This window comes from Schistocerca cancellata, chromosome 12 (genome assembly GCF_023864275.1).
Source record: "Schistocerca cancellata isolate TAMUIC-IGC-003103 chromosome 12, iqSchCanc2.1, whole genome shotgun sequence".
In the NCBI taxonomy this organism is placed as follows: Eukaryota; Metazoa; Arthropoda; class Insecta; order Orthoptera; family Acrididae; genus Schistocerca; species Schistocerca cancellata.
In genome coordinates this window covers 102,465,669-102,537,757 of record NC_064637.1, presented here as the reverse complement: position 1 = coordinate 102,537,757, position 72,089 = coordinate 102,465,669, and the positions used below count along the sequence as shown (strand labels likewise).

Here is a 72,089-nt window from a genome sequence, read left to right as displayed (position 1 = left end):
GACGAAAAAGAATTTCGGGTGGTGATTAAACATTACTTTATAAATGGCAAAACTCCTCAAGTGAGTAAAGAGAAGCTTGATAAACATTATGGTGACTCTGCAGCTTCGATTAGAACAGTTTATAAGTGGTTTCAAAACTTTCGGAGTGGCCATATGGGCACAAGTGATGCTGAACGTTCTGGACGCCCTTTGGATGTTACGACTCCAGAAATCATTGATAAAATCCGTGATATGGTGATAGATGACAGAAGAGTTAAGATGCGTGAGATTGCTAGTGCTGTGGGCATCTCGAATGAACGGGTACATAATATTTTGCATAAACATTTGGACATGAGAAAGTTATCCGCAACATGGGTTCCGCGATTGCTCACGCTTGACCAAAAACGGAATCGTGTGAAGTGTTGCAAGGATGGTTTGCAACTGTTCAAGAAGAATCCGCAAGACTTTAAGCGTCGTTTCGTCACTGTGGATGAAACATGGCTACATAACTATACTGCTGAGACCAAACAACAATCTAAACAATGGGTTATCAATGGAGAATCTGCACCAAAAAGGGCGAAGACCAGTCGTTTGACCGGAAAGCTTCTGACGACTGTCTTATGGAATTCGCAATGGATAATCCTCATCGACTATCTAGAAAAGGGTAAAACTATTACAGGTGCACATTATTCATCGTTATTGGACCGTTTGAAAACCGAGCTGCAAGAAAAACGCCGACGGTTGGACCGCAAAAATGTTCATTTCCATCACGACAATGCACCAGCACACACCTCAGTAGCTGTGGTCGCAAAATTAATGGAAACAGGATTCCATCTCGTTTCACATTCCCCCTATTCTCCAGACTTGGCTCCCTCGGACTACTATCTGTTCCCCAATTTGAAGAAATGGCTGGCAGGATAAAGATTTTATCAAACGAGGAGGTGATTGCAGCAACTAATAGCTATTTTCAGACTTGGACAATTCCTATTATTCGGAAGGGATCAACAAATTAGAACAGCGTTGGACGAAGTGATAAGTGTAAAAGCAGACTATGTCGAAAAATAAAAAAGGTTTACCCCAAACAAGTAAGTAGTTTTTATTTTTGCACGGACTTTTCAAACGTCCCTCGTATGTATCGCACACTGGTATAGTTTTGCAGGTACCTTCAGTGGCATATGGGGATACTGTCTGCAAAATATGTTGCGAGCAGGGTTGGTAGTAAAGAGGCAACAAATTAAAAAGTCATGCCTGATGCTGCAGTTTTACTGCATGAACAGCGAAAATGGATTGAGATGAATTTTTCTCCTTGTCTCATTTTGCGTTGGGTGTCAGCGAGAAAAGGTTGCGTAAAGGTTTGAAATTGTTTGTAAAGCGTGCAGGAAGTTGCTAACTGCTCTCTGGACGGATGTAGCCTGGGTAATGTGCGCACTGTGAATTACACTGACGCAAGACACACAGGTGATTGAGTTGCCCCTACCGCTAGGTTTTAGGCAAGCCACAACACCTTCAATTACGACACTCAAGATTTTCATATTCTCTCGCTCACTAAGGTGACAAAAGTCACGGGACAGTGATGCGCACACATACAGATGGCTGTAGTATCACGTATTTTGTGAAAAGTTCTGCCCTGTTGATTTTGTCAAAAGGTTCTGACGTGATTATGACCGCACGATGGAAATTAATAGACACTGAATGTGGAATATCAGTTGCAGCTAAACACATTCGAAAGTCGCTAGGGAGTTCAAAATTCCGAGACCCACAGAGTCAAGAGTGTGCCGAGAATACCAGATTTCAGGCATTATCTCTCACCACAGACAATGTAGTAGCCAACGGCCTTCACTTAACGCCCGAGAACAGCGATGATTCTGTAGCGTTGCCAGTGTTAACAGACAAGCAACACTATGTGAAATACACTCCTGGAAATTGAAATAAGAACACCGTGAATTCATTGTCCCAGGAAGGGGAAACTTTATTGACACATTCCTGGGGTCAGATACATCACATGATCACACTGACAGAACCACAGGCACATAGACACAGGCAACAGAGCATGCACAATGTCGGCACTAGTACAGTGTATATCCACCTTTCGCAGCAATGCAGGCTGCTATTCTCCCATGGAGACGATCGTAGAGATGCTGGATGTAGTCCTGTGGAACGGCTTGCCATGCCATTTCCACCTGGCGCCTCAGTTGGACCAGCGTTCGTGCTGGACGTGCAGACCGCGTGAGACGACGCTTCATCCAGTCCCAAACATGCTCAATGGGGGACAGATCCGGAGATCTTGCTGGCCAGGGTAGTTGACTTACACCTTCTAGAGCACGTTGGGTGGCACGGGATACATGCGGACGTGCATTGTCCTGTTGGAACAGCAAGTTCCCTTGCCGGTCTAGGAATGGTAGAACGATGGGTTCGATGACGGTTTGGATGTACCGTGCACTATTCAGTGTCCCCTCGACGATCACCAGTGGTGTACGGCCAGTGTAGGAGATCGCTCCCCACACCATGATGCCGGGTGTTGGCCCTGTGTGCCTCGGTCGTATGCAGTCCTGATTGTGGCGCTCACCTGCACGGCGCCAAACACGCATACGACCATCATTGGCACCAAGGCAGAAGCGACTCTCATCGCTGAAGACGACACGTCTCCATTCGTCCCTCCATTCACGCCTGTCGCGACACCACTGGAGGCGGGCTGCACGATGTTGGGGCGTGAGCGGAAGACGGCCTAACGGTGTGCGGGACCGTAGCCCAGCTTCATGGAGACGGTTGCGAATGGTCCTCGCCGATACCCCAGGAGCAACAGTGTCCCTAATTTGCTGGGAAGTGGTGGTGCGGTCCCCTGCGGCACTGCGTAGGATCCTACGGTCTTGGCGTGCATCCGTGCGTCGCTGCGGTCCGGTCCCAGGTCGACGGGCACGTGCACCTTCCGCCGACCACTGGCGACAACATCGATGTACTGTGGAGACCTCACGCCCCACGTGTTGAGCAATTCGGCGGTACGTCCACCCGGCCTCCCGCATGCCCACTATACGCCCTCGCTCAAAGTCCGTCAACTGCACATACGGTTCACGTCCACGCTGTCGCGGCATGCTACCAGTGTTAAAGACTGCGATGGAGCTCCGTATGCCACGGCAAACTGGCTGACACTGACGGCGGCGGTGCACAAATGCTGCGCAGCTAGCGCCATTCGACGGCCAACACCGCGGTTCCTGGTGTGTCCGCTGTGCCGTGCGTGTGATCATTGCTTGTACAGCCCTCTCGCAGTGTCCGGAGCAAGTATGGTGGGTCTGACACACCGGTGTCAATGTGTTCTTTTTTCCATTTCCAGGAGTGTAACTGCAGAAATCAATGTAACAAGTACAACGAACGTACGCAGAAGGACAATGTGATGAAATTTGGCCTTAATGGACACTGGAAGCAGCAGGTCGACAAGAGTGCGTTTTTAACAGCATGGCATCACCTGCAGCACCTGTCCTGCGCTCATAACGATATCGGTTGGACCGTAGATGACTGGAAAACTATGGGTTGGTCAGATGAGTCCCGAGTTGGTAAGAGCTTACAGAAGGGTTCGAGTACGGCAGCCGGCCAGAGTGGCCGTCCGGTTCTAGGCGCTACAGTCTGGAACCGAGCAACCGCTACGGTCGCAGGTTCGAATCCTGCCTCGGGCATGGATGTGTGTGATGTTTTAGGTTAGTTAGGTTTAATTAGTTCTAGGTTCTAGGCGACTGATTACCTCAGAAGTTAAGTCGCATAGTGCTCAGAGCCATTTGAACCATTTGATTTATTGAGTCAAAGGGGAAGTGGAAAGTCTGTACAGAATATTGAAAAACTAATTTTTGTCGCCGCTGGTAACTGTTAGATAGGTAGCCTGCAACTGGTATAGTGCCCTCGGTTAGCCTTTTAGTACACTACTCGCCATTAAAATTGCTACACCAAGAATAAATGCAGATGATAAATGGGTATTCATAGGACAAATATATTATACTAGAACTGACATGTGAATATATTTTCACGCAATTTGGGTGCATAGATCCTGAGAAATCAGTACCCAGAACAATCACCTGTGGCCGTAATAACAGCCTTGATACGCCTGGGCACTGAGTCAAACCGAGCTTGGATGGCGTGTACAGGTACAGCTGCCATTGCAGCTTGAACACGATACCACAGTTCACTAAGAGTAGTGAGTGGCGTATCGTGACGAGCCAGTTGCTCGGCCACCATTGACCAGACGTTTTCAATTGGTGAGAGATCTGGAGAGTGTCCTGGCCAGGGCAGCAGTCGAACATTTTCTGTATTCAGAAAGGCCCGTACAGGACCTGCAACACAATCGTTCAAATGGCTCTGAGCACTATGGGACTTAACATCTGAGGTCATCAGTTCCCTAGAACTTAGAACTACGTACACCTAACTAACCTAAGGACATCACACACATCCATGCCCGAGGCAGGATTCGAACCTGTGACCGTAGCGGTCCCGCGGTTCCAGACAGAAGCGCCTAGAACCGCTCGGCCACACCGGTCGTGCGCGACATACGGTCGTGCATTGTCCTGCTGAAATGTGGCGTTTCGCAGGGATCGAATGAAGATTAGAGCCACGGGGCGTAACACATCTGAAATGTAACGTCCACTGTTCAGAGTGCCGTCAATGCGAACAAGAGGGGACTCAGACGTGTAACCAATGGCACCCCATGCCATGACGCCGGGTGATACGCCACTATGGCGATGACGAACACACGCTTCCAATGTGCGTCCACTGCGATGTCGCCAAACACGGATGCGACCATCGTGATGCTGTAAACAGAACCTGGATTCAGCATCAGGGGTAACCACAGCCATGGTCTCCGAGCTGATAGTCCCTGCTGCTGCAAACGTCGTCGAACTGTTCGTGCAGATGGTTGTTGTCTTGCAGACGTCCCCATCTGTTGACTCAGGGATCGAGATGTGGCTGCACGATCCGTTACAGCCATGCGGATAAGATTCCTGTCATCTCGACTGCTAGTGATACGACGCCGTTGGCATCCAGCACGATGTTCCGTATTACCCTCCTGAACCCACAGATTCCATATTCTGCTAACAGTCATTGGATCTCGACCAACGCGAGCAGCAATGTCGCTATACGATAAACCGCAATCGCGATAGGCTACAATCCGACATTTATCGAAGTCGGAAACGTGATGGTACGCATTTCTCCTCCTTACACGAGGCATCACAACAACGTTTCACCAGGCAATGCCGGTCAACTGCTGTTTGTGTATGAGAAATCGGCTGGAAACTTTCCTCATGTCAGCACGTTGTAGGTGTCACTACCGGCGCCAACCTTGTGTGAATGCTCTGTAAAACTAATCATTTGCATATCACAGCATCTTCTTCTTGTCGGTTAAATTTCGCGTCTGTAGAACGTCATCTTGGTGGTGTAGCAATTTTAATGGCCACTAGTGTATTTGCTACAGCGCTTCCGCGCTGTAACGATAATGTAGCACCAGTTACTAACCTCTCAAAACCAATCAAAAGTCCCTGTTTAATATCAGAAGTACGAAAAATTCGTACTTAGGTAAATAATTGTATAAATTTTGAAATAATTCATTTTTAGTAATATGTGAGGAATTTTTATTCACTTCTCCTTGAAATAAGAAGCGTCATTTGTCTCTAAAAAAAAGTTGGCAACCCTAGTCAAGAATGGGGATGGAGACAACGACATGAATCCATGGACCCTGCATGTCGGGTTCCGCTGGATAGGTCAGGAGTCCACTACACGCAACAAGCGGCTACACGGGTAGCAGGGGTTGTGTGGCGTGGGCTGGGCGGTTTTTTAGGTTAGATGGCCTCGGGCAAGTACAGAAAGGGCAACAGCCTCAACGGGTGCGGGGCAAAGTCAGAACATGCGGGGACCAAGCAGCAATCGGTATTGTAGTTGTAAACTGTCGAAGCTGCGTTGGTAAAGTACCGGAACTTCAAGCGCTGATAGAAAGCACTGAAGCTGAAATCGTTATAGGTACAGAAAGCTGGCTGAAGCCAGAGATAAATTCTGCCGAAATTTTTACAAAGGTACAGACGGTGTTTAGAAAGGATAGATTGCATGCAACCGGTGGTGGAGTGTTCGTCGCTGTTAGTAGTAGTTTATCCTGTAGTGAAGTAGAAGTGGATAGTTCCTGTGAATTATTATGGGTGGAGGTTACACTCAACAACCGAGCTAGGTTAATAATTGGCTCCTTTTACCGACCCCCCGACTCAGCAGCATTAGTGGCAGAACAACTGAGAGAAAATTTGGAATACATTTCACATAAATTTTCTCAGCATGTTATAGTCTTAGGTGGAGATTTCAATTTACCAGATATAGACTGGGACACTCAGATGTTTAGGACGGGTGGTAGGGACAGAGCATCGAGTGACATTATACTGAGTGCACTATCCGAAAATTACCTCGAGCAATTAAACAGAGAACCGACTCGTGGAGATAACATCTTGGACCTACTGGTAACAAACAGACCCGAACTTTTCGACTCTGTAAGTGCAGAACAGGGAATCAGTGATCATAAGGCCGTTGCAGCATCCCTGAATTTGGAAGTTAATAGGAATATAAAAAAAGGGCGGAAGGTTTATCTGTTTAGCAAGAGTAATAGAGGGCAGATTTCAGACTACCTAACAGATCAAAACGAAAATTTCTGTTCCGACACTGACAATGTTGAGTGTTTATGGAAAAAGTTCAAGGCAATCGTAAAATGCGTTTTAGACAGGTACGTGCCGAGTAAAACTGTGAGGGACGGGAAAAACCCACCGTGGTACAACAACAAAGTTAGGAAACTACTGCGAAAGCAAAGAGAGCTTCACTGCAAGTTTAAACGCAGCCAAAACCTCTCAGACAAACAGAAGCTAAACGATGTCAAAGTTAGCGTAAGGAGGGCTATGCGTGAAGCGTTCGGTGAATTCGAAAGTAAAATTCTATGTACCGACTTGACAGAAAATCCTAGGAAGTTCTGGTCTTACGTTAAATCAGTAAGTGGCTCGAAACAGCATATCCAGACACTCCGGGATGATGATGGCATTGAAACAGAGGATGACAAGCGTAAAGTTGAAATACTAAACACCTTTTTCCAAAGCTGTTTCACAGAGGAAGACCGCACTGCAGTTCCTTCTCTAAATCCTCGCACAAACGAAAAAATGGCTGACATCGAAATAAATGTCCAAGGAATAGAAAAGCAACTGGAATCACTCAACAGAGGAAAGTCCACTGGACCTGACGGGATACCAATTCGATTCTACACAGAGTACGCGAAAGAACTTGCCCCCCTTCTAACAGCCGTGTACCGCAAGTCTCTAGAGGAACGGAAGGTTCCAAATGATTGGAAAAGAGCACAGGTAGTCCCAGTCTTCAAGAAGGGTCGTCGAGCAGATGCGCAAAACTATAGATCTATATCTCTGACGTCGATCTGTTGTAGAATTTTAGAACATGTTTTTTGCTCGAATATCATGTCGTTTTTGGAAACTCAGAATCTACTATGTAGGAATCAACATGGATTCCGGAAACAGCGATCGTGTGAGACCCAACTCGCTTTATTTGTTCATGAGACCCAGAAAATATTAGATACAGGCTCCCAGGTAGATGCTATTTTTCTTGACTTCCGGAAGGCGTTCGATACAGTTCCGCACTGTCGCCTGATAAACAAAGTAAGAGCCTACGGAATATCAGACCAGCTGTGTGGCTGGATTGAAGAGTTTTTAGCAAACAGAACGCAGCATGTTGTTATCAACGGAGAGACGTCTACAGACGTTAAAGTAACCTCTGGTGTGCCACAGGGGAGTGTTATGGGACCATTGCTTTTCACAATATATATAAATGACCTAGTAGATAGTGTCGGAAGTTCCATGCGGCTTTTCGCGGATGATGCTGTAGTATACAGAGAAGTTGCAGCATTAGAAAATTGTAGCGAAATGCAGGAAGATCTGCAGCGGATAGGCACTTGGTGCAGGGAGTGGCAACTGACCCTTAACATAGACAAATGTAATGTATTGCGAATACATAGAAAGAAGGATCCTTTATTGTATGATTATATGATAGCGGAACAAACACTGGTAGCAGTTACTTCTGTAAAATATCTGGGAGTATGCGTGCGGAACGATTTGAAGTGGAATGATCATATAAAATTAATTGTTGGTAAGGCGGGTACCAGGTTGAGATTCATTGGGAGAGTCCTTAGAAAATGTAGTCCATCAACAAAGGAGGTGGCTTACAAAACACTCGTTCGACCTATACTTGAGTATTGCTCATCAGTGTGGGATCCGTACCAGATCGGGTTGACGGAGGACATAGAGAAGATTCAAAGAAGAGCGGCGCGTTTCGTCACAGGGTTATTTGGTAACCGTGATAGCGTTACGCAGATGTTTAACAAACTCAAGTGGCGGACTCTGCAAGAGAGGCGCTCTGCTTCGCGGTGTAGCTTGCTCGCCAGGTTTCGAGAGGGTGCGTTTCTGGATGAGGTATCGAATATATTGCTTCCCCCTACTTATACCTCCCGAGGAGATCACGAATGTAAAATTAGAGAGATTAGAGCGCGCACAGAGGCTTTCAGACAGTCGTTCTTCCCGCGAACCATACGCGACTGGAACAGGAAAGGGAGGTAAAGACAGTGGCACGTAAAGTGCCCTCCGCCACACACCGTTGGGTGGCTTGCGGAGTATAAATGTAGATGTAGATGTAGATGTAGTTGTTGTGGCCGAGCGGTTCTAGGCGCTTCAGTCTGGAACCGCGCGACCGCCACGGTCGCATGTTCGAATCCTGCCTCGGGTATGGATGTGTGTGATATCCTTTGGTTTAAGTAGTTCTAAGTTCTAGGGGACTGATGACTTCAGTGCTCAGAGCCAATTCAACCATACGAACCCTGCATGTCAACAAGGGATTGTTCAAGCTGATGGAGGCTCTGTAATGGTGTGGGGCGTGTGCGGCTGGAGTGATATCGGACCCCTGACACGTCTAGATACGACTCTGACAGGTGACACGTACGTAAGCATCCTGTCTGATCACCTTCATGTCCATTGTGCATTCCGACGGACTTGTGCAATTCCAGCACGACACTGCGACACACAAAACGTCCAGAACCGCCACAGAGTGGCTCCAGGAACACTCTTCCGACTTTAAACACTTCCGCTGGCCACCAAACTCGCCAGACATGAACATTAATGAGCTTGTCTGGAATGCCTTGCAAAGTGCTGTTCAGAAGAGATCTCCACCCCCTCGTACTCTTACGGATTTATGGACAGCCATGGTTTCAGTTCCCTCCAGCACTACTTCAGTCATTAGTCGAGTCCATGTCACGTCGTCATGTAGCACTTCTGCGTGCTCGCGGGGACCCTACAGGGTATTAGGCAGGTGTACCAGTTTCTTTGGCTCTTCAGTGCAGTACCCACGTTATGTATAACGAGGAGATGGAAATCATGGGGTAGCGATATGCACATACAGATGGTGATAGTATACCCTACACAAGCCCGCCCGGTTTGCCGTGCGGTTTGCGGAGCGCCGGTCTCCGGCACGAATCCCCCCGGCGGATTTGTGTCGATGTCCAGTGAGCCGGCCAGTCTGTGGAAGGTTTTTAGGCGGTTTTCCATCTGCCTCGGCAAATGCGGGCTGGTTCCCCTTATTCCGCCTCAGCTACACTATGTCGGCGATTGCTGCGCAAACAAGTTCTCCACGTACGTGTACACCACCATTACTCTACACGCAAATATAGGGGTTACACTCGTCTGGTGTGAGACGTTCCCTGGGGGGTCCACCTGGGACCGAACCGCACAATAACCCTGGGTTCGGTGTGGGGCGGCGGAGGGGTGAAGTGGACTGCAGTAGTCGTCGTGGGGTTGTGGACCACTGCGGCTGCGACGGGGACGGAGCCTCTCCGTCGCTTCTAGGCCCCCGGTTAACATAACATAACATAACATACCTTACACAAGGTATAAAAGGACAGTGCATTGGTGGAGCTGTCATTTGTACTCAGATGATTCATGTGGAAAGGTTTTCGACGTGTTTATGGTCGTACGACGAGAATTAACAGACTTCGAACGCGGAATGGTAGTTAAAGGTAGACACATGGGACATTCCATTTCGGAAATCGTTAGGAATTTAATATTCCGTTATCCACAGTATCAAGAGTATGCCGAGAATATCAAATGTCAGGCATGACCTCTCGTCACGGGCAACGCAGTGGCCGGTGGCCTTCACTTAACGGCCAAGAGCAGCACCGTTTTTCGTATAATTGTCAGTGCTAACAGACAAGCAACACTGCGTGAAATGAACACAAAAATCTATGTGGGACGTACGACGAACGTATCCGTTCGGACGGTGCGGCGAAATTTGGCATTAATGGGCTATAGGAGCATATGACGATGTGAGTGCCTTTGTTAAGAGCACGACATCACCGGCAGCGCCTCCCTGGACTCGTGACCATATCAGATGGACACTACACGCCTGGAAAACTGTGGCCAGATCAGATGAGTCTGGGTTTTCAGTTGGTAAGAATTGATGGTGGTGGAGACCCCACGAAGCCATTAACCCAAGTTGTCAACAGGGCACTGTGCAAACTGGTGGTGGTTCCGTAATAGTGTATGCTGTGTTTACATGCAACAGACTGGGCCCTCCGGTACAAGTAAACTGATCATTGACTGGAAATGGTGATGTTCGGCTACCTGGAGAACACTTGCAGCCATTCATGGATCTCATGTTCCCAAACAACGATGGACCTTTTATGGATGACAATGCGCCATGTCACCGGGCCACAGTTGTTCACGACTGGTTTGGAGAACATTTGGCCATCCAGATCGCCTGACATGAAATCCATCGAATATTTATGGGGCGTCATGGAGAAGTCAGGTCGTGCACAAAATTTTGCACCAGCAACACTTTCGCAATTATGGACAGGTATAGAGCCAGCACGGCGCAGTATTTCTGCAGGGGACTTTTCCAACGACTTGTTGAGTCCATGTGACGTCGAGTTGCTGTAGTACGCAGGTTAAAAGGAGGTCTGAAACGATATTAGGGGGTATCCGCTGACTCTGTAACATAATACATCGTGTCAAGTAAAGTAACACGATACATGATGTCATTCACATAACATGACATACGCCATCATATCATCGAACATGGCATTCGTCATGTAGTGCCATGTGACACAACGTGTCATAAAAGTTTAGGATGCACGCATCCCTACCCTGGGATCCTTTCTGTTATAGATGTACCGCCGCCCACGGATACTTTCTATGTAGACGCATCACAGTCCGTGGAAGCACTTAACTTCGTCTGTTCTTAAACCCCTAACCATACATCTAACAGGGGTGGGTCTAAGAGAGCTCACTGCATTGGGGAAATAGGGTTAACTCGAAAAAAAAGGCCTAATACGTCAAGATATTTTGATTTAAATGTCTTTGAAGATGTCAGATAAGTTGAAAAGTTAGTTCCCTTAGGTTACATCCGTAACTCTACCCAAGACATATTCGCCTTTTTTGTGGTATGATACGAGCATATTTCACTGTGTAAGTTTATATTTAAATAAATGAACAATTATTTTTTAATCAAAATTCATTGGAACTCTGTCTCTGTCCTCCACTGGTTTGCAGCCATCACCGATCATTCTGTTTCGGTACACACTGTCCGGCCTCGGTGGCCGAGCGGTTCTAGGCGCTTCAGTCCGGAACCGCGCTGCTGCTACGGTCGCAGTTTCGAATCCTGCCTCGGTCATGGATGTGTGTGATGTCCTTAGATTAGTTAGGTTTAAATAGTTTTAAGTCTAGGGCACTGATAAGTTCCATAGTGCATAGAGCCATTTGAACCATTTGGTGGACACTGAGGCGATGTGGAGGAAAAAAAAAATACGAGGGCCAGTCAATTATTATCCGCAATTCAGTTATATTTTTGTTTATTTTGCTAGTACCGTCGTTTTACGAGGATGACGCATGCTTTGTTTATTTGTTGTTATATCTTTGCAATTTTCAAGCTGCTAGGTTAGTTTCGTTATCGCTGCCGTGCTGTTAATCATGGCTGCTCCGCTGTCTATTTGCACCAAACAAGAGCAACGTTCAGTGATCGGTTTCTTGCGGTCCGAAGGCGTATCAGATGTCGAAATTCATTGAAGACTTTCGGTACAGTGCGGGGACAGTGCTTTGCCACAACGGAGTGTCTACGAATGGATTGAAAAATTCCGAAATGGTCGCACAAGTATTAAGCACGGTGAAGGAGCCGGACGACCGTTTACCGCCACAAATGATGAAACCATTGAGCGTTCACGTGAAATGATTCTCTTAGACAGACGATTAACTATTGACGAAGTGGAACATCGTCTGCAAATTAGTTACGATTCTGCCTACGAAATCATCCACAACAGACTTGGGTTTCATAAAGTTTGTGCAAGATGGGTTCCAAAACAATTCACACAGTTGCATAAACAAACGCGCTTGGACATCTGCAATCTTGTATCGCTATGGTAATGAAGGGGACAACTTCTTAGACAGGATCATTTCTGGTGACGAAACATGGGTCCATCATTACGAGCCGGAGAGTAAACGGTAGAGTATGGAATGGAAACATCCAAATTCACCGTGCAAGAAAAAGTTCAAGACCCAATCGTCCGTAGGAACAAGGATGCTTACGGTTTTTTGGAACGCACAAGGTCCAGTACTGGAACATTATGGGGAAAGGGGCACAACAATAAACAGCGTACATTAAAGTGAAATGCTAAGTGCCAGGCTAAAGCCTGCAGCTCGACGCAAACGCCGAGGATTGTTGTCAAAAGGCGTTGTGTTGTTGCACGACAATGCCCGTCCGCATACTGCTGCCCACACTGCTGAAACGCTCCAGAAACTCAAACCCGAAGTACTGGATCATCCTCCATATAGTCCCGATCTTGCCACTCCTGACTACCACTTGTTTGGTCCACTCAAACAGGCATTAAGGGGCCTTCGATTTGCCTCGGACGAAGCAGTGAAAGAAGCGGTGCATTCCTGGCTCGCAGTTTAACCGAGAACCTTCTTCTATGAGGGCATCAGGAAGCTTGTACAACGATGGGCCAAGTGCGTTGAAACGCAAGGAGACTATGTCCAAAAATGATGTTCTTTTAAATTTCCTATTTTATTAAAATAAATTTTATAAATACTTTGCGGATAATAATTGACTTACCATCGTATAAGAAGATTTTTTTTAAATTGTTTAGTGGCGTAATGCTTTACTTTTTAAGAATATACTGTCACTTGTCGTAAGTATTTTTTACGAGAAATATTTGTCATCATTTGTTAATTTTCTTTGAATTTGTTCAATTACTGTAGTTACCTAATATTAATCAATTTTTAGACACAGTGTACTGCAACGAATTTGTTTTGAGGGACAGTTTATGATTTCTTCCATTTCTCACGTCACTGAGCGTTCGGCATTCTGATTCAGACAAATATAGCATAAACATGGACGAAAAACTTAACTAAAAGATACCTTCTGGTGCTTAATAAAAAGCAAATTTCGATATGACTGACACTGACGACAGGCGGTAAAACAATGCAGACAACGGTAATGATCTAACAATGGTGAAACTACCGAATGTTCCCGTTCCGAACTAACTGCGCCAGACTATTTTCATTCGGTTGCTCCCACACACTGATTTTACTCGAAAGAATGAATGAATAATTCAACCGATACGTAAAACTACAACCGAAGAGACTGTTCAGAGATACCTGTTGAATATTTTAGCGTAAAGGACCCACGGTATGGGGCTGCCAGACTAAATTGACAAAATTACCGAATATTGGTTTGCGAAAGGATCTACTGAGCTGAGGGGTGAATACAATAAAACACTTCGTAAGCATTAAAAATTATATTATTGCTAGTTACAGGTATAAAAAAATTTTTGATACCTTTACATTTTAGATAAAACTGTTTACAAATTGCCATCTTCATATTCCTTCTCTTTTTACCACACTGAGATTCAAATGTTTTCTGCGTCAGACCATAAATGATTAATGTGGCTAAAAACTCTTTCCACACAGTCTTTGCTGCATGGAAGCGCCATTGTTCTTTTGATAATTTTGTGATATACGGGAGATAATCAAAATAATGTGAGCACCTGTACTTACTTGGGAGTGGTTTATTAATAAGGGGTTGGACCCCCATTTGGCCATAATACAGCTGCAATTCCTCTTGGAATACTGGTACATAATGATTGTATAGTCTTCAGGGAATGTTATGCCACTCTTCGATCAGAACCTTTTTTAACTCCTGCAGTGACAAGGGAGGCGGAAATCTTCTCCGGAGTCTGCGCTCCAATACCGCCCACGAGGGTTCGATAATGTTCAAGTCCTGGGACTATGCTGGCCACAGAAGACGCTGCAGTTCAGTTGCATGCTCCTCCTACCACGATTGTACTGGTTGTGTGAATGGCTGCAGTATCGTCCTGAAATATGGCATCACTGTTGGGGAACAACATTTGAATCATGGGGAGCACCTGATCACCTAATATGTTCACAAAATCGTTGGCTGTAACACGGCCTTTGAGATTAATGATGGGACCAGCAGAATACCATGATATGACTGCCCACACCATCGTACTCCTACCTCCATACTCAACCGTTAGAATCAATCAGGATTGTAGGCTTCTTTCGGCCCAATGTTGGAAATAACGAACATGTCGATGCGTCGGACCATATGACGTATTTCCACTGATCAGCCGTACACGATTTACGAGATGTAACAATAAAGTCATGAGACTGATGTGAAAAAAAAAAATGTTGCTAACTGCTTTAGTCAAGTTTAGTGCTGTCTCCTTCAGAGTAGTTCCCTTCTGATTGCACACACTTTTTCCAGCGCTTCTGCCATTGATGGTAACATTTCTGGAACTCATCTTCTGTAATATCCTCCAAGACCCTCATCACAGCTTTTTGGACATCTTGTGTTGTTTGAAAATGGTGTCCCTTGACCGCCGTTTTGACTCTTGGAAATAGAAAAAAGTCACATGGAGCGATACCTGGTGAATAACGTGGCTGTGGTAGTACTGAAATTTGTTTTGAGGTTAAAAATTGCTGTACTGACAGAGATTTTTGTGAACCATTTTTGCACAAATCTTTCTCATACAAGATTTTCAGTTATTATTAGATGAGCCGTTTCTCGATTGATGTTCAGTTCTTCTGCAATCATTTTCACAGATAATCTTTGACCAGATCGTACGAGTTCACGCACCCTGGCCAAGTTGACATCTGACCGTGAGGGTGATGGTCGTCCACTGCGGTCTTCATCTTCAATATTCGTTCTGCCTTCACTAAACATTTTATGCCAATGAAAAACTTGAGCTCTTGACATAACCTCCTCTCCAAAAGCCTTCTGAAGCTTACCAAAAGTTGTCGTCGCGTTTTCACCCAATTTAACGCAAAAAGAAATGGCATACCGTTGCGCAATATTATGTGGTTCCATTTCCGTGATGAGAGACACAAACATGTGTTAACTAATTACAGCACAACTCACGACTGAACAGTTGCATCAATGTGCCGCTTGGACTAGAAGCAGCTTATAGACCAAGGTCAAAGATATTGTGCCTATCCAAGCCTGCAGGATTGCCACATCTTGCAAAGAAAATCAGTCTCATTACTTTATTGTCGCACCTTGTATGCTCCTGACACCATGTTTTACGCTTCTTTGCGTTGGTTGTCGTCACTAATGGTTTCGGTATAGCAGCTCGTCCATGAACATTCGCTTTATGGAGTTCTCGGCGACATTGTCGATAGATACGGATCTTGAAGATGGCTGTAGAGTTCTGCAGTCACTTTAGCCGCCGTAGTTTTGCGTTGTTTTGACACAATTCGTGTTACCATACGACGATCTCTGTCATTTAGTTTTGATTTGCGCCCACTATTAAGTTTAGACAATGATGTCTTTCCATGTTTTGTGTAGGCTGTCAGGACTGTTTAAACAGTTGTCCTTGAAGCATACTATAAGTTTGCTGTCTTGGTTACTGATGTTCCAGCTAATCATGCCCCAACAATCTGCTCTCTTTGGAGGTCTGTTAGGTCTTTCATTGCACGTCGACCTCGGCCTCTGAATGCAAATACGAAGTGTGCACTTCTCGTAAACAACCTGCACCGATGCCTAGTCCGTACTGAACACCCAGAGTCCAGCGCGACATGTGCCTTACCTGCGTTCTTGACTGTCAAACACAAACATCTCGTTTCTACCACTGTTCACATTATTTTACCTATCCCCTGTAAATTAATTTACTTTACTTTACACGTGGCAAGGGCCGGAGAGCCATTTGAACCATTTTTTTCTTTCTCTCGTTCCATCTATTGTTCTGCTGAATGCCATTCTAGGTAGTCTATTCTCTGTCATTCTTGCTATATGTTTGCCCAATTCAACCTTCTCCTCTTGAGCACTTCGACGATGTTACGGTGTTTGTACAGCGCTCTTAATTCTTAATTTCTTCTTATTAGCCATTCAATGTTATTTTCGTCGTATACAGGACCAAAAATTTTCCTTATTACTTTTCTTTCGAATATTAACAGTTTTTCTTCATCTTTCTTTCTAAATATTAATGTTTCACATCCATATAACATCACAGGTATAATGGTCGATTGATATAAGTGGATTTTGAAGTGATCTTTTTCCTAGAATTTTGATGAAACTAAAAAGTATCTTGTTTGCTGTCGATAAAAGGGCATCTATTTCTATACCTGTTCTGTTGTTATTACTAAAAAGACTTCCTAGGTACTTGAAGTGGTCAACAGTCTTAAAATTGAATCCATTTACAGTCAGAGGTGCATCTTTTCTGGTTTTCTTATTTATGGGCAGGTATTCTGTCTTTTCTTCATTAACATGTATTCCTGTTTTCTCAGCAATTTTGGAGTAATTTTGCATCATTCTGATTAATTCTCTTTTGGAACTACTTATTAGTGCTACATCATCTGCATAGGCAAGTCTTGTAACGTTCACATCCTGTAGCTGGATCCCTTGTGGGCTGGTTTTAAAAAATTCTCTATCGATCTTCTATAGGACAAGGTTAAATAAAATAGGTGAAATGGCATCCCCTTGTTTCAGTCCAGTGTAAACCTTATAATCTTCAGTTTCTCCTACCGGTGTCTTTATGCGACATAAAGTTTCATCTATACACATTTTAACTAATCTGATTGATTTTGGTGGTATTTTAAATCCCTTCATTATATTTAGGAGCGTCTGTCGGTGTATGCTATCATAGGCCTTTTAAAAATCTACAAATAATATGTGGACATCCACTGTAAATGGAATACTAAAAATACCGAACCGCTCATAGACTACGTTTACATGCAACACGTCTTCCGAAAGGTGAAAACCGAGTTTCAGAAGCCGTTTTCTGCTGTCCTGTTTACATGTTAAGGTCTGAAACGAATTTGCAAGCCCAGTTAAATATGGCGCCTGAAAAACAGCTGTCACAGTTTCTGATTTAGTCAGCGCAGTCGCTCTATCCCTTCAATTAGCCGAGGCGTAAACAGCTTCACTCCAATATTTCAACTGATCTTTCACTGTACAAAAAGCCACGGCATCTAAATCACCCAATTAAAAAAAAAAAAAAAAAACAAGACGAAACCCTAAAGTCTATGTACGCTCCAAAACCGGCTGCGTTTACATGGGACTGAAAATATATTGCGGAGTTGGAAAACCAGCAACCAGACGCGGATTTCCAGATTCAATTTTAAAGTGTTTACATGACCACCCGGAAGCGGTATTGGGAAATCGGTTTACGAGATCTGGTTTTGGGAGCCACATATAAACGGGTCGATACTTTGGCACCGAACACTGGCCTCAAATACCGAATTGTTCGATAAAAAACCGAACACCTGGCAACCCAGGCGGCAGTCTCGTCACAGATTCATTGCATTTCTTTTAGTGTCTTGTGCCACTTAGCTTCGTAACTGTGTTGAACTTAAAACAGTGCACAACCAGGGCCGCTTTAAGACCCAAGCGACACACGCCACCGCTTTTTGAAACCAAATAAACTGGGATGCAGGTTAACATTCCAGAATGAGATTTTCACTCTGCAGCGGAGTGTGCGCTGATATTAAACTTCCTGGCAGATTAAAACTGTGTGCCGAACCATCTGAGCTACCCAAGCACGACTCACGCCCCGTCCTCACAGCTTTACTTCCGCCAGTACCTCGTCTCCTACCTTGCAAATTTTACAGAAGCTCTCCTGCGAACTTTGCAGAACTAGAGCGCTTGCCCGCGAAAGGCAAAGTTCCCGAGTTCGAGTCTCGATCTGGCACACAGTTTTAATGTGCCAGGAAGTTTCAGGTTAAGATTGTTAAAAAAAATTGAATTGCATAGCCTAGTTGTGTGGTGTGGTTGACATAAGAGCAATCACATGCAATACGTTGCGTGTTCGAATCTCGTCACGCCTAGTGATTTTTTTTAATTTTTAAATCTTTATCGAATTGACTTTGATCATTATTTTTATTTAATTAATTTGTTTACATTTATTTTTTCATTTCTTTTTCTTTGTAACATCATTTTAATCACCGTATGAACTATTTCCATTTGTTTCATGTTTTCTTTAGTATCATCCTTTTCCCAGTCTGAATTTGTTTGAATATGAATTTAATTATACTTAACTGTTATAGTATTCAATTATTTGAAAATTCCAATCTATCACCCAAAAAATAAAACACCAAATAAACTATTTATATTGACTGTATATTGGTGTGAAAAATGTATTTTTCGTTACAAGATGAGAAATATTATTGCATGGTAATCGTCATACAAACATTTAAAACATGACCTAAATACCTATTTCAATATGAACAAAATTACGCAGATGAAGATTTAATTGAAAGGAGGGTTTATTAATAAAACGAAATTCAAACAAAATGAGGAATAGATATACGCAATAATGTGGACGAAAAAGCAGGGTGCTGAAACAAAAGAAATTAAATCGAAATTAATACATAAAATTAATTAAAAACACATGAACAAAGATTTCAAGTGGAAAAAGATTGACAGAAAGAAAAATGAGAGCAAATGAAGAAGTTGATATTATGATTAATATGATGTGACAAAGGGATAGAGATAAAAAAAATTGCATTTGAATCAATTGATTGAATAACATTGATTATCAATGTTGTTTCGATAAATATTTAAAAATAAAAAAAAACTACTGCACCTCGCGAGATTCGATACCACAACCTCCTGCATGTGAGGCTACACTTTTTCTTCGCTCTTGTATATCACACAAAATTCTGAAATTTTTTTCCTGAATTACTCGCAAATGACGGCCCACCAAAGTGAATGGCTGCAGTGTGCGACACCTGGGATCTTCCAGAATGAGATTTTCACTCTGCAACGGAGTGTGCGCTGATGTGAAACTTCCTGGCAGATTAAAACTGCGTGCCGGACCGAGACTCGAACTCGGGACCTTTGCCTTCCGCGGACAAGTTCTCTACCATTTGAGCTACCCAAGCACGACTCACGCCCCGTCCTCACAGCCTTACATCTGCCAGGCAAAGGACCCGAGTTCGAGTCTCGGTCCGGCACACAGATCTAATCTGCCAGGAAGTTTCACCTGGGATCTTAACTTACATAATCGTATAGATGGTTTCAAAAAGTTGATCCCACGGCTGCGGTCCTCCCATTGTGAGTAGCGAAAACTGGCAGGGTGAAATTTATGTAGGAAAAGAGGTGGGAGGGGGGGGGAGAAAAAGGAGGTGGGGGGGAAGGGCGCCAAATGGTGAGTAGCTTGTGTGGAAAAATGATCTCGGACCAGCCCTGTGCACAACGATGCGAACGTCGACGGTACGCGTTGAGTGTCTTGTTCCCAGACGCTCACGGTACTTACTTTCCTGCCAGTTTTAGTTGTACATTAACAGGTGTACATAGTAATGTGGAAACCGGATGTTTACTGATGAAGAATTCGCCGATATGCACCTCGTACGTGGCACTAAATGCATTGAGGCAGCGACACAACGATGCTACGCTGAGCCGTTCCGCAGTGACAGTAACAACGCAGATCTGCATCTCTATGAATATTGTTACGTTACTCCGCGTTAGGAGTTGTACATTTCTGGTTATTGCATATTACAAGCTTTTTCACTCTTGTGAAGGTATTTTCACAGTAACAAGGGTGACTGCGGTGACAAACCGAATAAATCATAATTACATCATTACTCTTGTAACGAGCCACCTGAGACCAGGGTCTCTTATGCCAAGATAATAGGAAAATGTCCCTGAACATCTACACTAGACTACTGCTAAACCGGCCATCCCTCGCACATATGGATGCCGGATTAGCGGGAGCGCCGGATTGTTGAGAGTGTCTAAAATTTAGTGTAAACACATAAAGATTGTACTTTATCAAATAAAAGTATACGAGGGTAATCCCAAAAGTAAGGTCTCGTATTTCTTTATAAATACATAGACCTGTTTATTTCTACAATGGTTTACATCAGTTTACAGCTTGAACATTTAGCTATTTTTCGACATAATCACCATTTCTGTCGATGCATTTTTGTAGACGCTGTGGCAGTTTTTGTATGCCCATGTCATACCAGCTCGCCGCCATGCTGTTTAGAAACTCATGAACCTCACATCGTCGTCGGAGCTGAATCGTTTTCCGGCCAAATGTTGTTTTAACTTATGGAACAGGTGATAGTCACTGGGCGCCAAGTCAGGACTACAGGGTGGGTGGGTGATTATGTTTCACTGAAACTGGTGCAGGAGAGCAACGGTTTGCCAAGCGATGTGTGGGCGAGCGTTGTCATGGAGAATGTGTACGCCCTTGCTCAACATTCCTCTTCTCCGGTTGCGAATTGCCCGTTTGAGTTTTTTCAGAGTCTCACAGTACCTGTCAACGTTAATTGTGTTCCCAGCGATTCAGCTCCGACGACGAGGTGAAAGAAGAGGCTCGTAACTTTCTGAACAGAATGGCGGCGAGCTGGTATGGCATGGGCATACAAAAACTGCCACAGCGTCTACAAAAATACATCGACAGAAATGGGAATTGTGTCGAAAAATAGCTAAATGTTCAAGCTGTAAACTGATTTAAACCATTGTAGAAATAAACAGGTCTATGTACTTATAAAGAAATAGGATACCTTACTCTTGGGATTACCGTCGTACGAATGTGGAGTGTGCTCTCATCTGTTGACTTCGTTTGGAATCATCGTCTCTGTACGCAAGAGCGCGCATATAACATCCCCAAACAGTGAGTGCGTTCTCGTCAGGAGTCGGGAGAGGCTGGTTGGTTGGTTGGTTGGTTGGCTGATTTGGGGAAGGGGACCAAACAGCGAGGTCATCGGTCCCGTAGGATTTGGAAAGGATGGGGAAGGAAGTCCGTCGTGCCCTTTCAAAAGAACCATCCCACAATTTGCCTGAAGCCATTTAGGGAAATCACGGAAAATCGAAATCAGGTTGGCCGGACGCGGGTTTGAACCGTCGTCCTCCCGAATACGAGTCCAGTGTGCAGACCACTACGCCATCTCGTCCAGTGTCTCTTCAGGGCACAACTGCAAATTTGTACTTCTTGAGTGCGTTGTGGAGTCCGAAGGATAGGTTTTGTTTCTGAATGACTCGGACAGGAAACCCATATAAACAGAAGAGCTGCTCAGTGAGGCCACACAACGGATTGAAAACGAAGAAAGCAAAGAAAGGTTGACGTTGCTCTTGGTACGAAGAAGTTCAAAAGGTTCAAATGGCTCTAGGAACTATGGAACTTAACATATGAGATCATCAGTACCCTAGACTTAGAACTACTGAAACCTAACTACACTACTGGCCACTAAAATTGCTACACCAAGAAGAAATGCAGATGATAAACGGGTATTCATTGGACAAATATATTATACTAGAACTGACATGTAATTACATTTTCACGCAGTTTGGGTGCACAGATCCTGAGAAATCAGTACCCAGAAAAACCACCTCTGGCCGTAAGAACGCCTTGTCATTGAGTCAAACAGATCTTGGATGGCGTGTACAGGTACAACTGCCCATGCAGCTTCAACTCGATACTACAGTTCATCAAGAGTAGTGACTGGCGTATTGTGACGAGCCAGTTGCTCGGCCACCATTGACCAGACGTTTTCAATTGGTGAGAGTTCTGGAGAATGTGATGGCCAGGGCAGCAGTCGAACATTTTCTGTATCCAGAAAGGCCTGTACAGGACATGCAAGACGCGATAGTGCATTATCCTACTGAAATGTAGGGTTTCGCAGGGACCGAATGAAGGAGGGTTTCGCAGGGACCGAATGAAGGGTAGAGCCACGGATCGTAACACATCTGAAATGTAATGTCCACTGTGCAAAGGGCAGTAAATGCCAACAAGAGGTGACCGAAACGTGTAACCAATGGCACCCCATACCACCACTCCGGGTGATACGCCAGTATGGCGATGACGAATACACGCTTCCAATGTGTGTTCACCGCGATGTCGCCAAACACGGATGCGACCATCATGATGCTGTAAACAGAACGAACCTGGATTTATCCGAAAAAATTACGTTTTCCCATTCGTACACCCAGGTTCGTCGTTGAGTACACCATCGCAGGCGCAGCGTCAAGGGTAACCGCAGCCATGGTCTGCGAGCTGATAGTCCATACTGCAGCAAACTTCGTCCAACTGTCGGTGCAGATGGTTGTTGTCTTGCAAACGTCCCCATCTGTTGACTCAGGGATCGAGACGTGGCTGCACGATCCGTTACAGCCATGCGGATAAGGTGCCTCTCATCTCGACTGCTAGTGATACGAGGCCGTTGGGATCCAGCACGGCGTTCCGTATTACCCCCCCTGAACCCACCGATTCCATATTCTGCGAACAGTCATTGGATCTCGACCAACGCGAGCAGCAATGTTGCGATACGATAAACCGCAATCGCCATAGGCTACAATCCGACCTTTATCGAAGTTGGAAACGTGATGGTACGCATTTCTCCTCTTTGCACGAGGCATCACAACAACGTTTCACAAGGCAACGCCGATCAACTGCTGTTTGTGTATGAGAAATCGGTTGGAAACTTCCCTCATCTCAGCACGTTGTAGGTGTCGCCACCGGCGCCAACCTTGAGTGAATGATCTGAAAAGCTAATCATTTGCATATCGCAGCATCTTCTTCCCGTCGGTTAAATTTCGCGTCTGTAGCTCGTCATCTTCGTGGTGTAGCAATTTTAATGGGCAGTAGTGTAACTTAAGGACGTCACACACATCCATGCCCGAGGCAGAATTCGAACCTGCGACCGTAGCAGCAGCGCGATTCCGGACTGAAGTGCCTAGAACCGCTCGGCCACCGCGGCCGGCTACGAAGGAGTCTGCTTTAATGAAAATACTGGAACTGTGGGCAGAGAATATAGATTTTGGCGTGTAGAGAGGACGGGATCCTGTGCATTAAATGTGGGAGATGGTGGCTCGAAAAGTGCTCTTCATTTGAGGGTGATATGCGTTCATTTGTGACATTTGCTAAATGCGGACTCTATGGGCATGTTGTGCGTACTCTTAACTGCAGGTGACCGAAAGAGTGCGCATTTCTCGTTTTTTGCATTTTTTTAAAAGTTCAGTAAAAGTATGACCTCTCTGCAGCTGTAGTTTTCTGAACATGTAGATTTTGTGTTAACAAATACAAACCTACTATGATTTTGTTTTCCTATTGATAATAACATAGATATTTATGGTTACTCCTTACATCTACATCTACGTGATTACTCTGCCGTTCACAATAAAGTGCCTGGCAGAGGGTTCAATGAACCACCTTCAAGCTGTGTCCACCGTTTCACTCTCGAACGGCGCGCGGGGAAAACGAGCACTTAAATGTTTCTGTGCGAGCCCTATTTTCTCTTATCTTATCGTAACGATCATTTCTCCCTATGTAGGTGGGTGCCAACAGAATGTTTTCGCAATCGGAGGAGAAAACTGGCGATTAAAATTTCATAAAAAGATCCCATCGCAACCAAAAACGCCTTTGTTCTAATGATTGCCACTCCAATTCACGTATCATGTCTGTGCCACTATCTCCCCTATTTCGCGATAGTACTGAACTGCTCACTCTTAGGTATGGTTCCTCTACGAGTAAAATATTATTAACCTTAGGGGCTTGTGATTAATAATTTACAATTGCTCTCCACAGCAAAATACCGACAGCTTTGCAATGCTCAGCGACGAGGAATAAACTGTTTACGGACACACAATCACGTGCCCTAGTGAGTTGTGGTGCCTCCCTCCCCTCCTTCAATGTTGCCACATACAGCAGTCTCGAAATCAGGAGATAGAAACTCGAAAATGTAGAAAAAGGAGATAGCAACAGATACTGGATAACCTACTCTCCATGCTAATACTTCACCATTATACGTTAAAAAATATAAAACATATAAAATTCGCACTAAATTAGGAAATTATTACTACAGTGGTTTCGCAAACAACGTATCTAAAATTATCGCCCTTTTTACTACACTGTAACTAACACCTAAATTAACTTCACTTTCCCACTCACTTTCGAGTATTATTCATAACTCTAACAATGAAATGCCGTAAACCAATAACTGTTGTCAGTGTGCTCCGCTATAACTCATTACATTATTTTTGTTTTCAAATCCTTCACTCGTATCATTCCAGTAACTCAAGACAGTTGATACCAAGTGAAACATTTTACCATCGCCATTACTCTATAACGCCTCGACACCATAGATTTGCAAGCATGTCAGTCACCGTTACCCACGTTTTTCACACATATGAGAATACAGACACCATGTGAACGGCTTCTCTTTTGTGAAATGAGTAACAAAGAGGCTATTGCAGACTTATTTTGCCAACATTATATGGAAATAAATGATAGACATCTTATTTCCATCTGACATTGTTATGAATCGTTAGACTGTACTGTAAGAATCTGTTCAGCTTCTCGCAGCCACACATAGGGTGGGTTATCGTTGCCCAGGCACAAACGGATAAACAGAGGTTTTAAATAGTATCCATGCGAAAATAAAACCAGAGCAACTTCACTCAGGGCTTGAAAGTGGGGTAAGGAGTTCACAGAAGGTAGTCCAAAACTTAATTAGTATCCCAAGAAATAAAGAGTTAGTCAGCTGGTGTACCAACATTCGCCAAAATTACTTTGAAGGAATAGACACGAACGTGAGCGAAAAAGCAGGAGATTTTCGGTTTTATTTGCTTTTTAGCAGTAGATTTTTTTTAAAGCAGGAAATCTAATGCAGAACAGTACATCTGACAACACTGTCTACCTTCCCCACAGCATAGCCAACAATGACTTCTAAACAATGTCGCAGCATCGCTACATTCCAGACCAGTGTTGAGTTGGTTTCCAACCGTGTAACTGCATCGCGCGAATGCTCTGTTCTACGTCCGTTCAGAAGGACTTTTGTGAAATTACTCTGTGTTGTTACTGTCGTCGTGACGGTGTACCAACAAACGAAAATATGGTTGAAAAGCAAAATATCTGGCGCATTTTATCGAAAAGAAAAGCAGAGGAAAGGAAGGAGTTGAAACAGAAGCTAACGTTAAGAAAGTGTTTCTACAAGAGCGGAAAATCTTGTAAAGTTGTTATTTCTCCAAATAGAAGAACTGTGAACTTAGGTGGCGACCTCCATACAGTTACAACTGTTTCTTCAACAGCTGAACCAATGCTGACAAAGGTAAGAGCTTAATTTAGTTGCTTGTTTTCAAACCTTCTTCCTTGCCTAAAAAAAAGTACGAATTTTATATGAGAAACGGTACGGTATTTTATTAGTATAATTCATTGTCAGTACAGTCGTCAGGCAGTTTTGTATTCAAAGATAAAAAAGTAATTCTTAATGGCGGTACTCTGGAGAGTAGATGGGACTATCTGTTTCGCAACTTGCAGTCCTCCATATTATACACCCTAATAGCTTTGTAAATGTATTGCACGCTGGCGTCTGCCTAAATTTCCGTAAGTACCGAATACAAATCTGTTGCGCCATTGAAAGTGCGGATTTCCTTCTATACCATGTGCATATTTTCATGTTTCGTGTAGTTTAATTAAACATTTATCTGAAAATTTTGTTACCAAGAGCCCAAGGAAAGGCAATCAATTGGGAAGCGGGAGGCGCCGAATGATACGTCAATTGTGTGGAAAAATTCGAACCGCACCTAGTCAGCAAGAAAAAAAGCATCCTGTGAGATTACTGACGATTTTCGGATATACCTGAGCTGCTGAAAAAAATGCCTCCGTGTTTTGTGTGAAAGCTCGAAGCTTTTAAAATAAAAGGTACGTTATTAACGTTCTACGTCTTTATTCTTCGTGTCTATGTATTTTCAGCCCTCTATCACTAGAGGGCTCCGAATTGTATCGTGCGTACGGTGACTACTTATAAGGCAACCTCCCCATCGCACCCCCTAAGATTTAGTTATAAGTTGGCACAGTGGATAGGCCTGGAAAAACTTAACACAGATCAATCGAGAAAACAGGAAGAAGTTGTGTGGAAGTATGAAAAAATAAACAAAATATACGAACTGAGTAGTCCATGCGAAGATAGGCAACAACAAGCAGCGTGTGAGCACAGGAGCGCCGTGGTTAGCGTGAGCAGCTGCGGAACGAGAGGTCCTTGTTTCAAGTCCTCCCTCGAGTGAAAAGTTTACTTTCTCTATTTTCGCAAAGTTATGATCTGTCCGTTCGTTCATTGACGTCTCTGTTCACTGTAATAAGTGCCTGTGTTTGCGACCTCACCGGAAAACAGTGCGATTAGTAGACGAAAGGACTTGTCTCTCCAATGGGAACCGAAAACATTTGATCGCAAGGTCATAGATCAACCGATTCCTCCACAGGAAAACACATCTGATATATTCTATACGACACTGGTGACGGCATGTGCGTCACATGACAGGAATATGTTGTCGACCCACCTAACTTGTACACTTGGCGAATGGGTAAAAAGATTCTTCTACCTTGCCCGATTTAGGTTTTCTTGTGGATGTGATAATCACTCCGAAAAAAAGTGATGAAAACATTAGTTTGTCACATAAACTGCAACAGTTTCACAGTCGAACAGTTTTCCCTGTGCTCTGTCAAACAAAACATATGTTTTTACCTCGCATCGGGACGGACGGACATAATAATTGTCTGAAAATAAAAAATTAAACTTCTCACTCGAGAGAAGGCTTGAACCAAGGACCTCTCGTTCCACAGCTGCTCACGCTAACCACGGGACCACGGCACCCCTGAGCTCACACGCTCCTTGATGTTGCCTATCTTCGCATGGACTACTCAGTTTGTATATTTTGCTTATTTTTTCATACTTCCACACAACTTCTTCCTGTTTTCTCGATTGATCTGTGTTCAGTTTTTCGAAGCCTATCCACTGTTCCAACTTATAACTAAATCTGAGGGGGGGTGCGATGGGGAGGTTCCCTTGTTAGATGCATGAGAATCAGCGTGCTGTAATCGAGATTCGAATTCGAAGAGTTCTTCCACACATCGAGCACCCTCTCCTTCAACACGATACTGCCAGACCATACGCTGATAGCCGTGACATCTGCTACAATCGGACGCGTCGAGTTCATTGTCATCGATAATCCTCCATACACTCCCGACTTGACTCCATCCGTTTGCAAAACTTGAAGAACACCTTCGAGGACTTCACGTTGATGGCGATGAATCAGTACAAATAAAGTTATGGTTGCGGCTCCGTCAACAAAATCAATCATTCTACAGTGACGGTTCAAGGAACTGATTTCTTGTTGGAAGAAATGTGATCGTCCCAAGGGTGACCGATGAGAAACAAATACGTAGAATGTTAATAATGTTTATTTTCTTAAAAAAGATTTGAGAGCTACCGCTTAAAAAATTGGGAGGCATTACATTTCAGCACGTCTTCGGATACCTACGAAACTGCAATTACATACGATAATTCAAATGCATTCCGCGTCTTCGTCGTCCACTGCTTCGAAAAAATACCATCCATCCTGAGGAAAGTACGCTACCTTGGCAAAAAGGAGTTACCATTTTTACCGCGCAGGGTATTCTTAAATTGTGATGCAGTGATAGCGTTGGTATGGTGTCAGATTAACGCTAGAAATCAATTGAAGTTTTTATATATAAACAACTAGAGGATTCGTCTTGCACAGTCAGCAAGCGAAGAAGAACGCAGGAATATTTTTATCGTGTCAAATAGAAGAATAAGCTGTTCATCATCTTGTAAACAACTTAACGAAAGTTCGATAGCTTGCTCGCAACCATGACGCTGGTGCTACGTCTCACGCAAAAATAAAACGATAAAATCAAAAAACTCCTTGGACATATAAACACACGCCTATGCACTGGTTACTTTCTGAACTTGAAAAATGTTCAGTAATCACACGCTATCTGAATTCTAGATACGTAGGAGGGGATTGAACGGAAAGCTCCAAGTGCGCAACCGACGTACAACACACGCGGTAATTACGAACTTGTTCGAGCGTCATCGTAAACAACATACAGCATTGGATTCATGTAGATTTGTGTAACTCTTTATTATGGTGTAAGGACGTATAAGCAACTATTTCTCAGGCAAAACTTAAGTACGGTAATTTAAGCATCGACGTCAGCTGGACATAAACGATTTATCGGTGTGTACACTATAATGTCTTAGCTGTGCTCCCTTATTTATCCATTCTTTTCTTGTGCCTTTTGGAAAAGGACGTGCTGTTATCAAGCAAAACTCAATGTATTCAGTGTCAGTTTATAAGTAAAAGTAGTAAGAAAGTTACATGCGACGAAACCTGAAGCAGTAGAAAGCAGCAGCACAAATACCGTATGACTACCCACCGGCAGCAGAAACCATACGAACGCTACCAACAGATAATTCCACTCGTTTCCATCACTTGCTGAGGAGTACAGGTATACCACGTTTCAGAGCCATGTTCCACTATTCTACGCAAAAAGCAACATTTAGTCAGATTTACCTCTTTTATTCCAGTACCGGTATATACTTTTTACGAACGAATGGCCACCTTGTCATTCAAATTCCTTGCTGCTATTAATCGAACCCACGGCATCATATACTAAGCAAACAGCGGAAGTATATACGTGAATTAGTGCCTTGCAGAGTTTAATGATGCTACATTAGTTATAAAATAAATTAACAATTTTGAGTTTATTTGCGTTCCGTCTTTCATGAGGTGATGTATCTAGAGCGCTCAATCTCTTAACAACTTTTTACGAGATGATTATTAATCAAACCCTAAATCAACTACTGTAAAAATCACAAACTTTTGTAAAATAGCTACGAACTGTAAGTATAGTCTGGGAGTGCTACATTGCCGCAGTTGCTTTCAGATGATTTAGTCCGTATGTCTTCCCACTGAAGTCGTACAACATTTGGCGTGGGGCTTATTAGGCCAAAGTTCGATTTAGGTTAGCGATTATCGCAGCTTTTACTTTTCGTCGATTACAGAAGTACATTGCAAGACTCCACAGTCTATACACTACAAAGCTGTATGAAAGGCAGCGATAATAAACAAATATCATGCGTAACTACACTGTTTCGATATATGAACATCAAGACCTGTCACTAGCAGAAAGGATTATCGTCGTCTGCACTCACCTGAATACTGTCCGGTTTCCTAAGAATTCAGGATACCGGTACATTCCATATTCATAACAAATACAAAATAGTCATATTTAATTGTTCATGTCGCATATTTGTCACAACACTGTACATATATTACATATTTTAGCTTCAAATATTCCAGGAATAAACTTCTAACATCCTTAACATGACGCCGGCCATGTTGGACTGAGGAAACATTTGAATGTCAGCGCCATCCCGCGGTAGGACCGCCAAACCAAGGGGAGTAGTACAAATGTCAATAAATTTTTTGTAAATGTTTACTTTCTGGTAAATAAAGCTCTGCAGTGTTTCATATTAGTTGGACAATCGTAAACTCATAGTTTACTGCCACTTAATTTTTCAAGATTTCATTCACTTTTTCTTTTTCTGTTTGTTATGTTGGCATTTGTGAGGTCTGTACCACACACATGTGTAAATCTTTGCTATGCGGGCGTGGGATTCGGAAGAGAAGTGAGAAGTCGATGTAATATAGTGATTTTTTATGGTATTTGACAGCTACAAAAAATATGGTCAGTACTTACAATGATAAGACAAGACGTTACTGAAAACACTTTCTTTTAGTTTGTAGTACCATTTGGGTTATGAAGTATGTCTTTCACGCATATCGTGATCGCACATTCATTTTGTTAATCGCATTCATTTTCTCAGCCAGTGTGCCGCATATGTGTACAATAAGTAGAAGGTTGTATTAAGTGTTGAATATTCGTATTTACCTCTCTGTAGTGCACTTTCCCGAGATGCCGGCTGTTGCCGGTTTCGGGAGAGATACGAAGACCTTTTTTTCCTCCCTAAATCCCGTGAAACATGTTTCACGAACGACGCTCAACAATATTTCTGATGCGCTTTCGTAATATTTGCAATTTATCTCCACTTGCACCATGTTTGCGATGTGATAGTTTTAAGATGGAGTCTCTTCATTACATTGATGACTGTACCAAATTGCAGTAGTGAAAGGCTATGAGGAAACGTTAAAATTTATGTTACTATATAATTAAAACTCAGCGTGTTGTTATGCTGTAGAAAACAGGAGCGAAACTGGTTGTGGTGCAACAGTAGTGGTAGTTATTGTCTGCAAGGTCATTAATATACAAAATGAATAGCAGATGTTCCCATTTCCCTGGGGCACACCCAATGTTGCTTCTACATCAGTTGATGACTCTTCACCAAAGATCAGTTGTTGTGTCCTCCCTACCAACAGTAGTGCGCCAAGTTTTAAAAGCAGAAATAGCTGTGGTTGTGGCAAATACCATATTATCTGCACCAGTAAATGAAGCTATTTTAACACTCAAAGTAAGGATGAATTCAGCTAATTTTTTAAATTCTTGTTGACAGGTCACAAAGTAAGAAATTATGTACTTATTACTAGCATCCTAGGAGAACTGTTTATGTCTTAAAATGCCTTAGCCATTTGATCTAGAACTCATTAATTTCTGAACTATATTAGTCCTTTCTGCCAACGAAATAAGCATTTAGTTGTTTTGAAAATTCAAGTGCTCATTTCTTTCCCCAGCACTCTCTTCAAGTGAGGTTGGACAATGCACATGATGACAGTGTCTGGAGCTGTGCCTGGGGAAGACTTAAAAAGAAAAAAGATGACGAAAACTCAGAAAATGCTGGGGGTGACAACTCGAGGTATGTGTTCTACATTTAGAAATTTCTCATATTTATGCAATGTTGTAGAAACGTGCATTTTACTTGAGTCAGTTTGCATATTTTTGTTTCTTTTTAGGGATTCCATGACTACTGAAGAACCAACTGATTACATTGTAACTGGTGGTGTTGATGACCTTGTAAAGGTTTGGCAGTTCAGAGATGACCAATTGAAGTTGAAACACAAACTGGAAGGTCATTCCCTTGGTGTTGTGTGTGTTGACATCAGTTCGGATGGAACAAGTAGGTTATCAAAATGAACACTCTAATATCAAAATTCTATATCTCCTGTGTCACATGTGAAATCTAGAAGGAAGGCTTTGTGCATTGTGGAGAGGTTTACTGTTAAAATTCTGGAAGCTTATGTTGTAAAGACAGTGGTAACTTATTGCTGTCCACCACGTTCATCTCACAGAATGACCAGAGCGAGGAAACTGAGCTCATGTGGTAGGTTAGTGACAGTCATTTCCCAACATGACATTAGCAAATGGCAATGGGCAAGAAGACATAAGTGGTACCACAAGGACCCTCAACTTCCCTCTGCAGGCTGTCCCTAAATTATAGTAGAGTTGCTAATAATTCCACTATCGAGTGCCATCACTACGAAATGATCATGTGCAACTATATATGTAGTGAAGTTGGGGGAGGGGGGAATGATTGTTCGTTATTGGAATTGAATACGGATCTACATCTACATGGTTACTCTGCAATTCACTCTTTAGTGCCTAGTAGAGGGTACATTGAACCATTTTCATACTACTTCTCTTCCATTCCACTCTCAAATGGCGCATGGGGAAAAAGGAACACCTAAATCTTTCCGTTCGAGCTCTGATTTGTCTTATTTTATTATGATGATCATGTCTCCCTATGTAGATTGTTGTCGACAAAATATTCACAAATAGTGAAGAATATGACTGAACATGTCACCTTCGTCATGTGATCTTTTCAGTGTAGTAACTGTGTCAGCACTACATAACTAGTATGGTGACCGCACTACGTAATAGTATGGTGACCATTATCTCATACAATCCCACATCATATTAAATAAAATATTGGATCTTGTGCTAAAATATGGGATTTATTAGTGGGAATGTTCTTGTTGTTAATGTCTTCTAATATTAATAGCTTAAATATCAGCCTCTGGCAGGGCAACAGGTGTTTGCAGTGGGAATTTCTGAGTAAAAGTTGCATAGTGGGTCTCTCCCTTGTATTTTTCATAGTTAATGTATGGTATATGTACATAATATGCATCAAAATGCTCAGCAGAGACATGTCCATTATCTAATATAATTTTCTGATTTTACTTTAAGTTTTCGTTTTCATGACAAAAATTGTGTTAAACATTGCTACATTGCAGGTTAATGTCTTACCACAGGATAATGTCTTACCACAAACTTAGACATTTACATTTGTTGGCTCGCAACCAAATTATCACATTTCACCCTATCTAGACTACAGGCTGTGATTGCTGATTTTATCAGCAGAATAAAGCTGCTGCTTTTTTTGTGGTGGCCGGAGGGGGGGGGGGGGGGTTCAGTAGCACCCACTAATTGAAATTTAAATGTAACTGTAGTATGTGGAGTGTATTAAAAACTAGACTGTAATGACACATTTGTTGGCTTTGCCAGCTCATAACCAGTAATCTTCCAACCAATTGATTGATTGACTGACTGATTCTGCCAAGTGTAAAATTATAAACCCAGTCTTTGCCTTGCTCACTTGTATTATAGTAATGGATTATGAACTTCTGTTCCTTCTTAACCGGCCGGCTGCGGTGGCCGAGTGGTTCTCGGCGCTCCAGTCTGGAACTGCGCGACTGCTACGGTCGCAGATTTTAATCCTGCCTCGGGCATGAATGTGTGTGGTGTCCTTAGGTTAGTTAGGTTTAAGTAGTTCTAAGTTGTAGGGGACTGATGACCTCCAATGTTAACTCCCATAATGCTCAGAGCCATTTGAACCCCCTTTTTTTTTACCTGGTATTTTTTCCTGTGGCTTTTCTGGCACCGTCAACAGGTCCATGAGAGATCTATACTTTTGCTATGAGTGATCTTCCGCAAGATACACCAAATATCCTAAAGAAAAAATGTTACAGGGTTCATGAAATTTTTACAAAGGAAAAAGTCTACACTCTGCATAAACAAGAATGTATGTAGGTGAAAAAATTTTCATTAAAAATATTTCAGCAGTGAAGTCATCTGTATTAAAGGAGAAAATTATGTTGAATGTTATTTGGCACTTTGAAAGAACACAAGGCAAGCCTCTGTGACGAGGTGGCAGACTATCAGGCTATGTATCCAGAGGTCTGGGGTTCTTGAAAACGCAGCGCTGTGGAGTGGTGCAGGAAGATGTACCCTGTCGGGCATTGAAATGTTGCAGTTTGGGGTAGCAATGACTGCTGTGGAGGGGTGGAAGAGCTGCTGTTCTTGTGTTAAGAACAGCAATGGCTCTCCCACTGGGGATTGAGGGTTTGTAGATATTTTGGAAGAACGAAGTGATTTGGGCAGCTGTAGAGAAACACAGTGAACATAAACAGTTCTTTATTAATTCCTGCATCTCTGGCAGTCCTCTTGAGTACTCCATCTGTAGTGTGGTTTGGCGTCGGCTTGTAATATTCACACTTAAAATGGTGGGTGAGACAGTGTATTGTGGAGGGCACATCTTCTGCTAGGAGACAATGCGAAGAGATGGCATTGTGGGCAAATCGAGCTCAGTCAGTAGCGGCACAGAGCACTGATTACAGCCCCACTACAGACACAAGACAGGGCAGTGATGTCTTCTCACTTGTGGTAGGTTACAGTGCTGCTTGTCCCTCCGGATCGAAGAACGGAGAGCAGCAGGCGGTGGTCTCCAGCAGCAGATACGGTGGCGAGCAGTACAGCATTGTCTGGGCAGTCGAAAATGGTTCTCGGCTTGTGGCCTGGCCGCAGCAATGTAGCAGCAACAAGGCTTCAATGGGGGCTCAAAGACAGTGGCTGACACAGACTGGGTGCAGCTGCGTTGCTTGATGATAACAGCTGGTCGGGGGGTGTCTGAAATGCAGATGCTCAGTGCTGACTGTGTGGAAAGGACTTCATAATTGCTTTGCTGTGGAAGAATCTGGAATAGCTTTGGTGACTGGCATCCATCTGTTGTCCCCTGGTAAGGGGAAGAACTGGAGAAACTTCCTGGAGGCTGGTCAGTGTCCCAGTTCCTTGGCACACAGAAGTGGTGGCTTCAGCTGCTGTAGTGGCAGTGGTGCTGGCCAGCAATGTTCAGTGCCCAGTTCCCAGCACTCTGTCTTTGTCACTGGCTGTGTATATTCTGTTACAGTTAAATCGTGATTTGGAATCTTACATTAAACTACAGGTCATGGATCAACGGAAGCGTCAGATTCCACTTGTTTCAACCCATGGCTTAAGGGTGTTGTGGTGTGAGACGTCATTACGGCATACAGTTTATGAGCTGGTTGTGTTTGTAGGTGTCATCTTGTTGTGTTTGATCTCTCTCTCTCTCTCTCTCTCTCTCTCTCTCTCTCTCTCTCTCTCTGCGTTAGATGGCCAACCTACTTTGCAGCGCCGAAATTTGTTCGCGATAAGTAAGATTTTTTTTTTCCTTGAGTTGTAATGTTTCGTGTATTGATTGTGTATCGAATGTGTTTTAATTTACGTAGGGATGTTTGACTTTCTAATTTTTAAGGTGTTGTGGTTTTGGTTCTGTTTTTCGTAGTTGTAGGTGTTGCTTTTTTCGTATCTGCGGTGTCAGGTCAGAGGGGTGTTCTGAATACAGTTTCGACACAAAGCAGCTCAGTAGGCTGTGGAGTGGAAATATCAACATCATTCCATGTACAGGCCTAAAACAAACTAAAAGCTCTCTTAAGTTTGGTTCAGTTAATTCCCTTTCAACATAACATACATCACAAGTCTAGCCCTAGGACGGCACCGACACCCCGCAAGTTAGCACGCGAAAAACTACAACGATGCACTCATCACGTATACTTCCAAAATCCAAGAACAGAGAGCTGGCTCCCCAATAGCGGAATATTTAACCACACGCAGCGTGCGGTTTTGCGGAACGCTGATCTCACCCTTAACCTCAACACCAGTTCCAATATTAGTCAGCCTACAATCTTGAACCACCATACACATTCCTTCAGTTACTGCATAGAAAGCCAATGTGATGGGCAAACAGCCAGGCATATGATAAAAGGTTAAGCAGTTTACTTACTAGACAACACTTATGAATAGTAGCCGCAACTTTTTTTTAAAAAACGTGAGCACACCCACAATCGAAAGACAAACAATGCCAATCATAAGGACAGTAACACATAAGCAAGTAGCAATGGTAACTTCTTCTTGGATTGGCTACAAATCAGCGCAATTTAACACACCAGAGAACAGTCTTCACAAAATAACCATCAATACAATAGCAAATTACTAACACGTGTACTCCCCCACGATTTCGATTCACAAAGCCATAGACAAAACGTGGAGAATGTATCACTTACCAACATAATGGTGCTCCCTCAGTTACCCCAAATAACTGACTCCCTTAGTTGCACAGCAAAGAACGAGACCTAATGAAACCACCACAGTTTTCGCCTCTAAATTGTCACAGTACAAGTGAGACTCAATCACAAATGTAATTTTACATCACCAGTTCCCGTATAGTCAATACAAGCGCCTGACTTTCACCCGTTTATAACGGCTGGCAGCAACATCGTACGGAAAAGAGCATAGACACAAGATCTTACCAATTCTTTTCTCCAAAAGCAGCCACCGCAACTCTCGGGAACCACTGGGACATCCAATGCAAAAATCGTTACTCCTTCACACAAATTACAGGACGCCTGCTTCCCACTGCTTGCTACGGTACCTTCCGTTCAGAGCCAACCTCTATATCTCTATGCGATAGGTCCGGTCGTTCACTTGCTGCGTCAACCCGACAACCGTCTTCCACCACGTCCCGGAGCACCACACCCCACAGGACCTCGCCTTGTTACTCCTCGCGTAGGCCCCAGAGGGCACTGCTTACCACCCTGACCATGGCAGGAAAGATAAACCACCAGAGTGGCACTACCGATATGAGCCGCCACGGCTCAGTATCAATAGTTACGGTTGACCTATATAGGTCTAGGGAAATTACCGATTACAATTTTCGTACACTTTTATATGCTGGTACTGGTGTTTTGGTATCGTCAGCTGTGTTCAAGGGAATTGTCTGATTCCAATTTCCACTGTTTTTGCTGTAATCGATGGTGTTTGGTATCGTCAGCTGCGGTTGACCTATATAGGTGAAGGGAAGTGTCTGATTCCTGATATTTTGTAATTAATTTTTTCCCCCTACCCAAATCCCTGCGGTTGTCCCTTTAGTTTGAATGTATTTTTGGAGGGAGATATTGTTGTCTTATTTATACATATTTTTGAGTTTTTTTGCCGTGTGTATGTGTAGTGACATCATAGGCGCTATATGGAAGATGCTTAGAATAGCCATTTCCGCCATATTGGTGACGTCATGGGTCAAAGCAGATGGGTGGAATCGGACACTTCTTTAATCCCTAGTTCATCCTGTAACTGGCTGTGTAAGTCACTTCAAAAGTTGGAAGAAGGTGATGGGATAACACCTCCAGTATGACCATGCCTAATAGAGCACTTTGGAATTCAAACTAGCCTTTGGATTGATGACTGATTTACTTTCATGGAAATAAGATACAAATAATAAAGTAAAGACAGTATGTACTGCCTTTAAATATTGTTTGTTGTGTTTATATGTATATGCTTTCTGGAGCAAATGAATCAATGTGTTATGAAATGTTCAGCTTCAACTTCCTTATTCTTTTATTCCTCATCAGTACAGAGAATGTACCAGACAATCTTTGTGAAGGACACCCAATGTGAATTATGTTTTGATCATTAAAAATTATTTTCATTGCCAGCACCTTAATTATATTATTATATTTACAATTTCCTATAAGAAAGGTGGCCCCCATTGCCTCACTTGCACCATTCAGGTACCAAACTGCATGGCAGACAGCTCTTGCATCACACCCAATTTTGATGCCAGTATGACTCTTGACAGGTGGGGCTCAATACCAGAGTAATGAGCCAGAGCCACTGCAGTAGACTCACTTACGATGAGTAATTGATTGAGACAAGAAAGTTATTCATGTAAAGTGGTCTTTACTGTATGTGCAATTACAGGGTCTTTGGAAAGTCCCATTACAAACTTCTAGAAATTGTAGAGGGGACAAGATTTTGAATTGAAACCCATGTCTGGAAACGAACTGATTCCATGCTACAGCAGTTAGGAAATATGTTGTTAATGTGACCACTTTTACAAGTAATTGATTAGGCTTGGCCCAGTACATCACTTGTTTTATAATTTCTCAGAACCGTTGCGTAATTGTAGCAGAAGGGGTATGTGATGGAGTCAGACATGTGAAGAATGACTGTGATAAAGGCAACAAGCAGCCCTTCTATTACAGTGAACCTCCTCACATTGCTTATCCTCTATGAGAGAGAGACAATTTAGGATGATGTAGCTACAGGAGACTTCGCGTTCATTAGTTTCGTTGTGTTGTTGGCAGTTTTAAATTTGAATTTTTGATAAAAACTCTAGAAATTCTTGACCCAGGGGTAAGTCGGTTTGAATCTTGGAGGTGAAAAAAATTTTCACTGCCACTATTTGGCCAGCAAGGTGAGTAGATATGGTGGCATGAAGCTCCTGACCACCAGACTTTGTGCCAGTGTCACCACCACCACCACCACCAACAACAACAACAACAACAACACACGAACAAATATACATAGATTTAATATTACAAGTATTATAATGGAGCATGCTGCAAATAAAAATGCCTAAAAAACTGTATTTGACCAATAAGTATGAGTAACCTTTCTTTGCTGTATAATTACAAAACAAGATATAATGTCTAGTTTCTGTTGTGATGCGGACTTCTCTTCTTACAGCCTGTGCATCTAGTTCTCTTGACTCCAGCTTGAGGCTGTGGGACCTTAACACTGGCGAGAAGATAGGGAATATTGAAGTTGGCCCTGTAGACATATGGACTGTGGCCTTCTCACCTGATGACAAATTCATAATTTCTGGGAGTCATTCAGGCAAAATTAATATGTATGGTGTTGAATCTGGGAAGCAGGAACAAGTCCTGGATTCCAGAGGAAAATTTACGTTGAGTATAGCATATGTAAGTATCTGTAGGATTTGATAGTCTAATGGCTGTGACTACATAACATATCTGTTGTGTGTCCCAGGAAGAACGGTCAGTATTCAGGAATAAGACAGGAAAGATCATTCAAAGCAAAAAAAGTCTGGTAAACATGGGCTCCAAAATGCATATCTTAGGCAACAGTCCGGATGATTGACTGATATGGCCTTGCTGTTCTGGTACTGCGAACGGCTGAAAGCAAGGGGAAACTACAGCCATAATTTTTCCCAAGGGCATGCAACTTTACTGTATGATTAAATGATGATAGCGTCCTCTTGGGTAAAATATTCCGGAGATAAAATAGTCCCCCATTCGGATCTCTGGGTGGGGACTACTCAAGACAACGTCGTTATCAGGAGAAAGAAAACTGGCATTCTATGGATCGGAGTGTGGAATGTCAGATCCCTTAATCGGGCAGGTAGGTTAGAAAATTTAAAAAGGGAAATGGATACGTTAAAGTTCTAGTGGGAATTAGTGAAGTTCGGTGGCAGGAGGAACAAGACTTTTGGTCATGTGAATACAGGGTTATAAATAAAAAATCAAATACGGGTAATGCATGAGTAGGTTTAATAATGAATAAAAAAATTGGAGTTCGGGTAAGCTACTACAAACAGCATAGTGAACGCATTATTGTGGCCAAGATAGACACGAAGCCCACGTCTACTATAGTAGTACAAGTTTATATGCCAACTAGCTCTGCAGATGATGAAGAAAATGATGAAACGTATGAGGAGATAAAAGAAATTATTCAGGTAGTGAAGGGAGACGAAAATTTAATAGTCATGGGTGACTGGAATTTGAGAGTAAGGAAAGGGAGAGAAGGAAACATAGTTGGTGAATATGGATTGGGGCTAAGAAATGAAAGAGGAAGCCACCTGGAAGAATTTTGCGAAGAGCATAACTTAATCATAGCTAACACTTGGTTCAAGAACCATGAAAGAAGGTTGTATACATGGAAGAACCCTGAAGATACTAGAAGGTTTCAGATGGATTATATAATGGTAAGACAGAGATTTAGGAACCAGGTTTTAAATTGTAAGACATTTACAGGGGCAGATGTGGACTCTGACCACAATCTATTGGTTACAAACTGTAGATTGAAACTGAAGAAACTGCAAAAAAGTGGGAATTTAAGGAGATGGGACCTGGATAAACTGACTAAACCAGAGGTTGTACAGAGTTTCAGGGAGAGCATAAGGGAACAATTGACAGGAATGGGGGAAAGAAATACAGTAGAAGAAGAATGGGTAACTTTGAGGGATGAAATAGTGAAGGCAGCAGAGGATCAAATAGGTAAAAAGATGAGGGCTAGTAGAAACCCTCGGGTAACAGAAGAAATATTGAATTTAATTGATGAAAGGAGAAAATATAAAAATGCAGTAAATGAAGCAGGCAAAAAGGAATACAAACATCTGAAAAATGATATCCACAGGAAGTGCAAAATGGCTAATCAGGGAAGGCTAGAGGACAAATGTAAGGATGTAGAGGCTTATCTCACTAGGGGTAAGATAGATACTGCCTACAGGAAAATTAAAGAGACCTTTGGAGAAAGGAGAACCACTTGCATGAATATCAAGAGCTTTGATGGAAACCCAGTTCTAAGCAAAGAAGGGAAAGCAGAAAGGTGGAAGGAGTATATAGAGGATCTATACAAGGGCGATGTACTTGAGGGCAATGTTATAGAAAGGGGAAAGGATGTAGATGAAGATGAAATGGGAGATATGATACTGCGTGAAGAGTTTGATAGAGCACTGAAATACCCGAGTCGAAACAAGGCCCCAGTTGTAGACAACATTCCATTGGAACTACTGAGGAACTTGGGAGAGCCAGTCTTGACAAAACTCTACCATCTGGTGAGCAAGATGTATGAGACAGTCGAAATACCCTCAGACTTCAAGAAGAATATAACAATTCCATTCCCAAACAAAGCAAGTGTTGACAGATGTGAAAATTACCGAACTATCAGTTTAATAAGTCACAGCTGGAAAATACTAACGCGAATTCCTTACAGACGAATGGAAAAACTAATAGAAGCCGACCTCGGGGAAGATCAGTTTGGATTCCGTAGAAATGTTGGAACACGTGAGGCAATACTGACCCTATGACTTATCTTAGAAGAAAGATTAAGGAAAGGCAAACCTACGTTTCTAGCATTTGTAGACTTTGAGAAAGCTTTCGACAATGTTTATTGGAATACTCTCTTTCAAATTCTGAAGGTGGCAGGGGTAAAATACAGGTAACGAAAGGCTATTTACAATTTGTACAGAAAGCAGATGGCAGCTATAAGAGTCTAGGGGTATGAAGGGGAAGCAGCGGTTGGGAAGGGAGTGAGACAGGGTTGTAGCCTGTCCCTGATGTTATTCAATATGTATATTGAGCAAGCAATAAAGGAAACAAAAGAAAAATTCGGAGTAGGTATTAAAATCCATGGAGAAGAAATAAAAACTTTGAGGTTCGCCGATGACATTGTAATTCTGTCAGAGACAGCAAAGGACTTGAAAGAGCAGCTGAATGGAATGGACAGTGTCTTGAAAGGAGGGTATAAGATGAACATCAACAAAAGCAAAGCGAGGATAATGGAATGTCGTCGAATTAAATTGGGTGATGCTCAGGGAATTAGATTAGGAAATGAGACACTTAAAGTAGTAAAGGAGTTTTGCTATTTGGGGAGCAAAATAACTGATGATTGTCGAAGTAGAGAGGATATAAAATGTAGACGGGCAATGGCAAGGAAAGCATTTCTGAAGAAGAGAAATTTGTTAACGTCGAGTATAGATTTAAGTGTAAGGAAGTCGTTTCTGAAAGTATTTGTATGGTGTGTCATTCCTGAACGTATTTGTATGGAGTGTAGCCATGTATGGAAGTGAAATGTGGACGATAAATAGTTTAGACAAGAAGAGAATAGAAGCTTTCGAAATGTGATGCTACAGAAGAATGCTGAAGATTAAATGGGTAGCTCACATAACTCATGAGGAGGTATTGAATAGAATTGGGGAGAAGAGGAGCTTGTGGTACAACTTGACTAGAAGAAGGGATCAGTTGGTAGGATATATTCTGAGGCATCAAGGGATCACCAATTTAGTATTGCAGGGCAGCGCGGAGGGTAAAAATCGTAGAAGGAGACCAAGAGATGAATACACTAAGCAGATTCAGAAGGATGTAGGTTGCAGTAAGCACTGGGAGATGAAGAAGCTTGCACAGGATAGAGTAGCCTGGAGAGCTGCATCAAACCAGTCTCAGGACTGAAGACCACAACAACAAGAGATATGAGTACTTCCTCTCCTTCGGTATTGTGAAACAGAGCTCTTTTGCCACAAGCTCTTTGCGTTCCATAACATAGGAGGAGGAAGTATGCACCAAAACAAGAAGAAAAAATTCCAATAAACATGGGCTCTAAAATGCATACTTCAAGAACTATGTGCTCTGTTTCAGTAGAAGAGATGTTTATGATAGCAACAAAGATTAGCAAGTTCTCATAGTTCCCACGTTTACTGGACCTTTTTCTCATGTTGGGCCATACTATCACCTCTCAACATATGTAATGTGAAGAGCCTGCGGTAAATGAGATTTGTTTCACAGTATTGAATATGTAATGCTCATAGCCATTAAGGTATGCCTTTTGTAGCCCATGTGTACTAGACTTTTTTGCTTCCAGTGGTCATTCCTGTCATATCCTTGAATACTGGCCATTCCTCCTGGGACACCCCATATCTCTAGGATTTGAATTGCTCTACCAATTGTTCAGTTTTAAGTTAAACATTTCCTAACAGGTGCTTTCCTGATCTCCTATGTATGCAAATCTTTTTAATTGTCACATGATTTTATTTCCGGAAGCAGCCAATCAAAATATGATAATGAAAAGTCCTGGCGGAATGTAAATACCACTGTACAATTCACAGAAGCTGATGCTGCGGGAAAGCATCCAGATGACTCGAGCTGTGGAGCAGCCATTGAAATTGAACATGGAGCAATGTGTTCTGCCACTGAGCAGTTATTTCAGCTCTTGGCCACAGAAATTACGTGATCAGTTTGGAGCATGTCCTACTTGTCATCAGGTGGTGCCCATTTAAGGATGGATTTTTCATGCAATTGTTTGCAGCACACAGTTGATAAACTTATTTATAAGCTTCATCGACTTGGTATTATTTACAAATGGAAACTGCACCCCAATCTAAAGGGCCTCAGATCGTGATGTAAATGAGCAGCTTAAGCTAAAAGCTAATCTACCACATGTTACAGTAAAAACTGTGCACTCTCTCTATGAGGAATCCACACTGAATCTAAACATATTTCAGAATGTGCAGAATCATTTGTGGTTTAAGCTGCAGTACATTTGACTGGTTGCTGTTATTCTATACATGTTTCAGTATAGTCTGGAATAGTTCTGTTCACATTGGGCAAAATAGAGAGATAGGAAAGACCTTTCTTACTGGTAACAGATCTTTAAACAACCTGCGAATTGTGACAACTTGCCCTGCGCGAAACTTCTTTGCATAATATGGTATGTCAGAGGTTGAGTTGAATGAGGCAAGATTTTACAGTGATTAAGAAGGAAATCACCATGAGTTAAAGAAAACGTAGGACACTGAAACATGCCCTTTGTGCTCTATAATTAATACAACCACTCCCCAAAACCCATAGTGGGGACTCAATACTGTGTTTATTAAGTAAAATCGTGGCTCAGGGCTTTGTTTGGTTGCTCACTCCCTGCTTTACAACTTGCTGATCGAACTGTAGGAGGATTAAAGTCATTTACATGTCTGCTTCCTCATGTTCTCTCTGCAGAAGTAACATAATTAATTGTCATGGCTGTGAAATAAGGGGCTTAGTACTGCCTGGTGGAATGCAACCTCTATGAAACTATTGAGATTTGGAGCATGAGCATGTTGTGTTCATTTTTTGTAAAACACAGTCTAGGACATTATGCAGAGTGCTGCAGGGAAATAGGTAATTTTGAATGTTAAGTGTTGTCAACACTATAGTGCCACCAGTTGATAGAAGCAAATGTGTAGGCATTCTGAATGTGTTGCCTTGTAGTAATTGTGCGGCATGGGATAGTGCAGTACGTGCTATTGCTGTGAGAGGATTTTACAACCAGGTTGATAGATTGCTGCATAAAGGAACTTTACCAGATAGGGCATTAAGGACATATCCCAGCTGTTCATGCAATTGCAACATGGGTACATAATTTTGAAGAAAGTATTTCAGTCCTGAAAAATAAGCCATTATATGGCATTCGACCAGTATGTTCCTTGGAGAACAATTCAGGTGTTAGTTTCCATTGAGAGGAGCCCTCGCCACTCTGTTCAACATCATGTTTCCATGCTAGAGATAGGGTGACAAACGGTGTAAAGATTCCTGCCTGAATTGAAAGTACAATGAATTTCAGTTAAGTTATTGCGAAGAAGACTGTTTATCAGAGATGGCTGCAGCATTAATGTTGAAACTTAATGTACCTAAAAACAAAGATGATGAGACTTACCAAACAAAAGCGCTGGCAGGTCGATAGACACACAAACAAGCACAAACATACACACAAAATTCAGGCTTTCACAACAAACGGTTGCTTCGTCAGGAAAGAGGGAAGGAGAGGGAAAGACGAAAGGATGTGGGTTTTAAGGGAGAGGGTAAGGAGTCATTCCAATCGTGGGAGCGGAAAGACTTACCGTAGGGGGGAAAAAGGACAGGTATACCTCGCACACACACACACATATCCATCCGCACATACACAGACACAAGCAGACATTTGTAAAGGCAAAGAGTTTGGATAGTGTGTATACCTGTCCTTTTTCCCCCTAAGGTAAGTCTTTCCGCTCCCACGATTGGAATGACTCCTTACCCTCTCCCTTAAAACCCACATCCTTTCGTCTTTCCCTCTCCTTCCCTCTTTCCTGACGAAGCAACCGTTTGTTGCGAAAGCTTGAATTTTGTGTGTATGTTTGTGTTTGTTTGTGTGTCTATCGACCTGCCAGTGCTTTTGTTTGGTAAGTCTCATCATCTTTGTTTTTAGATATATTTTTCCCACGTGGAATGTTTCCCTCTTATTATATTCATATCATTGAAACTTAATGTCATATACAGTACTGGCAGTACAGTATTTTAATATTTATCATGCCATACACACTGATCAAGTAGATGATTTACACTGTAACGAAACTATAAAGATCACCAAAGCTGTTTAACGCATATATTAAATTACAACTGTAACTGAAACACACAATCCACTATAGCACATATTAACTTGTTGATTTACAATAGGCTGATTGATAAAATCACTGTCACGAAATTTAATAGATGTGTTTTGCATTTTCAGAGTCCTGATGGCAAATACATAGCAAGTGGTGCTATTGATGGCATCATTAATGTGTTTGACGTTAGCTCTGGAAAACTTGTACATACGCTTGAAGGTAATATTTTTGAAACACTTAAGATTCTCTGAAATCTTAAGAACTATAAGTATTTATATTTAAACTGGATTTTGGATTAATTTTTTTTGTTTTCTATCAGAGAACAGACAAAATTGCTTTCTTACTCTCTCTCTCTCTCTCTCTCTCTCTCTCTCTCTCTCTCTCTCTCTCTCTCTCTCTACATGGACATTTAGGTTAGATGTGTAACTGAAAAATGTGGATTATCCAAAATATGCATGGTTTATACTGGAAACTATTATCTAATGCATTTACAAAATATGCTGCGTGTCACATTAGAAACACACTGTGTGAGCACTTACTTTCAGCTCTCTTTTGGCTAATAACTGTACTAGTATTTTTTCCCACAGAGTCAGAGCATCAGAATAGTAAAACAAATACGGTCATGCATACTCTAGTAACAGATAAAATGTTTTTTAGTGTCCTGTCTTCTCTCTCTTCCTGTGCTGAACTCATTTATTTTATTATATCCATGTCAAGTGTCTACTTAGATCCCAGCTCATAGGCATTACTTCTTAACCACTAGCTGAGGTTTTTGTCATCCTAGTTATCACAACCAGAAATTTGTTATCTAAATGAAATATTCTGTCTAGTTATAAAGAAAATTTTGGACATCAGTTCACAGGCATGAATTACTTACACTTGCTTGACTCTACCACCAAACTAAAGTGTGGAAACACTAATTGGACATTGCCATGCCAACAAGTTATAAAAGATAAGACATCTACCTTCCTTACACAGTGTCACTTCCTCTCCACCACCCTTGAGCTTCGGCAGTATGTAGCTAAGTAAAGAAGCATGGCCTCCTCCAGCGAGTGACGGCTCAGCAGCTTATCCAGCAGATGATGGCTCAGCAGCTAATCGAGCTGGGTCTTGAATATCCGCAAAAAGCATTCCACCCGGCAGTTTGGTGCAGAGTGAATCAGGGCAGTGTGGACGAGGAAAATTTCATTGGCAGTACAGAATTGCGTAAACTCGGTCGAAGCTAACTGCGGACCATTATCCGTGACAGTTGTTTTGGGGAGTGCCTCGACAGCAAAGAGGCACCGGAGAATTTTTATAGTCTCAGCAGAAGTGTTGTCCATCAGGCGGGAGACATAAGGGTATCCCGACCTGGAGTCGATCAGTATGAGCCACTGGGAACCATGAAACTGCCCTACAGAGCAGCAGCATCCGGCCACAAAAAGTACTGGTGCAGGGGTGCTGCCTGACGTGTTTGGCATGTGGTGCAGCCTGACACGAGGGAGGCAATGTCTTAATCTATAGCGCACCAATAAAAGTGGCGGCGAGCCAGCTGTTTGGTGAGGGCGATGCCCAAATGGCCAGGCATGGAGAAGGTCAAGGACACGGCGGCGCCACGCATGCAGTATGACCACCTGGGGAAAGTAAGAAACACTATGCAAAAGGATAACGCCACTGCCGAAAAAAGAGACCCTGCTGATAATTCCAAAAGTGTAGGATCTCTGCATTACGGGTGCTATGATGGTTGGTTGGCCAACCCACAGTGATTTGGCGGCAGACAGCATGCAGTGTCTGATCCTGAGCGGTGGCCCACTGGACCACATCGGCATCCATCGGAAGCACGTCCAGAACGGTGTCCACGTCTGGGTCCTCGTGAAAACAAACCAAGGGGGAAGCATCAAACTCACGGTCTGTCCCAGCGTTTGCGTACCGTTCATGAGTGCGCTAGACAATATCAAAGTCGAATGTCACCAGGTAGAGCTCCCAACACTGGAGGCGGCGCACCAATCTGGTGGGCATTGCAGCACCCAGGTGAAACAAAAAAACCAAAGGTTTGTGATCGGTCTGCAATGTGAAATGAGGACCATACACGAAATTGTAGAACTTCGTCAGGGCTAAAACCAGTGCCAAAGCTTCCTTTTCAATTTGACTATATTTGGTTTGAACATCGGTCAATTTTTTGGATGCAAAAACCACTTTTCTCTCAACGCCGTCAACCACATGTGAGGGGGCCACACCCAGGCCATAATCCGAGGTGTTAATGGTATCGATGAGAGGCAGGGAAGGATCGTAAGCAGCCAGACAAGGAGGGTGGGAGAGAGCTGACTAGAGATGTGTGAAAACCAACTCACACGCTGTGTCCCAAACCCAACACGCACCCTTTTGCAATAAACCGGTCAGGGACACTAGAAATCTAGGTGGCGTGGGGTATAAAACACCGATAACAGTTGATTTGACCGAGGACAGACTGCAGTTGCTTCACGTTGGTGGGAGGAGGCTGGTTTTCACCTCGACATACTCCTTAGAGGCATGTAGGCCACAGGCATCAATCAAGCCACTGACAATGACATTGTCCAGATAATTGGCTGCCCGGACACCTGGATTGTGAGGCGATCCAAAAAACGTTGGAAAATGGCGGGGCCACTGGCAATGCACCACAAAAGGCTACACGGGGTATTGATGACTAGAATCTGCTGTGATTCCTCGTCAGACGGCAGCTGCAAATAAGTATCGCGCAAATCAATTTTGGCGAAAATAGTCGATCCCACAAGACGTGAGAGTATGTCATCCAGCAGTGGGATTGGACAGGCATCAATGACGGACTGAAAATTGACTGTGACCTTAAAATCGTCACACATGTTTGGCTTCTCGACTATCACGATAGGCGTCGCCCAGCAACTGTGTGTAACAGGAGAAAGGATGCCTTCATCCTGTAAGCTGCGAAGTTCCACCTGGAGCCTGTTTCAGAGCACTAAGGGGGCCGGGTGGGCCCTAAAAAAATGAGGAACAGCAGAGGAAAGAAGCTGAACATGCGCGGTGAAACCCTTCATCCCTGTGTGGGGGATGAGAACAATGTCGTATTTTCTGAGCAACGGGGCAAGGAGGGTATCCATTGAGGAAATCGACACCAGTAGTACCACGCCCTGCACTGATAAACCCAGACGACCAAAAGTGTCCACACCATGAAGATTAGTAGCGCCAGGGGATCTGACCACCAAAAACTGAGCAGCGAAGGAACGACTGTTGTAAGAGATTCGTGTGAAAAAAACGCCATCAACAGATATAAAGTGATTGAACTGTGCAATGTGCGTGTGTACGAGGATAAAGCTGGCAAGCCCAAATGTTGGTATGTGGAACCATCCACAATAGAGACAGATGATGCTGTGTCAGTTTGGAAGACCGCCAAACTATGTGCGACTTCCAAGGTAATGAGAAAACGGGTACCCGACGGGGGAATGATGGAGAACACTTGGCCGTCAGTAGAATGTGAGGCTTCCAGGTCCTGAGGTGATGATTCGTGACAAGCCTGGTGTTGGCGTGATGTTTCTGTGAAGCCTGGCACACCACAGCGATATGGCCCGCTGCAAGCCGTATCTTGCTTGCTGGTGGGGGAACTCTGAGTGTTGGCGAGTTCAGAAACAGTCTGGACAGGATGGAAGCTGGGTGAAAGACTTCCTGTCACGGAGTGGACCAACGGGTTGACGAGCCTCCTGCTCAGCGCTAGGCAACTGATGAGCCGCGAAAACATCTGGTTCCAGACACGGCGGTTGTTGCCGGTGAGACTGTTCAAACGCACGAATGATAGGCAGACAGGTGTTGAGGGACGGGTCTTGTAACTTCAAAATATCAGCCCAAAGATCCTTGTCGGGTGCGTGAAACACCACCATATCGCGAATCAATGAAGAGGGATAAGACTGCTTGCAGGTGATGTTGTCGCACCAGAATTTACAATTGAGGGAGAGACCCTGGAGTGTCGTAATCCATTCCCAATAAGTCTGACCTGAAGACTTTTGACAAGAAAAGAAAGTATTACGGCTGGAGGTGATATGCATTTGTGCATCAAAGTACTCAAAAAGGCAGCCCTTTATGTGAGTAAATGAGAGATCTCGAGGGGACTGCTCAGGGTTCAACTGTTGAATTAAACGATATACCTGTGGACCGACTGTTGCCCAAAAAGCAGCCCGACTTTGATTTTTGTCATGGATACCATGTGCCAGTAAATGTTGTTCCAAGCATTCGACATAATTTGACCATAGGTCAACAGCCCTATTGAAAGCCGGAAACATGGGTGGAGCCACGTGCTACGTGTTCAATTTACCTGCGATAGAATCGACCCTATGGGCTACTTCTTGCAATGCTGGCAAGTCAGAACGAATTTCTGAATGCATGAGTGTTGCCTGAATCGGCTGTAGGGTTTCCACCAAGGACTGCAGAAGCTCCGCAGAGGAGGCCATTTCATTAGAAAATGAAAGATATCCTCGTCGCCAATAACTGTAGTGTCCTGCGGTCAACATGAAAGAACTAACAGTCAGTTTGAACACACTTTATTACAATTAAAGAAAAAAAAATGCCTTCTTGGCATACACTTAAGTTTTAAATGCAGAACAAAAAACCACAACTCTGTGGTAGCAAAACAGATAAGAAAACAAGGCAATGGAAGAAAATACTGACCAAAACTTCTCTACAAAATACAACATACTACTACAAGACTACGGCGAGTGAATACAAGGTTAGGGCCTGTGTAAGTACTGGCCAGAGCTATTCCTAGTGGTTGGTAAACACTGCTGATCTGACGGTCGAGGCGTGCTTATAAAGCCAGGTTGGCGGAGTGCTACAACACTCATAAGAGTTCCGATTGGTGGAACACTGTCACATGTTGTCTGTCGAAGTAGTTCTATGTTTATTTGGAAAGTCTGTTACTGTTTCTGTCCGCTGACGATGTTTCTCTCTGCGCTGCTGAAAGGGGATTAGCAACCCATCTTACGTGTTGGTTCTGTGGGTCCTCTAACAATAAGGGGCCGCTATGAAATAAAATAAAACTTAGAAATAGAAGTCTTCCGAGTGTGATACATGCATTGCAGTCATGAAAATGATTTTTTCCTTGGCAGGTAGCTCCCTTATTAGCATACTGCATGTCTCCCAAACTATTTCTACAAGACATCTTTTCCTGTATCCAACATTTGTGGGTCTGTTTTTTTCCTGGGCAATGTCAGATTAAGTTCTTGGACTAAAAGCTGTTCAAGCAATTTAACTTCCCTACGGGGAGAACTTACTTAACTTTGTTCATCACATGACTTTTATAAAAACCTTTGCTTGTCGTCGCCTTGAAAGTTGCCTAAGCAGCATTTTCAGTTTCAGCATCTGAAAACATTAAGATGTGTGTAAGAATAGTGGTAGGGGACGCATGTGTAAGAAATTCGTGCCTGTGGAAACCTGGATTAATAGTGTTGCTTTCTCACTAAGAGGCCAAGTTGCTATTTTGTAGATTTTATTAAATGTCTTGATGACTAAATATCGTAAGATTGCTTTCTGGATTGTCATCTTAAATGTATTTTGTGTGTTGTACAGGAGCAGTCGAAGGGCTAAGGATACAGGTGTTTCACAAAACCCCTAAAATAATGACCAACGTATCTGTACCTTCATAAAGTACAAACCTCTTGAAATTTTGAATCATATTATGTTGCTCGGGGACTGTGTTTTTCTGTTTTAGTCTGTGCACTGAGGTGACAAGAGTAATGGGATTGCTCCTAATATCATGTTGGACCTCCTTTTGCCTGACATTGTGTAGCAACTTGATGTGGCATAGACTCAACAAATTGTTGGAAGTCTCTTGCATAAGTATTGAACCATGCTGCGTGTATAGCCATCCATAATTGCGATATTGTTGCTGGTGTACGATTTTGTGCATAAAGTGTCCTCTCAATTATGTCCAATGAAAGTTCAATGGTATTCCTATCGGGTGATCTGGGTGATAAAATCATTCACTCAAATTGTTTAGAATTTTCTTCAAACCAACTGTGAACAGTTGTGGTCTAGTGATACAGCGCATTTTCATCCATGAAAATGCAGTAGTTGTTTGGGATCGTGAAGTCTGTTAATGACTGCAAATGGTCTCCAAGTAGCTGAACATCACCATTTCCATTCAATGATCAATTCAGTTGCACCAGAGGGCCCAGTCTGTTCCATGTAAACACAACACACACAGTTGTGGAGCCACTGCCAGCTTGCATAGTGCCTTGTTAACAACGTGGGTTCTTAGCTTTGTGCGGTCTGCTCCACACTCAATCTGTACCATCAGCTCTTACCAAGTCAGGACTCATCTGACCAGGCCACTGTTTACCAATTATCTAGTATCCAACAAATATGGTCACAAGCCCAGGAGAGGCACTGCAGGCAGTGTCGTGCTGTTAGAAAATGCACTCGCATAAATCATCTGCTCCCATGGCCCATTAATGACACATTTCGCTGCACTGTCCTAACAAATACATTTTTCGTATGTCCCACATTGGTTTCTGTGGTTATTCTGCATAGTGTAGTTTGTCAGTTGGCACTCAAACAACACTGCTGTCGGTCGTTAAGTGAAGGCCATCGGCCACTGTGTTGTCCATGGTGAGAAGTAATATGTGAAATTTGGTATTCACAGCACACTGGATCTTGGAATACTGAAGTCCCTAACAGTTTCCGAAATGGAATGTCCCATGTGTCTAGCTCAAACTATCATTCAGCTTTAAGTCTTCTAATTCTCGTTGTATGGCTGTAATCATGTTGGAGACCTTTTTGCATGAAACACCTGAGTGCAAATGACAGCTCTGCCATTTTGTACCTTGTGTACGGGATACTACTGCCACCTGTATATGTGCATATCGCTGTCTGAGGCCTTTAGTCACCTCAGTGTAAATTAAAATAAACATTGTATATGCTGGGAGGGAGTGCATTTAACGTAAGCTACCTGTAAAATTTTCTTTAAATCAGTCATTTATTTTGAAGCTACTGATTTGTTCAATTTTGAGAGAACATTCAGTCAATACATTGTGCTTCTTGGTTTCTTGATGTGCTGAATCTTTTTTTCTGACTGTATGATCATTTGAAACTTTTCATTACATTAAATTTGGTGATTTCTTATGTCAACAGGTCACGCTATGCCTATACGTTCCCTATGCTTCTCTCCAGACTCCCAGTTATTGCTGACAGGATCGGACGACGGTCACATGAAGCTGTATGACGTGTACGTGCCACGATAAATACCTGCAAATTAATGATTAATGTACGCAAGAGTAAGTCAAATGAAAACCTGGAATGTAAAGTGAAAATTGAAAACATTGTGCCAGTATACCCTATGTTGGCAGTGTTGCGGGAAATCGTGTAAAGAATACTGGCTCCTAGTTCTTGCTATGGAATTTGGAACAGATTTTTCCACTTCCTGAGGATTTGTGACAGGATAATCTATCAAATACAGTTGTCAGAGAACCTGATAAATGAAGATAAAAGGTACAACTTGAGAATTAGGCTAAGGGATTTGGTACTCAGTGTTACCAGCCATCTCACCTGTTATGTGGTTATTCTAAGAGGGATGTGGCTCATCGGCCATCAGCTCAGGCACTTGGTGGCAAGAGGAGAAAGGAAAGGGAAAGGGAAAGGGGAGAGGGAAGTGTGTGAGAAAATATCAAAGGGTATAATCAACTAATAGTGTCACTAGTGGGTAAATTCTTCTTCTTGTTTTTCTCCCAATATTTGAGCCATCTCCAGAGTGAACCAAAAGACTGACACTCCAGCACTTGCTCCATCCTTCATAACTTGCAGACCGCACCTCTGCATATCCGTCCACAGATACACAGCTGCCAGAGACATTGATAGATGGCAAAAAAGTAAAATGTGCATCAATTAGATCTGTGGCTGTGCGGTCAGTCTACACTGGAATGTTGACATATCACTGTGAGCTGCACTGTGATGCGTTTGTAAGTTTGTTGCAGAAAGCGCCGGGTTCTATATATTATCAATGCTGAAGCCACTCTTTCTTTTAATTAAATTCTTTAACAAGTGAATTTTTATTGCTTCTTTGACCACTGAGTCCCAAAACGATAAAGTAGATGCTAAAATTCAGCATTTTCGTGTAACAAAGTGACCAGAGTCAATGCAGTTCTCTGCCACAACAGCTTTATTGGGCTGTGAGATCTGCATGAACCTGTATACCTTCAGTGTCCTGTACATCTTTCATGGACTGTAAGAGGCATCTGTCCGATGTATGAATGACCACATTCATAGGGGATCTTGTAAATTTTGCCTCCTGAAGCATCAAATCATCTCTAATGGAACCCTAGAGTGGTGCTTTCTTCGGGAAAGGACGAAAAATCACTTTTACTTTGTGCTTGCTGTGCTTTTTGGCTATAGGCTTCCCATAAGTGGAAGGAAAACCGTGAATTTAAATCTTTCCATGTCTTTTTCTGCAATCCTTGTGACCACCTATGATTTAATTTGTAGTGCTTTAGGTACCTGCTGTGGAGAATACGCATTGGCTTCAAAAATTCTCTTTAAGTGTAGAAGCTTATCCTGCAGACTGCTCTCATCAGCAATAATATGTGCTCTGTGAACCTAAGTTCTGAGAACACTAATCATCCGGGAAGAATGGTGGAAATTATTTACACATAAATACTTGTATATGTCTGTATGTGTCCAGTTTCCGTTATACTGGGTCCCAAAGTACCATTCTCTTTGTGCCAAACTCAAGACATTCAAAAATCAGAGGCATCACTCCTTTTCAGTTTCCATTGTAAACTGGATTTGTTCATAGACGGAAATCAGGTGGTTTAAAAATTCTTGTTGTTTATCATCACCTTGGGGCACACTATACGAAAATGTCGTCAACATATCTCCAAAACACTGTGGGCTTTAAGCTAGTGGATTCCAGTGCCTTTTCCTCAAAATCCTCCACTAAAAACAATTACCTCAGTCTGAAGATGGGTGTATGATTTATTACAAGGAGGAGGAGGACGAAGAAAATTTATATGGTTCCACACCTAAAATTTCGTAGAGCAGTCATTGAGCTGTGCAAACATAAAGGTGCATGACCTGTGTTTGGTCATTAAAAAATAGTACAGAAAAAAGTGAATCTGTGAACACAGCTGGACATATGGAAGAACACATACTCATTTTGGTACATGGCATTACTTTTGTCTTGCCCATGTGGAAGTGGTGGAGTTGCCCTACTTGAAATGTTATAAAGCACCAGAGTTCTTCCACAACTGTTGACAGCATTTTTATTGAAGTGAAAATGCTCCAGTTGCCAATTATATTGTAGTGTAATTCATGCAACTGCCTTAAACTCATTTAGGAATTCTTATGAAGTGAATTGAGAATTTGTCATGCGCAGCGTAGTCGTAGAATAAAGTCTATATGCAAACACTAGTATTACCCGCAGGAAACACAGCGACCATGAGGAATAAAGGTACAGTTACACTGCCACAGGCCATATATTATTTGTTTATTACTTGTTTTATTGAACAGGTAAGAGCAACTCAGATATTCATTGCTCTGATGGCAGCATGTAATTTTCAAACTGCCGCTCAGTGCCATTGTCAGTAAAGCATCAGGGCTACGAATGTCTGAAGATGCTCTTGTCTGTAAAGTAAAATTAGTTGCAGCCCACATAATACTGTTGGTTGTTCATATATTTCAGAGTTGTTTACAGCTCTTTGGGGTGTTTTTCATAACCATCTACTCTTACCTCTTGATCCTTGTATAAATTTCTTGCTCAGTTTACTTTATTGCATTTCCTCTTACGCTAGAATTTTTCGTTCTACACAAGGTCTTCCTCTCGTTCTCTTGTATGGAGGTTCCCAGCAATGTATGTTCTGCAGCCCTTATTCACCCCACAATTTCATCACATGCCCATGCTATTCTGAACACTGTTTTCTCACCTCTTTGGTTATGTACGAGGGTGGTTTGAAAAGTTCTTGGAACAGAATAGAAAAAAAGTACTTCCATCACTGAAACTTTTTTTTATTTTTCAATGTAGTCTCCTTGTAGATTAATTCACTTGGTTCAACGATGTTCCAGTGCCTTGATCCCATCTCGACAATGAAGTGTCCTCCAGGCCTGCAAAATAGTTGTCAACTCCGGCTATCAATTCTTCGTTCATAGTGAATTTTCGTTTACCAAGAAAATTTTTCAGTTTTGGGAAGAGATGGAAGTCTGACAGAGTCATAGCAGGTGAATAAGGTAGGTGGGGCAACAATTCATACCTTATTTGGTGTAATTTTGCCATGGTAACGGCACATGTGTGCGGGTGCACATTGTCTTGATGAAAGATGACTTTCTTCCTTGCTAAACCTGGCCTTTTTTTGCATATCTTTCGTTGCAATTTGTCCAGGAGGTAAGTGTAGTATTCTCCAGTAATTGTTTGCCATGTGGGAAGATAATCTACAGACAGAATCCCCTTCGATTCCAGAACACCAATGCCATGACCTTTCCCGCTGAAGCAATTGTCTTTGCTTTCTTTGGTGGCGGAGAATCAGCATGTTTTCACTGCTTTGACTTGTTTTGTCTCTGGGGTATACTAGTGCACCCAAGTTTTATCTCTGGTCACAAACCGTTGCAAATATCTTGTTCATTTCTCCTAAAACGTGCCGTACATTGTTCCGACATGTCCATTCTCATGTGTTTTTGACCCAGCGCCAAGAGTCACGGCAGCCATCTTGCAGATAATTTTGTCGCTTCTAATTCTTCGGTTTAAATGTGATATACCCTTTCAGATGACATCTGGCAAGTGTGAGCAATTCCAAGCACTTTCAATCGGCGATCCTTCATGACCATTTTGTGAACCCCTGCAATGATTTCTGGAGTAGTGACACGTCTTGGCTGACCACTGCGCAGATCATCATCTAAGGTCTCCCAACCAAATTTAAATTTGTTTGTCAACTTGGCAACAGTTGAATATGAAGGAGCGGAGTCCCCCAGCGTGTTCTGGAAATCGGCATGAATGTTATTTGCTTTCATATCTTACTTTACGAAGTACTTAATCACTGCTTGAATCTTGAAATTTTTATCTTTTTTCCCCTTCTTCGCAAATCAATATGCAAGAACAACAACAGAGCCACGTTGTTGCCACAGCTCTCTTCCAAGAGGACTGACATGGCATGTGTTTACAGGCAACAGTCCAATGAATATCACGTGAACAACTCGTTGCGCTAGTGCTGACATCTCGTGGTGATTCCAATAACTTTTCAAACCACCCTCGTACATGGAAGTTGTAACACACTTCGTGTTTTCTCTGTTTGAGGTGTTCTCTTGCCTTGAAACTGTGGCTCCTCCTCAAAAAATCCATTTGCACAACTTCAAGTCTGTTTCTGTATTGTTCTGTCATTTTCCAGGATTTTATACTTGTAAACAATATATTTTTGGATATATTTTTCCCACGTGGAATGTTTCCCTCTATTATAAACAAATAGTTTGTATTATTGATTCATATTACTTTTTTATCTGACCAAAAGGTTAAATTCAGCTTATGGATTGCTTATTTAGCATGTTTTGGCCTCTGCCTTATTTCTCGTTTACTGGGAACCTAATCTGAGATGATAACTCCCAGGTAATTATACCTTTGGCATGCCTCAATAATATTTCCATCTATGATAATGTCTTGTTGTTTACTATCTTTACAGATATTTTGTTTTAGAAAAAAATTGTTAGTCCAGCCTTACTGTATGTTTCTAAGACATTTTTCATCACATACTCTGCAGTCAATACTATTTTATCATCAGCAAATATGAAATTCAATAGGTAATTCCCATCTATGTCTTAGCCCATTTCTCCACATTTTCTCGTCTGTTATGTAAGAACTTGATTCAGATAAAATTTAAACAGATTACATGCTGTCTTTAGCTTAGACATTTCCTATGTTTGAAAATGACTTGTAACTGAGTCAGAACAGGTTGTTCACTGCCAGTTTGCTTGAAACAAAGATCAAACAAGAAATGTAGCCTATCTTCTTTACTGGAACTTAGTAATTGTGAAATACATTTTTCTGGTGGGAATTTTGTGCTATGTCAGTTTGGGCAAACAGTGATGGAGCACCACATTTCTAAGAGGAATCCTGTCATTGATGTACCATTTTATTGTCTAACAATTAGTATTTTGCAATCATATTGAGGTGACAGGGTTTTACTTTCTACCGGTGTCATTTTGCAGCATGACAATGCATGTCAACATACTGTCTGTGCAACAATTGACATTAAGGAGCTTGTGTTATGAAATACACACACACTTACCAGTCTGACCATCAGCAGTTTCCACTTATTTGACCTGCTCGAAGAGGCATCACGAGTTAAACTGCACTCACTATTGATGAGTATGTTCTCTGGGCTTTACATGAGTTGCTTCAGAGACATGCGGAAGTGGTTTCTTAGGCAGTAATCCACAAGCTATAGAGCTGATAGAACACATTAAACTGGAAACACTTTATTTTCATTGGGAAAATTGCAAACCTCTTCAAAATAGTGTTGAGAATGAAAGTGACTGTGTTGATTAAATAATGCTGTGTATTCACTATTTTTTTAATAAAAAAAGGTTTTCATTTGACTTCCTCTTGTAGTGATATTGTATAATAAGACCATAATTCTGGCTTCACATTTATTTTCATAAAACAATGGAAAATCCAGGATGGAATGTTCAATATTATGAAAAGTTGCTACTCACCATATAGTGGACACTGACTCGCAGAGAGGCCCAACAAAAAGACTGTCACAAATAAGCTTTCAGCCAACAAGGCCTTTGTCAGAGAGATACTCGCACACGCGTCATGCACACGCAATTCACATGTATGTTTGCGTGATGAGGGTGTTTGTGTGTCTGTCTGTCTATTTCTGACAAAGGCGTTATTGGCTGAAAGCTTATTTGTAACAGTCTTTTTGTTGCGCCTATTTGTGACTCAGCATCTCTGCTGTGTGATGAGTAGTAACTTTCCTTTTCATAATATTGTTATTTTCATAAACGTGTTTGTTCCAGTAAGTTAGTTTCCTCATAGTATAGTTCTTGTTATTAATGTTACTTTTAGAAGTTCAGTGGGTACAATTTTATGCGATACTGGAAAGTCCTTGTAAGAATTCAGTCTACGTTTGTGTTTTCCAAAGGAGGATAAAAACACGTAAGCTAAGCTACCATTTTGTGGCTGTATTTGTGTGATTAACATTTGGCAGTCTTTCACGTATGTGCACAACTCTGTATTGGATGCAAACTAAATACTGTGTGCTGTCATAGTGGTTACTTTAATAGGCCCCACACTGGCTGCCAGTTTGTGTAATGATTGATTTTGCTCTCTTCAAACTGTAAGGCCTTGAAGTACTTTCTCCTCCCTTCCCCTCCCCTTGTTGTTACTCCTCTCACTAACCAGAGCAGTCCACCTGCCCTGGCCAATGTAACCACATGTTTGCTTATATGTGGTTTTATTAGTTAACTCTATGAAAGATTTTCTGAAATTACATGACAAAATAACACCGTCCGGCCACTTTTTGTACAGCTTTATTTGAACCGAGATGTTTCAGACTCCCACCCATCTCCAGTTGGAGTAATACATTTATACAGGATGTCCCAAAAATTTTGTGACAAACTTCAAGCTGTTGTAGAGGGTATCTTGAGGAACAAATTGAAGATAGTAACCTGTGACCGAAGAAATCATCTAACGATGCCATAGAGCATCAAAGTTACAGGTGGTGGTGCCTGCAGCTTGGCCTCCCTTTTCCAGCAAATGTGACTTTGTATGCTGACGGAATGGGCCTTAGGCGGAACATCTCGCAATGTTGTTAGTTATTTGGTAATCGTGACTCATTGCCATGACTAGCTGTTGGGTAGAAAGGCCTTGTCTCGTATGAGTGTGATGCTATGTTACCTCGGTGGATCATGGTTTCGGGCACAGGTTTCCATTCACAGTTTATTTTTCTTGTCGAACCCTCTAAAATATCCAGTTTTTTTCAGTATACAGGAGAAAAATAAACTGTAGATGGAAACCCATATCCAAAGCTGTCCTCCGCCAAAGCAACAGAGCATTGCATCAGTGAGAGACAAGACTTCTCTATGCAGCAGCTAGCTCCGTCTTCTCCATTGGCATTTGTTGCAGTCAGCCATGATCACTGAATAACAATGTTGTAACATGTTCCACTTGCAATCTGTCTGCATACAAAGTCACGTTCGCTGCTGAAGGGTGGCCTAATGCCACTTAGCCACTCTGTAGTGTCATTAGATGATTGTTCTGGACACGAGTTCCTATCCTCAATTTGTTCTACAAGACACCCTCTACATCCGCCCTGTTTGTTGCAACAAATCTGGTACACCCTGTATATTTATCAGTACAACTCTTTTATTAACTAAATGTTGCACGTTGCAGCTGCCCTGTGGAAAATAACAATTAGTTTTTCAAATTGTATAAGTATGTTTTATTAATAGATAGATGCACTTCTGTTCTGTTACAAAATAAATTCGTTGTTTTGCACAGAGCAGCTGCAGCATTCAAAATTCTGTAATTCAGTCTGAAGCCACAGAGCTCAACTGCCATGAACATGAATAAATTAACATTGTCTGAAAACTTAGCTACAATTTCAATCCTTAGTGAATTTTGTTTTCTGGTCATTAGGTCGTGGTCCGAGGTAATCAGCACAGAACTGTGCCTCGGACCATGGCCCAATGCCCATGAAAGATAATTAATCAAGAATGCAAATACTGGTTGTGAAAGTCTGCATTAGCTGATCGATTTCTATCCTTTTTTTTTTATGCCTGTGAATTGTTAAGTGCTACAGCTACTCCATCCACAACTTGTATTCTACCTAGGACCTTCCAGTATTTTATGTGCACGATATTGGATATTCTTGTACTATTTTGTTGTATTCTATCAAGTGATACTGCATTGTTGTTGTTGTCTTCAGTCCTGAGACTGGTTTGATGCAGCTCTCCTTGCTATTCTATCCTGTGCAAGCTTCTTCATCTTCCAGTACTTATTGCAACCTACATCCTTCTGAATCTGCTTAGTGTATTCATCTCTTGGTCTCCCTCTACGATTTTTACCCTCCACGCTGCCCTCCAATGCTAAATTTGTGATCCCTTGATGCCTCAGAACATGTCCTACCAACAGGTCCCTTCTTGTCAAGTTGTGCCACAAACTCCTCTTCTCCCCAATTCTGTTCAATACTTCCTCATTAGTTACGTGATCTACCCATCTAATTTTCAGCATTCTTCTGTAGCACCACATTTCGGCTTCTATTCTCTTCTTGTCTAAACTATTTATTGTCCATGTTTCACTTCCATACATGGCTGCACTCCATACAAATACTTTCAGAAACGACTTCCTGACACTTAAATCTATACTCGATGTTAACACATTTCACTTCTTCAAAACGCTTTCCTTGCCATTGCCAGTCTACATTTTATATCCTCTCTACTTCGACCATCATCAGTTATTTTGCTTCCCAAATAGCAAAACTCCTTTATTACTTTAAGTGTCTCATTTACTAATCTAATTCCCGCAGCATCACCTGACTTAATTCGATTACATTCCATTATCCTCGTTTTGCATTTGTTGATGTTCGTCTTATATCCTCCTTTCAAGACATGGTCTGTTTCGTTCAACTGCTCTTCCAAGTCCTTTGCTGTCTCTGACAGAATTACAATGTAATCGGCAAACCTCAACGTTTTTATTTCTTCTCCATGGACTTTAATACCTACTCCTCATTTTTCTTTTGTTTCCTTTACTGCTTGCTCAGTATACAGATTGAATAACATCGGGGACAGTCTACAACCCTATCTCACTCCCTTCCCAACAGCTGCCTTCCTTTCATGCCCCTCGACTCTTATAACTGCCATCTGGTTTTTGTACAGGTTGTAAATAGCCTTTCACTCCCTGTATTTTACCCCTGCCACCTTTAGAATTTGAAAGAGAGTATTCCAGTCAACATTGTCAAAAGCTTTCTCTAAGTCTACAAATGCTAGAATCGTAGGTTTGCCTTTCCTTAATCTGTTTTCTAAGAAAAGTCGTAGGGTCAGTATTGCTTCATGTGTTCCAACATTTCTGCGAAATCCAAACTGATCTTCGCTGAGGTCGGCTTCTACCAGTTTTTCCATTCATCTGTAAAGAATTCGCGTTAGTATTTTGCAGCTGTGACTTGTTAAACTGATAGTTCGGTAATTTTCACATCTGTCATCACCTGCTTTCTTTGGGATTGGAATTATTATATTCTTCTTGAAGTCTGAGGGTATTTCGCCTGTTTCATACATCTTGCTCACCAGATGGTAGAGTTTTGTCAGAACTGGCTCTCCTGAGGCCATCAGTAATTCCAATGGAATGTTGTCTACTCCCGGGGCCTTCTTTCGACTCAGGTATTTCAGTGCTCTGTCAAACTCTTCACGCAGTATCGTATCTCCCATTTCATCTTCATCTACATCCTCTTCCATTTCCATAATATTGTCCTCAAGTACATCGCCCTTGTATAGACCCTTTATATACTCCTTCCACCTTTCTGCTTTCCCTTCTTTGCTTAGAACTGGGTTTCCACCTGAGCTCTTGATATTCATACAAGTGGCTCTCTTTTCTCCAAAGGTCTCTTTAATTTTCCTGTAGGCAGTATCTATCTTACCCCTAGTGAGATAAGCCTCTACATCCTTACATTTGTCCTCTAGCCATCCCTGCTTAGCCATTTTGCACTTCCTGTCGATCTCATTTTTGAGATGTTTGTATTCCCTTTTGCCTGCTTCATTTAGTGCGTTTTTATATTTTCTCCTTTCATCAATTAAATTCAATATTTCTTCTGTTACCCAAGGATTTCTACTAGCCTTCGTCTTTTTACCTACTTCATCCTCTGCTGCATTCACTATTTCATCCCTCAAAGCTACCCATTCTTCTTCTACTGTATTTCTTTCCCCCATTCCTGTCAGTTGTTCCCTTATGCTCTCCCTGAAACTCTGTACAACCTCTGGTTTAGTCAGTTTATCCAGGTCCCATCTCCTTAAATTCCCACCTGTCAAACAATTATTGGTGTTATGCAGTATCCCACCAAAAGGTAGGATACTGCATAACACCAATAATTGTTTGACAGGTTTCCGTACAAACAACATTAAATCGTTTGTGATATAACATCATGTTACTTGGCAGCGGTGACATATTATTCTACTGAAATGTTAAGAGCATTCTAATATACTAACAGAGCAATTGGGAATCATTCAGGCATGGTATATTCAGAGAAGTCTTGCATTTTACATAATGCATTGTGAGTATTCGGACTAGGATCTTTTTGCGCCCGGTTTCCCGGGTTCGATTCCCGGCGGGGTCAGGGATTTTCTCTGCCTCGTGATGACTGGGTGTTGTGTGATGTCCTTAGGTTAGTTAGGTTTAAGTAGTTCTAAGTTCTAGGGGACTGATGACCATAGATGTTAAGTCCCATAGTGCTCAGAGCCATTTGAACCATTTTGAACTAGGATCTTTTCCAAGTGTTAAATTTTAACCCTTAAGCACATACAAGGAGGTGCCCACCCTTCTTTGATACTGCTACTTGTTCTGAAATGTTTTTAGCCACCTATTAGGAATTTCCTGAGCTACAATGAGTGTAAATACTTACTAACATAATTACAATCTTCTCAGTCAAATACTGTAAATGTATTCATGCAACTTATGTGTTGCCGTGTGTAAAAGTGTGAATACACATTAATGCGAGCCACATTCTAAAACTAAGATCTGTTTTGTCTTAAAAAATACTCACAAGAAAAGGTTTTTTTTTTATCGGCAGTACTATTTACTACATATCAACTTTACTTTTCCACGTATTGCCATTCACATCTGTACACTTTCTGTAATGCTGCACCAGCTTCAACTCCTCTGCTTAGAAGTCTGCCACTTAGGAACTGAACCAGTTGATTACACCAGTCTTGAGTTCGTTGTTGTCTTCAAATTGTTGTCCACCCAGCCACATTTTCAAATGAAAGAAGAGGAAGTAATCGCTTGATGCAAAGTTGGGACTGTGCGGAGGGTGATCGAAAAGTTTGCAATGAAACTCTTGAATCTTCTCCTTGGTTTTGGGAGCAGTGTGGGTGTGTGTTGTTGTTAAGGAGGATTATACCAGATGAGAATTTTACATGGCATGGCTTTTGGATTGCACGTCTCTGTTTGTTCAGTGTTTCGCAGTATAGTATATGTCGGCTGTAATTGGTGACTCATGGTGCATGAAATCAATGAGAAGAACGCTCTTTACATTAAAAAAAAAAGGTAGGCTTTTTTTTGTCTTGAGAATGGTGGCTATTTCTCTCTCTCCCCCTCCCTCCCTCCCTCCCTCCCTCCCTCCCTCCCTCCCTCCCTCCCTCCCTCTCCTCCCTTGTTTTTTGGGGGGGGGGGGGGGTGAACTTGAATGGCACCACTGTTGTTTCAATTCTGCACTGGTGTATGATATCCATGTCTTGTACCCCCATAACAATGTGGGAAAACAAATCATCTCCATCTTGTCTGTAGCATTCCAAAAACTGTCATTCACTTCGCATTCTTTGCTCTTTGTGACGATCAGTGAGAATTTTTGGAACCCACCTCGCATACAGTTTTGATGTCCAAGCGGTTAAGTGACAAACCTGTAAATTGAGGTTCAAGCAACATTCTGAAATTCATTATACACAGCATTAATGGTCAATTCCCAATCACCTCAGGGTTTTTGGTTCATGTAATCCACGATATCGTTGGTCTGGCGATCTGCCCTCACCGATTAGCAAATTAAAATGACTACTGAATCAAACCAACACTGCAATGGTTTCCTAAAGTGTCAGTAGACAGTGCTGAAAACGTGAAACTTCATTCAAGCCTACCTTCAGTTAAATATAGGTCACTGGACTTTGCTTTTGGAATATGTCTCATAGTTAGGACTTAGCTTTAGCACAAGTATAACAGACAGGAATTACGTAAATTGCAAAGTTAAAAGGAGGCAAAATGGCCGGCCAGCATTGATCACCAAAGTTCATATCTCCGAATATTATTGATAGATGCATTGAAAAGTAGGAGGTGTGGGCCAGAGAGGGAGGGGGGGGGGGGGCAGTGCTCAGAATTTGTAGTTCCTGCCTCAGGGAGAAAACAGGGATGCCTCAGGGAGTGTTGGAAATTTTCAGACCCAGTTTGAAACACTCCCCTGTCATGAGGGTGAAGAGAGAAAAAGTTCCTATAGTTAGTTATGATCTTGTGTAATTTTAACTGTCCCCGCTGGCAGTACTAGAAATTTCACCTCACAAAGATAAGTACTAGCCAACTGTTCTGGCTCCTTAAATTTTATAATTTTCTCAAGTGGGGAAAGGCTCCGTCCCCACCGCAGGCGCAGTTGTCCACAACCCCACGATGACTACCACAGTCCACTTCACCCCTCCGCCGCCCCACACCGAACCCAGGGTTATTGTGTGGTTTGGCTCCCGGTGGACACCCCCCCCCCCCCCCCCCCCCCAGGGAACGTCTCACACCAGATGAGTGTAATTCCTTTGTTTGCGTGGTAGAGTAATGGTGGTGTACGCGTACATGGAGAACTTGTTTGCACAGCAATCGCCGGCATAGTGTAACTGAGGCAGAATAAGGGGAACCAGCCCGCATTCCCCGAGGCAGATGGAAAACAGCGTAAAAACCATCCACAGACTGGCCGGTTCACCGGACCTCGACACAAATCTGCCAGGCCGATTCATGCCGGGGACCAGACGCTCCTTCACGCCTGGAAAGCCGTGCATTTTAAGACCACACAGCCAATAATCTCATGTCAAAAGTTTAGGTTCAGTCTATATTGCCACATTGTCTGTATTTGCACAAATGCAGTAAATGCTTTTCCATTCTTTGTGAGTCATAGCTTTTACTCATTCCATCATTCTTAGAAGATAATTATGTGATCAAATGGTATAATGCATAGAAAAAGACAATATATATGAAGACAGTAATGCATAAATAGTGGTAAATAGAACATCAATGAAATTATGGAGTAAAGTTTCGTTGGAATAAAGCAGACTGTTTTATTTCATCTCGCAGGCAGCACGCTAATGTTGTCGGAACGCTCTCAGGACATGCCTCGTGGGTGCTGAGTGTTGCATTTTCACCAGACAACCAACATTTTGCTTCAGGCTCTTCTGACCGCACAGTTCGCATATGGGACCTCAGCAATAGACAGTGTGTTCACACGTTCAATGAGCACACAGATCAGGTAAGAAAATCTGTCACACTGAAATGCAGTCTACTTAGTGTATTATATGCCAAGTTGCTAATTACAGCTGCAGACTTTTCAGGTAAGGAAATTATTAGTATAGGACTTGATATAACAAAATAATTAATGGAACAATGTTATAAGAAACTATATTTTTATCACTCTTCCTAGACTGCAAAGAAAGTTGACTTTACGTAATTCAGCAGTTGATTAGTGGCAGTGGTGTTGTAGCTTCAGAATAGATCTGTAAAAATATTTGGCTTGAGCCTTCATTGGTTTTGGGATATCTCAAGTCGTTGTGACATTCGTATTACTGTACGGAAAATTCAAATTTTCACCTAGATTTGTATTCCACATTGCTGTGTAGTGATCAGCTATAAATGCCAGGGGTAATGGGTTGACTTGGACAAATGCAAGGCCGTATGGCCATATCACATTCTATTAGACAAGGGTATAGTAAGCCCTGTAATGTTAAAACTGGTGTTTAAAGCAGTGTAAAGTGAAAAATGTTTAACGTGGCATGAGGGGACTGAAATTTTTTGGTTTAAAAGAATTTTATTTTTCTCGCAACTGAGCTCATGGCGAAAAAGAAGAGAGAACAAATGACAGTTTGCACACACTTCAAGAGTTCCACAGCAGTTACATAAACATTAAACTGTCTGTTATGCAGTGTTTTGTAAATAAAAAAAAAAAATGCAGCAATAAGCTCCTCTGCTGTGAATGCTTAGATTAAAATACCCTTTCATTTTGTATTCTTCACTACTTAACAGACTGAGCTTCCAAGTGTATACTACACTACTGGCCATTAAAATTGCTACACCACGAAGATGACGTGCTACAGACGCGAAGTTTAACCAACAGGAAGAAGATGCTGTGATATGCAAATGATTAGCTTTTCAGAGCATTCACACAAGGTTGGCGCCGGTGGTGACACCTACAACGTGCTGACATGAAGAAAGTTTCCAACCGATTTCTCATACACAAACAGCAGTTGACTGACATTGCCTGGTGAAACGTTGTTGTGATGCCTCCTGTAAGGAGGGGATACGCGTACCATCACGTTTCCGACTTTGATAAAGGTCGGATTGTAACATATCGCGATTGCAGTTTATCGTATCGCAACATTGCTGCTTGCGTTGGTCGAGATCCAATGACTGTTAGCAGAATATGGAATCGGTGCGTTCAGGAGGGTAATACAGAATGCCGTGCTGGACACCAACGGCCTCGTATCACTAGCAGTCTAGATGACAGGCATCTTATCTGCATGGCTGCGACGGATCACGCAACCATGTCTCGATCCCTGAGTCAACAGATGGGGATGTTTGCAAGACAACAACCATCTGCACGAACAGTTTGACGATGTTTGCAGCAGCCTGGACTATCAGCTGGGAGACCATGGCTGCATTTACCCTTGATGCTGTATCACAGACAGGAGCGCCTGCGATGGTGTACTCAACGACGAACCTGGGTGCACGAATGGCAAAACGTCATTTTTTCAGATGAATCCAGGTTCTGTTTACAGCATCATGATGGTTGCATCCGTGTTTGGTGACATCGCAGTGAACACACATTGGGGGTGTGTAATTGTCATCGCCATACTGGCGTATCACCCGGCGTGATGGTATGGGGTGCCATTGGTTACGTGTCTCGGTCACCTCTTTTTCGCATTGACAGCAATTTGAACAGTGGACATTACATTTCAGGTGTTTTACGACCCGTGGCTCTAACCTTCATTCGATCCCTGCGAAACCCTACATTTCAGCAAGATAATGCGCGACCGTATGTTGCAGGTCCTGTACGGGCCTTTGTGGATACAGAAAATGATCGACTGCAGCCCTGGCCAGCACATTCTCCAGATCTCTCACCATTTGAAAACGTCTGGTCAATGGTGGCCGACCAACTGGCTCGTCACAATACGCCAGTCACTACTCTTGATGAACTGTGGTATCGTGTTGAAGCTGCATGGGCAGCTGTACCTGTACACACCATCCAAACTCTGTTTGACTCAATGCCCAGGCGTACCAAGGCCGTTATTACGGCCAGAGGTGGTTGTTCTGGATACTGATTTCTCAGGATCTATGCACCCAATTTGTGTGAAAATGTAATCACATGTCAGTTCTAGTATAATATATTTGTCCAATGAATACCTGTTTATCATCTGCATTTCTTCTTGGTGTAGCAATTGTAATGGGCAGTAGTGTATAACCTGACAGACATATTTGGGTTACAGTCAAAACGTGTGTTGGTCATGACTTTGACTTAATTTCTTTTACTCATATGTGGAGTATAGGGCACATACTAGAACTCACCATCTGACCCTGTCCATTGCCATCTTCTTGATTTTACTCCAGGAGTGGCCAGTGGCTGCCACCTACACTTCAACAGTCCTGTGCCAGGTCGACCTCGGTCTGCCTGTCCGCCGCTCGTTGTCTCGCGGTAGCGTTCTCGCTTCCCGAACACGGGGTCCCGGGTTCGATTCCCGGCGGGGTCAGGGATTTTCACCTGCCTCGAGATGACTGGGTGTTTGTGTTGTCCTCATCATTTCATCATCATCCAGGAAAGTGGCGAAATTGGACTGAGCAAAGGTTGGGAAATTGTACGGGCGCTGATAACCACGCAGTTGAGCGCCCCACAAACCAAACATCATCTCTCGGTCTGCCTCTCCTCCTTGCTCCTTTTGGGTCCTATTCTAAAGCCTGCTTTGGAATATGTTGTAGGCCTCTCCTGAGGGTGTGTCCAATCAATCTCCATTTCCTTTCTTTTACAGTTATCTCGGCTTTCTGTTGTTGGGTGCATTGCCATAGTACTTGGTTTAATATAACATTTGGCCAATGTACTCCCAGTATAGTCCTCAAACATTTATTGATGAAGGTTTGTACTCTTGTTTTAATTTGTGCTGTCACCATACACGTCTCACACCCGTAAAAGAGAACCAACAATATTTCACGAGATGTCCAAACTGGTTGCAGCTGGGCAAAGGCCCCTTTTGCCTTTTTTATCCTACTTTTGGCGTCTTCTGTTGCCCTTCCATTTTTGGAAACAATACTTCCCAGATAACAATAGTTCTCCACCTACTCAATCTCCTCATCTTTCAAGGCTAGTGCATTCTTGTTCTTATTGTTCATCCTAAGCTCTTTTGTTTTAGCTGTGTTTATTTTTAATCCAACTCTCGGAGCTTCTGTTTCCAATTCCTTAAGCTTCTCACTCATATCATTGAAAATGTGGGACAGAAGGCAGATGTTCGTCATGCATTGTTAAAATGCAGTGGATAGGCTGAATTAAAAAATTAACTCCACGATATCAAGAAACACCTGGCATCTTTTTGTTTGTTCATTTATTATTATTTGTGAATAAGCCAATAGGATTATATAAAGTACTTAAATGTGGTCATGAACATTTGCCCTTCTCTTTTTTTTTTATTGACTTCCTGTGGCCATTTGTAAATTTTGGAACTGAAAATTTCACTTTTTTTGGCATTTTGTTTAATTCCTGCCAATTTCGGGTTGTCAGTCCTTTCCTTTGTGTCCATTTTAGTTTACTCCTGTTGTCAAAGAATCTGACTATTTGTTTTGTAAGTCTATCTGGGTACATCCTTTTAATGTGTCCATAGAATCTTAATATGCATTTTCTAATGGCTAGATATTTGTATACTGTTTGATTCCTGTTAGACTGTGAGCCAGTATTGTTCGCCTACAAGTTTTGGACCTAGAATTTTTCCTACAATTTTGCTTTCCATTCTCTTATTGTTTTCAGTGTCTGTTTTCCTACTCAGAATTGGTGTTTCTGATCCATTGAGGCATTTTGGTGTAATTGCAGTTTTGTAATGTCTTAGTTCTGTGTGTTTGGAGATACATTTTTGCCGTAGATATTTTAGATAAATTGGTATGCACTTTCCATCTTTTGGCATCTAATTTTGTTTGCTTTTCTTTATATTCCTTTTTCCTAAATGGTTTCACCAAGACATTTAAATTGTGGAAATTTTTCGTTTTTGCCATATTTTGTCTCTGTTAATTTTGCTGCTTATTTATAGTAGGTCACGTATTCTATCTTTTCGGAAGATATCTGAAGATTGACTTTTTCTGTAGTTTCCTGTAAGAGTTCAGTTTGATTTCAAGCAGGTAAAATGTGAAGAGTTATAATTGCTAAATCATTTGCAAATGCTAGGCAATCTATAGATAACTTGCCTCTGCCTAAAGTGACTGTTCTGACAGTGATTTTCAGTTATACCCAGCCATTTTTTAAATGGGAATACCATTTGTAATACTGCACTCAGGCTAGAGCAATTCTTAAATTTCTGTGAACACTCGACCAACTTTCTCTCAAATAATAATAGCTTTGAAATTGAAAGAGATGTCAATTTCTATTGTGTGTTGTGAGCAGTCCAGCTTCAGTGCCACTGACATACTTGTTTTAAGTACTTTGTTTTTCTGTGGAGCATTCAAAGTAGTGTTGGTGTTTTGAAAGTGTTCGTCAATAAAAGGCCATTTCAGTCTCTTGTTGTCTATGATTATGTTAGTGTACCTCGAGTACTGTTCTTTGCAATGCCTTTGTACATAAATTAATTAAGACATTTGATTTATGTAGAGTGAACAGTGTATCTGTGAGGAATTGAACAAGAAGCTTTGCATCATTAAAATCTTTTACTTGTGTGATCTGCTTCCAGGTGTGGGGTGTGAAGTACAATCCTGATGGCAACAAAGTTGTCTCAGTGTCGGAAGATCGTTCCATCAACGTGTATGAGTGCCCCATCTGAAATGTAACAGAGGGCAGAATGCCTGTATTGAAATCTCACAGCTTTTTGGCTGCAGTTGGAGCACACTGGAGCCAGGCTAAGTGTGCAAAACACTTGCTGGCTGCTATCTCCCGTTGTTGGAGCCTGTGGTTTTCCATGTTGTGAAAGCACTGTTGTTAAAATAATGAAGTGATGTAATGAGATTGTGTGCATTTAAGTTCTGTTTTGTGTTGTTAACAGGAGAAATTCTATTTAATCAAAATAAAGTGCAATTTATTTAATGCGCAAACTGTGTTAAGTATTTCTTCTCTTTCTAAGCATTGTGTTGTTTGTCAGACTCCTCAGTAATATACTGTCATGTAAACCATACTAATTTTCAGAGAAATGCTCAGAGACAGTTGCTGCTATTAGCCACAGAGTTCTGGTCGTAAGGATTTTATTGCCATTTCAGTCACAGTCTCTGACTTCCTCCAATTGAACAATCTATACAGAAAATTCAGGTACACAAATTGTAACAGCTATGTTTTTTGTCCAAAAGAGATTTGTTGAAAATTTTAGTAATGTTGTGCAATAAAGAGAATGGATGCCTTAGTTACTGTGACGTAGTGAACGGAGACAAAGAGGGACGAGTGGTCCTAGCAATTGGCAAGAAGCCTGTCATTGGTGAGGAGGCAGTAAAGGAGTTTCTGAAGTAACTATGGAATACTTATAATATTAAATTTAATGCTGACAAAGAAGGGAATGTAGAGACTACTCTAAAATTGTAAACAGGGAGTGTAAATTATTTTCTGAAACAGGTGAAGGTTAAATTGGTTTCAGCTGCCTGAGACTGCAGTTGGGTGTGCGAGTTGCATTTGCGCACGCACATTTCCGTGTGTGTGTGTGTGTGTGTGTGTGTGTGTGTGGTTTTTTTTACATACCTTCAAGATAGAAAACTGGAACAACTAACCAAGGGAAGGCTTGCAGGAAGTGACACTTCAGTCACTGCTAATGACAGAACCACTGGGGAGTCACGTGGATCGTTCACAGTAAATGTGGTACAATGTGAGGCAAGTGACGTGGGGTGGTGGTGGGGACTTCACAGAGCTCCCACCATTCATCTCGGCCTCCGATAATTCGGTCCAACATCAGCCACTGCCATCAACGAAATGTGGTCTTGTCATTTTGGAAGTCTCCACCCAGAAATGTAAGGTAAATCGGTTCATGGCACACAGGCTGTGCTGTGAAGAGTCCCAACTGCGAAGCTGTCAGCAGTTTATTTTAACATATCTTCCATTCATGGGGGAGGGGGGAAGTTGCTTCAGAGGCTTATTGGGACATCAACTAGTACCCACCAGTAATATCATAGCCCTTTTGTTCAGAAATGTTTTGGCAATTAATGGGGAATATAACGTCCAGAATTGGTTTCTTGAACTGCTGACATTTATTTCATTGCAGCCTTAAATATTTCTAAGTAAGAACTTCAGTACTTTCTATGGAAATTTGCTTAGAGCCAAAGATGGGAGCAGGTAGGACACAGCCTGACATTGCTTCACTGAGACCTGCATCTTCGAGCCTAGAAAAAGTAGGTGGCCATTCACAGTAACTATAATTGTAGCCATGTGCTTTCACTTGGATGACTCAGTATCTGATAGAGCTCATTGTTGGAGCCAGCATTACTCTCATAAACCTTTTTCGAAGAGCTAATGGGTGTGTAAAATGCAATAGAAACTATGAGTAGTTTGAATTCATAGTTTATAAGTCAGGCTAGACTTCTGTGGAGCCAGCATTGTTATTCCGACATTCCTATTTAGCCAGATGCCCACAGTGATATTTCTGACAGTGAAAACTGGATATTTTATACATAAGAAATTGTGTATCAATTTTAAGTTAAGAGTGGCAAGAGCAAAATATTTTGTCATTGTAAAAGGAAGAGTGGTCTGGCTGCCCATTGCTAGTGCGCGAGGTAGCTGTTAATTTGTGTGTGTGTGTGTGTGTGTGTGTGTGTGTGTGTGTGTGTGTGTGTGTGTGTGTGTGTGTGTACGCGCACACATCCGTGTGTGGTTCTTTTTTTTACTGCCCTGAACGGACAGTTGAGGTACGCGGCAAGTCTTGTGTTTTCAGAGATGGTAGCTGAGAATTTCTGTGTATGCAACGAACCCTCCAGAGTTGGGAAATGAGTGGAGGTTTAAATATATCGAAAAATTGGGAGTAAAGAACCAAATGAGTCTGGGAAGTTTATATGATCCTTGTTGCTACATCAATGGGTCACACAGAAAGTTTTACTGGAAAGAGTGATAGAACTCTACCTTCGCTGGCTGTGGGGGTGTGCCTATGTAGATGCATTGATGGGGTAGAATGCTTGTGTAGTGCTGGAGTTGGAACAGGGAAGGGGATATGTATCTGTGAAGACAGGGACGGGGATATGTATCTGTGAAGACAGGGACGAGCTAAGGTTGAGACCAGATTTTTATGGGAATGAAGAATCTGTTAGAGGGAGAGTTCCCACCTATGCAGTTCAGAAAAGCTGATATCAGTGGGAGAATCCAGATGGCACAGGCTGTACAGCAGTTAAAGTGAAGCTCATTGGATTGTGTTGTCTGCTCAGCAACAGGGTGGTCCAGTTGTCTCTTGGCCACAGCTTGGCACCGGTCATTCATGTGG

The 72,089-nt window shown here is 42.4% G+C and overlaps 1 protein-coding gene across 1 annotated transcript; it reads left to right on the top strand.

Annotated features, from left to right (window-relative positions):
* The first annotated feature begins 29,884 nt into the window (after positions 1–29,884).
* LOC126109794 (WD repeat-containing protein 61) lies at positions 29,885–69,735 on the top strand. The gene is made up of 8 exons (XM_049914851.1): positions 29,885–30,028; positions 31,030–31,151; positions 31,249–31,412; positions 38,114–38,349; positions 44,684–44,777; positions 51,669–51,762; positions 64,543–64,714; positions 69,378–69,735. Exons 1-8 carry the CDS (start codon positions 30,026–30,028, stop codon positions 69,465–69,467), a joined length of 975 nt encoding a protein of 324 aa, XP_049770808.1. The 5' UTR covers positions 29,885–30,025; the 3' UTR covers positions 69,468–69,735.
* The last annotated feature ends 2,354 nt before the right edge of the window (positions 69,736–72,089 follow it).

Coding starts and splice junctions, on each gene's coding strand:
- LOC126109794 (XM_049914851.1), top strand. Junction 44,778..51,668: donor ACTTGTACATACGCTTGAAG/GTAATATTTTTG, acceptor TTATGTCAACAG/GTCACGCTATGCCTATACGT. Junction 51,763..64,542: donor CACATGAAGCTGTATGACGT/GTACGTGCCACG, acceptor TTCATCTCGCAG/GCAGCACGCTAATGTTGTCG.